Source organism: Protopterus annectens, chromosome 5.part0 (assembly GCF_019279795.1).
Source record: "Protopterus annectens isolate FY-2018-M chromosome 5.part0, PAN1.0, whole genome shotgun sequence".
Lineage (NCBI taxonomy): Eukaryota > Metazoa > Chordata > Ceratodontiformes > Protopteridae > Protopterus > Protopterus annectens.
The window spans coordinates 1,464,512,322-1,464,584,410 of NC_056735.1; positions in this window are offsets into that span (position 1 = coordinate 1,464,512,322).

Below are 72,089 nucleotides of genomic sequence, written 5' to 3' on the forward strand. Positions count from 1 at the left end.
GTAGCTGTTTTTTTAGTTCTGCCTTTATTAAACATATGTTAGCATTTCTTTACCATGCACTATGACAAAGTATTTAAATGTCTTTGTTTTCTTTCACCATTATCATCAAAGCTATTAAGAAAGCCATTTCTCAGAGCTTCAGTTACCTCTTGAACTTTCACTGTTTGGAAGCCCTACAATTGAAGAGAATGACATACCACCAGTACTAGAGAAAATAAAAGTATAAATCTATACAAGGATTAATAAATGCAAGCCATCCTGGGAGAATCACAGTGTTTCGAAGGATTACGCTGACATATATTTATATTCCACCTAAAACTACTATTGATATGTTTAAGAAATTATGGGAGAGGTCATTATCTTTCAGCAGGGACTATCAGTCATGGTTAACCAAGTTACTCTAACACAAACACTGATCTGAAGACTTTGAAAGATGTGCATGTTGTCAACCATATCCATAAAATGCTGGAAAATATTCTGCATTGACTTGAGAGCAGCTTGCATTGAGCAAAAGACTTCTAGTTCCACTGGCATAAAATGTTTAAAGTAAAATAATGCAGAAGATACTGACACTGAATGTAAGGCAATGATGAGAATTTCTACAGCATCAAAAGTTTTATATCAGTGAAGTGTTAAAACACTCACATCCATGAATACAATAATAAGTCAAATAAATAAACCACATCCTCCTAGCCTAGGAAAAATGTGTCTCTAACTCATGTACAATACCATATAACTCTGTTGTCAACACCCCCCCTTTCCAAGCCACAAAGGACACGCGGTCATTACTTGCATGTGCTGCAAATCTCTGTTTGTATCCTTATTCTGTTCTTACTGCAAACAACTATTTTCTTCAGTTTAAACACACCTTCATTAAGTCCAAGATAACTCAGGAATTAAGATAGTTTATTTCAATTAACACGGTGTAAGAACACCTACACTGCAAACAAACCTGAACAGAGAAAGAGTTGAGAAAAAAAACAGTTTCAGGTAGGCATTATCAGGTTAAGCCATTTACTAACCAGCGGTGGCTAAATGGTTCTTGCAATAAAATATGCTGTTCTGGAAAGAAAAAATACCGAACAAGAAAAATTCCACCTTTCTAATCTCAAGGCTCACCAAATATTACGGCAACCTTCTACAGCCTTCAATATCCACTCAGTCCCCTGCGTTAACTTTGCGTTAATGCATTAAAACTGGGCATGTTAAGAATTTTTTTATCTGATTCAGGACTAAAGAAAGGACAGCTGACAACTGTTCAGAGTATATAATGGCTTATGTGCCACAGCAATTCTACATGGTGAGGTTTTGCTAAGAAATAACAAGTAGCCCACTGGAATGAGGGAGGGCCACACACAGGCAGCAAGCTCATGTAAGTCCATGTTTTTCTTAATGATGCAGCCCTGATACCACTGAGATGGCTACTGTAAATCTAGCAGCTGACAAATATCTTTGTGATAAAATTCATTACTTATTAACCCACCACCACCACAAACACACTTCATCTGCTTTCTCCCCAAATCAGAATTTTGTCAACAAATGCAATTTCATTCTCTAGCTATAGTCTGAACTCATATCTTTACCTAAGCTTTCACAAGATTTCATATTCCTTAATGCATATAAAGATAACATGCATATTTAACACCCTACTTTGTGGTAGATTATGACAATACTGTTTCTAAAAGGTATGGATATCTGAGAGGTGAGAGCTAGGAGATGCTTCTTGGCAACAATACTGCCAGTCTCCTAAGTAAAAATAGAATTCTATTTGAACTAAGAGGTACATTTCAACCACATCATCAAGAATGCATTTAAACTCTTATGAAAGGGATGCCTTTTAACATGCAAAATCTTCAATAATGTTCATTAAAAAATATATCAAATCCTTAGCCTTAAAATTTGTACACAAATAATTCCGCTTTTAATCCAGAAATTAACATTTTGCAACTCCTCTTTGCAGACTGAGGTTAGCCAAAGTCAAAACTAAAAAAATAGTCACAAAGGCAATAATAGAAACCATTAAAAAAGTGTAAATACATATTTCCAATTTTCCTTAAAAGGACAATATTACACCTCCATCCTTCAAACGGAGCAGCATATGAATAAGTTATTCCACTTACCTTTTCCTCCATTATGAAAAACGAGTCTTAAAACAACCCCAGTTTTAAACATGGCGCTCTGTGCTGGGCCCAACCTTATGACACACAATGCTACAAGATGATAAAACAGTCTCTGCGCGGATATGCAGTAGTCATGTAACGTTTTGTGATAGTCTCTTTACCGCTACTTTTAGTCAGTGGACAGTTATTCATTCATTCCCATACCTGCAATTAATTTGGTTACCACAAAAAATACTGCAATAACTTGTGATGAATGTACTCCACAGTCCATAAAGCCAATACTACAGACAGCGAAAAAAGCGAACATTAGTTTAACATCATTAGACTGTGGATATAGGGATGCTTTCAGGAAATACGTGGGAATAACACATAACTTACTTTTTAAAAGTGGGATTCAGTGAGAAGTTTTATGTATTTAAATAATCTTCCATTTAAGTTACAAGGAAACAAGGAACTATATTTTAGGTTAAGCACTATCCCATTCCTGTGTGAGAAGTCTGCATTTTATCAAAACTTTTAACAAACTATTAAAACAAAAAATATCAGGCACTTACAGATAAATGCCTCATTCAGAAATAAAAATTGTCCATATACAAAGCACAGAACAAGGCAAAACGAATGAGAGAATTTCAGATCAAATTATTTTATTGAGCAATAACACACATAAGCACTTTCACAGTAATTCTACTGCTTCCTCAGATGTTCAACTACCCTCTGACACTCATTTAAATAGGGACCTCTATTAAACTCCAATTGACATCAATTAATAACAACAATAAATAAAATAAAGTAACATAATACATTTATAAACATTTGTGTACTCATAAAAACTTGATTACGCATGAAAATATAAATAAAAAGTCCCAAGCACATAAAACCTATATATATGTTTGTATATGTATATTGTGTTAGTACTAGTTACTTTGTTCATCTCCTTAATGGGCTTGTTCTAAGCACAGGTTTTAAAGGGACCTTATCATTTAGCCCCTTACCAGAATCTGCTCTTTATCTAATGATCCATTTTGTCTCATTTACCTCAGTTCTATTTTTGATGTCACCCATCTTGTCATCTATCTTGGTTCTATCTATAAACATAAATTTAAAACTATACAAGCCTTCACTATTCACGATGTGTTTGGCAAGTGCATTAGTTTTTAGTTGATGTTGGATGTCATATAAATGTTCTCTTATTTTGTTTTTAAGTTTTCTATCTGCCTTGCCTACATAGAACATACTGCATATCTGACAATATGCCAGATAAGCAATATGTTCTGTATCACAGGTACTCTCAACATTGAACCAAAAAGTCTTTTGATAATCTGGGTGACTAAACTTCCCAGTTGTATCAATAAATTTGCAATAGTTGCATCTATAGCATGGTTCAGTGGTTAGTTAGAATGCCAGTAATGTACACGAGTGATGTTAGACCGGTTTTGGATGTTTATAAGAAGTTCTGGCCAATTCTGACAGTGGGCCCAGATTGCCTCACAGCAAGAGGTTCTCCTGTTCGATTCTCAGCTGGAGTGCCTTCTGTGTGGAGTCTGCATGTCCTCCCTGTGGTCGAGTGGCCTCCGAAAGACATGCATGAATGGGCATGCCTTCGCTGAAGATTGGGCGTCGGGCTGGCAACTTGGCACCATAAAAATTGACTGCCAATCATTAGCGGACTGGAGTTCCGCAGTGGCGACCCCTAACCAGGAAAAGCTGAAAAGACAAACAACAACAGTAGGGACTAAACTGGTATTTTTGTATAAGAACATGAGAAATATGAAAATAATGTTATGCTATCCAAAGGAAGGCACTTCACACAATCTAGGGAATACCTTGAAAACCAGTAAACCATGCCTGATTCACAGTACTGGTCAGAATCATAGCTGTATATTGCATAAACCAGTCATAGGCTAATATTGATCTTACTGTACTCCTGAGATGTGTTTCATGTTAGGGACATATAAGTATTTGCATATTTGAGTGATCAGTTATATAACTAATTTTTCCTACAGGTTCCACACTTACCTTGTTAAGTTTCTAGCTACTAGATGCATCCTTGGGGGTTGTCTCTGTCTGATGCTAACAACATGCAATCATTACATGGTTAAGAAAAGGTTGTGGACTTTTTGCAAGATCAGTTTAATTTAATCTTTGTATGCGTTTATGATCTTCATGTAGGTAGTAAGTGTGTGTGCCACTCTTTGCCTCTTAGCTAGAACCATGGCATATTGTGCACACCTATGTCTGCATCTGTATCAGCTGCAGCTGCTGGTCCTGCCTATGGTCCTGCTCCTTGCTGTCCTTGTTGAAACCATTTCCTGTTATTGCATCATAAATTGTGAGTATTTGTGCAGAGGTGGCTGGGTTGTAGTGCAGGGCACCTCCTGATGTGTTTAGACAATAGAACCTTGATTGAGTAGGCCAGTTACATTTGCTATGATATTCCTAGTTTGAGTGTGGGCATCATTGCATCCTTGCTCACTGGGATTTTGTGGGTTTCTCATGGGTGTCATCAGCCAAGGTTCCAGTGTATAAGCTCCACCCATCACTACATGCCTTTGTGGAAAGCCACAACTTGTAAAACCTGTGTACTGGTCACAGGCTTGCCACATATGTGAGCTGTAAAAACTACCTGGGTTACCTGCACACACATTGTGGATAATCCCTTGGGCATTGCAGACAACCTAACAGTTTATAGAATGGTATTCTTTCTTGTTAATGTACCTTCTTCCCTGTTCACCTGGTGGGGCTTTTATTTTTATGTGTATGCAATATATGGCTTCCAAAACTTCAGGGAAGTGTCCTATTTCATAAAAATCTTGCATGGTTCTTGCAGTGTCCTCTGGATTTTATGGGAAACGGATATGATTCCTTGCTTGTTGTAACATTGCATTTAGAAACTGATGATTCTAGAAGATGAGGCCTGTGATATCCTTAATATATCCCCAGTGGGTCTCTGGAAAGTACCTGTAGCTACTATACACAATGCTATTCTTACCTTTGTTTCCACTGGAATGGTTTCTCCATTATTTCCCCAGGGTATCATGTGAAGACAGCAGAGTTTTATATTTCCTCTGTTGTTTCCTTGTCTACCCTGTATTGCTATACAGTTTTGTGCATCATGCTGTCCATGATAAGTCAAAAGGGGTCTAAACACACTTGTTTTTGGCTGAGGTCTGGCAACAGCAGCTGCAGCACCTTGAATTAAAGCCTGTTACATATACAGGTTAATGATGGCAGCAGAAACCCCTAACATTTTTTCCTAGGTCTAATCCTGCCGGTATTCCAAAGAGTACTTATATCTTCATTAGCATATTCTGCTACTTATCCTTGTTTTGAGGCTCTGCACTAAGTGCAGTGCTGTTACTGAGTAGCAGGTAGCTTGATATTGTTTATACAATGTGCAGACAATAGCAGCACTAAGTGTAGGAGTTAAGGAATCCAACCCAATATCATGTTTCAAGACACATTCGAAGCACAAGAATGAAATGGTATCCAAGTGAGAACTGCATGCACACTGGTAACCCATTTCCATCACTGTCTGACAGAACTGGGTCAAAGACTGCTGACATGTCAGTTCAGTGCCAGAAAGTTCAGCATTCATTTTCAAATTGTTGCAATTAAAGAAGTTAATTATCCTAATATTTTGGGCTGTTTGGATTATGAAAAACTAAAAAATGGTAAAATGAGTTGACAATGTGAAATGTAAGACTGCTCGTAATCAGTCAGACAGACACAGAGACATCTCAGACGCTGTGCAGAGCCAGAGTAACGGTATCCTAAATGACTATGTTGATTTGGTCATAGACAAGGTAAACAATATATGCAAATAAAACCTGAAGGTGTTGCAAAGAGGATTACCAGCTTCAAACAGATGCCCTACGCAAACCATCTCAACAAACTCCAGCTTTACTCCGTCGCATATCGTCTACTCAGAGGCAATCTCTGCCTAACATACAAAGCTATGTCAAACCCAGAGCTGTTGGACATGCTCCACTTATAGAAATCCCAATCCCTCCGAGCTACACGCTCTAGGGACCTAAACCTTGTCACCACAATAAACAGAACATGCTGGAGGGATAGATTCCTGTCCCAGAGACTTCCCATACTCTGGAACAAACTACCTATCTATATCAAACAAAGCTCCTCATTAGCACTCTTGAAGAAAAATCTTGATGATTGGATGGGAGGTAGGAAATTCACCCCGGGGATCACTTCTGTGTCTCTGCTTGACAGGGGCACAGGAAAATAATTTTCTTGGGTGGCAAAAGCCAGGGTACTGTTTGGCTAGACTTATGTAGGCCCTAGGTCCAATAGCCTAGTACCTACCTATGAACCTATGTGCTCCAAGGAAGGCACCACTACCTCTCTGATGTAAAGTATATCAGCAGCTAAAGTAAATAGAAAGCTTAAGTGTTATTAAGAAGCAGTAACAGCTAGCAGAACGAGTAATTAGTATGGTCACTGTTATAAAGAAAAACAAGATTTGCATTTGAATGGATCCACAAAATATGAATAAAGCCATATAGGTACAGAAGTGATTTTGAGGATGTCATATGCAAAGTTTTTTTTTTTTTTTTGTGTACACGTTCTACTCTTTTAGGAAGTTAACAATATTTGCATTTCTGTTTGGCATTACGTCAACACTAAAGGTGCTCCAAAGGGCTATTGCACAAACAATCAAACATTTAGAAAGTGCTGTAATAATACCAGATGATCTATTAACCTTGGGCTAGATATAAGAACAGCAGAATAAGAGTCTGATATAACTACTATAATAATTGAGATGTCAGACTATCAAGTTAAATAAGAATGCATTAAGAACAAAAATAAAATAAGAGTGACTAGTCCACAATACATGTATCACATTTTATGCCAGAGGGTTTGAAACTTCATCCAGAAAAAAAGTGAGGGTAATGTTGCAAATGTCAATGCCACAGCCAACTTACAGACATTTCTAAAAATAAGACAGTATAATGTAAAATCTGTGTCTAATATCTCTGCGATAACAATGTCTCTAAGGAAGCTTTTAAGGTGAGATGTAGGCTATGAATGCAGTTATGAACATGACATACATTTTGAAATGCAAAATAAACAATGTAGATAAGCCCGTTTTGTTGTAAGTAGATTGAGACTGTAGGCACAATGGCCTAGAGTTGAGATCCTACAAGAGAACAGACCAATTCCCTGTGGGCAAGAGCATGCAATGTTACAACGAAATAATTGCCTGAGGAAACATTATTAGTAAGGAAAGAAATTAAGTTCAATTTTCTTTCAAGGAAGAAATATGTTGCATTCATAGTTTAATGCTTAAAACTGGCAAAATAATAGTTTCCAATCAAAAGAAAAGGCACATGCTTAAGAAGATACAAGAATCACATCTGAGAACAGTAAAATACCAAGAAAGAACAAGAAATATAATGTGCAGCCAGGAATGTCAACTCAGATATGAATAAGTAAAACAGAACCGTGCCATAAGTACTAGCATATGCAGTTGCAGATTTTTGGAGTCAACTGGGCACAGACTGGTTCCAATTCAAATAAAGTGTGTATCTTGTCTTTGTAGTTTTATGAAGTTTCTCTGCCCTCCCCTACCTCTTATGAGATAGTCACTGAACACTCCCCGGGGATGTGACTGGAATTGAACTGAACAGCACCTCCAAGCCACCTCAGCTAGCTAGGCTGGACTTGAGTCTAATAGAGCAAACTGGTACCTAGCAGAAGTAGGGAAATTGATGTCCACTGCTTGAATGTGGCTACAGACAGCTGGCAAGTCATTGTAAGTACTTTTACTTAGATGTAAAGATTGCAGAAGAAGACATTAAGGACATAATTTTATATGATACCATCAAAATAATGATATCTCATTTTATACCTAATACAGTGCCTCTCTTATTGCTAATTTAAAACTCAGTGGAAAGTATGATGTGTCCTAAAGCGCTGATACTTAACTACGAATTAGCTGTAATTAAAAGGCATATCATAAATGTGGTTAGGCTTCACTTGGTTGTTGCACAGCTTGTAATTAACTATGTTGTTTTATTTCTGTACTTCAGGTGTTAATTGTCTTTTGCTTTCTCTTCTACATACACACAACATCATGTGTCTTCATATGTGATGTGTTTTAATTAGCATATCCCTTATTCTTATGACATAAAACTCACTAGAAATTCATATTTATGACTCCTGCAATAGCTCTTTTAATTAATGCTGTGTTTACGAGAGACTCACTGCATAAGTCCCAGGTTCAGTATTGCTGTTTCGGACTTTTCAGTTAACACTGAGCTCAAAATGTAAGTTTGACAGGTAGCAAAGAGGATTAAGGCTATCAGCTGTTAAAGATGTACTTCCTGTGGTACAGGGTTTGATTCCCTCAGCTTTCATTTGCCTACTGTGTGACCTTGAGCACATTGTCACTTAACCAGACAGTTCTTTGGGGTAACTGGGATTTTGGACTAGATTCATTAATGCTTTCCTGGACTGAATGTCCAGTAGATATCTATGAACCTATATTTTGTCAAGTTTACAACAGGTGTCTAAAAAGTAATAATATTGTTTTTTGAAGAAATGTACACCTACTGGGTATTTCTAGAAAAAAGAATTGCAGCTCCCAAAATTACTATGGGAGAGTGTTTTGATTTAAAATTTCATTCATTGCTCCAGAGTGATGGAAAAAAGTAAAAACAATTTTTTTTAAGTATGTCACAACTCATTAGCTGCAAGCTATAGTTTTCGCATTGATAGTGACCAAATTAACTCATTCCCTCCAGTTTAGCTCCAGAAATTTGCACTGTAACTTCCAATGAGCTTTTTGATAGAATCAAATTATGTCCTCACATTTCAAACAAATGTTCATATCTCTGGAACCATAGGAGTTAGTAAATGTAAATTGCAAACTCTTTAGCACAAACTATTTTTATAGTGGTAGCATTCTTCAGGTTCTAGGTCTTAAACTGGATAGTATAAGTCATAGAAAACACGGTAACTAAGTCTGTAATATTTTGTAAACAACTTATATCTCAGCAACCATTCAAGTTACAAACATACTGTTGGCAACATTTTGTTCATCCAGCTGAGAGCTTTTATATGTTGCTAAGTAATTCTGTCTGTGCTACTTGGTTGTCGAAATCTTCAGAAAAAATATAATTTATGACAATATAAATAAATATTATATGAACGGCAACTATCTTCACTGGACAGAGGTCATCTAGCAATACAGTCATATTTGCCATTCTATAATCTTTAAGATGAAATCTTCTAATACTCTACATGTAGCATGGTTTTGGAATTGTTGATGCAAATATGAACAAACAATATTTGATACCTATGCAACTGCAGAGGCACCTGGAGGCATCATTTGGCTGTAATGAGTTAAGTACAAGTTTTCATTAATTTATACTGGTGAAAATCAATGTGTTCTGAAGTTTCTGTAATTTTCTGTTTTACTGCTCTGACAATATATTTGTACTATAACATTTATACTGAGTTCCTATCAGTATGAGAGGGGCAATATATAAGGTATAGCATAAGATATCATCCTTTTGTATAAGCTAATGACAGGGCACCGCGCAGCTCATTAAAAGTGGGTCGACTTTCAGTTAGGAGAATTCATTTCTCCATTGTACAAAATGAAGACCACTACATGTTCTTTTGTAACAAAAATAATAATAGTAATAATAAAATAAAACAGTGCATTTACCAAGGATCTCCCCATTTATATTGCCGTTTCCTAGTCTACATGTAATTTCCACATATATATATTTGAACTGGGTGCAACATAGTCAAAACATGTTTAAAACTTAGGTATTTTTGGCAGAAGTCAGAATTCACTGTCACAAGAATAACATAGCAAGATGGACTCTTAATTACAGTAGGCTAACTATTAAATCACAGCAGCAAACAGCCCAATTTAGATACTGATGCTGCCATTGAATGTGTTGACATTAATATAGCCAGCGCTGTTTAATTAAAACTGACAATGTATACAGTGCTGCTTTACTGACAGCCTAAAGCTAATTAAAATCAATGATAATTATCTGAAACAAATTTATACTGGCTGCATGGCGCTGTATTTTGGCAGCAAATGTTATAGTAAACACATAAACAAAAAAACAAAGAAAGAAAGAAAACCAAGCAGTACTCATCTGGATTTCCCATACACATCTGATAAATGACATTATGCTCAGGGACCATACACTCTGGATGAACAGTTTGTCTTAGAATATAATATTATTTATGAACAAGATCATTGCTCTTAGGCATCAAACATGGTTCCACTTACTTTATTTAGAAGACCATTAATAAATGTTTTCTTTCACTAGCATACATATAAAATAAATGCCAGACATGCATATTATGTGCAGGAGCTGCAATGATATCTGAATTTATTTGTGGTGCATAATGTTTTATTTTATGCTACATATATGTTACCATTATATGGTATATGCATTAGTATTGTATGAAATTTTTGGTAGTGTGCCTTTAAGAGGATGATATAATGTCACTGAAAGGAAGTTTTAAAAAGAGAGTAGTTCTGTTTTTTACTTTTGGTTCTGAAGAAGTCCTTAGCACAATACAAGGTCAAACGTGCTTAACCATTGTTGAATAAAAGTTTATCTTCTGGCTACAGGACGTGAGCAGCAGGTTGGTTTTTATTTAGCTGCAGTTTTGTCTGCCATTTCACTAACTTTGGATTTTAATATACAGGACTGTTTAATAAACAGTATCAAGCAAGCCCTCACTGATCCTATCCTTAAGATGTTTAATGTAAGCCTAGCTACTGGCTATTTCCTTGAATCCAAGTATACTGCAGTGGTGATACCCCACCACTAACCCTGGAAACTGCAGACCTATTAGCCATACAAACTTGTCTTTAAAGCTATGGATCACATCAATGACCTCATTATCTGTGAAAAAAGTTGATCAGGCTTGACCAACAGCAATTTGGATTTATTAAGGGCAGGTGATGTCTGCTCATGCTTGTGAGTTTCTTTGAAAAGTTCATGCAGGCAGTGGAAAGTGCTCACTAGGCTGCCTTGTCTTGATAGATTCATTTCTACTTTTTTGATGTTCATTTGAAATTAAATTCTAAAATAAACAAGTATATGTCTACAGTCATACCTTGAATGGTTAAAAGAAAAGGAGAGGAGTGAAAAAATGGTTTCTTTTTTCAGGTTATTCATCAATAACGTCACATTTTGAATCCCTTGGGGTGTATCATTAGGTTGATGAGGGTGTAAAATGATTTCCTCTGTGACAGATCTAATTTCTGTAGGGAAAAGTGATAGAAGTCTCTGAAAATATGCCTAATGAGCTAGAGATGAGAGTTATGGTTTTGGAAGGGATGTGGGATATATCTATAGCCCTATTTTGGCAAATCTGTTATTGAAAGCTTTGCATCAGTGACTGTGACCCCTCATAAACTGTCAGGAATGTTTTACCTTCTGCAGACATAATCAGTCGAAAAATGGAAACTAGGTTTATGTTTTCTGGAGCTGACTTGTACTCTTATTTTTTTCAGTAATGAACTATAAAGGTAATGCTGACAATTCAGGATGATAGTTTTGCTTGTGACCAATTTTAGTATTGCTTAGGGCTCACGTTTCATAACTGGTTTCAATGAAGAATTATAAAATGAAAAACTGAAATGCATTATTATGATGATTGCTTTTTATTTAATCAGAAAGCAACATGACAGGTGTGCACAGCCAATAAAGTGATTAAAATTGTAGAGTAAAATGGCAGTTTGTGAATAAAAGTGACTGACCTCTGCTGTCATTTGATAACAGTTAAAGTCATTGATCTTGCTTGGCAGGACTAATATGCATTTGTGCAAAACAAACTGAAATATATTACTCTGGACTTTATTTATTTATTGTGATCATAAGTGGACATTGGATATGTTCACAGACAACAGAGTGACAATATGTGGTAAAACAGAGACAATTTTTGGCTGAAAATTACAGCTACTGCTGCTGTTTGATCATATTTAAACAGTCATCGATCTAACTTGGCATGGCAGTGTAATGTTTTGTTTGTGTTTCTCTGTGTGTTTGTGTGTGTGTTTGTGTGTGTGTGTGTGTGTGTGTGTGCACACATACGTGCGTGTGTGTCTGAGTATGTGTCCATGTGTGTAGGGTAGACGTGTGTAAACATTTTATAAAACCTCTTCAAAGTCAAAGTAGGTGCACCCTGTCAGAATGGTCACATTTAACTATGCCAGACAGTGGCAGTAAAGGGTGAAACTAGTGCCTTTGATATTTTACAAACATATTGAGGACACAGCAATGTTTTGACTTTTATGAGATTACTTTATTATTATAATTTTACGGCATCCATAATTGTAAATGTCATTAGATTAATTTTGTAACAAGTTTGTACATTGTTCCACATAAAATGGTAAAAATATTGGTTGTCTGAAATTCTGTGTTATGATTGGTTTCCTATGGTTCTCATTATATGATTTGTCATTATCAAGGACATGGATTTATGGTTCTCAAATAATTAAATTCCATTTTCATAAGGTGAAATCTGGGAATTATATCCTTGAGTTTTAAATGTAATTTCTGGCCTTTACAGTTATTACACAATGTATTTGTAGTGCATGTAGGAAAAATCAAAGCAGATTCTGTGTACTGAACACTCAGTACTGTAAGCGGATAGTATTATAAGTAGTTAATATGTAAAGAAATATATGTTGTGGTGAATGAATGCTCTAGGTTAAAATATCAAATTCAATGTCTTCCTAAAACTCCTTAAGTCAAAATTGTATTTTACTGGCATATTCCTGGAAAATGGAAACTCAGAGTCGAGGGTTACTACTTTGCAAGTGAAACTACAGTCAGGAATATATATATATACTAATTTGTTATTGCATCCGACCAAATATATTTCTGAAAAGAAGGAATTTTTAGGGGGTCACTGGATATAACCTTGATTACCCCAAGTGTAGTAGCAAAAGTGTGTGTGTGTGTGTGTGTGTGTGTGTGTGTGTGTGTGTGTGTGTGTGTGTGTGCGTGTGTGCGTGTGTGCGTGTGCGTGTGTGTGTGTGTGTGTGTGTGTGTGTGTATATACCTGTGTGTGTGCATGTGTATGTACCTGTGTGTATCTTTATATCTGAAATCATCAACTAAATGCATGCTGTAGGTAAGCATAATGGCATTCTTCTCTGAGAGATTTACTAGAAAAAATAAATTGTTTTGAGATATATGGACCTACATTCCTGTGTAATTCCATTAAGTTTATCTGGCCTTTTAGATGTCCTATTTTTTGCTATTTGGTTGACAACTTTGTCATTTTATCAGGCCGACAAGCTCAGTATATGTGTGAATCATATTATGCATTCACAACTACAATTACTATCAAGAAAAGCTTACATTTTTGTTATTTTAAATATTATAACGTAAGCCTTCCTTCACATCATATATGCCTTTTTTCCCCTTGCCCTTCCTGCCATGGGTACTTTACATCATTTTGTGGAGGTGTCCTCTTTACAGAGGGAAATGATTAAACACTATCTTTTATCTAGCCATTGTAGACAGGAGTCATGCTTCTAAGGTATGACAATGATAGCTAATGCTGACTCATATTTTCTATTATGCAGGGTCATGAGTGAAAAGATGTACCTAGTGAGGCATGAGAGCTTACAATAGTGTTTTAAGGTACCTACCGATTTTTGTACTATATAGTCTAAGGTATTGCCTAGATTAGGGCTTGCTAGTATATGATAAAAGGATATTAACTGCATTAACTGTTGCTTAGCTGCAATTATGAAGGTATGTTGTACTAAGTAAAATAGAGGGCATATGCCACTGTTGAACTGGAATAAAGGCACATGCAGTAACACTGATAAACTGAAGGAATATAATATGAGGAAATGACTAGGATATGGGCATATCAAAAACTATGCAGGTCCAGAGAAAGGAGAAACTGCACCTAGGACTTGGTTTATGTGGAACCTGGTAGCACCATTGATTTGTTATTACATCTGCATAGTTACAGTACTGGCTGAGAATTGTTTAGCTCACTCATGGAAAAGTCATTAATGGAAACCCCCTGAAAATAATACATTGAATAATCCAAAATATGGTCATAAAACTGAACAGTTTTTTGGGAACCTAGTGGCTCTAGACCTCTGCCTTACTTCAGGTATTTCCTCCAGAATTATTAGTATAGTTTCAGGCACACTGATTGTGATGTCATTGTGATGCCATATGTTTAACCGGTTACACTTCAAAATCTCGAGCTACTGAAATATCGAACTTCAGTAGCTCGAGACTGAAGTATCAAAACTGTACTTGCGTGAAAGTGCAGAATACTGATTGTGGAAATGACGAATGCGGAAATGTCAAATCCAGGGTTTGGATGTAGCTGAAGATTCAGGTAAGTGATGTTTTACTAGGGGTTTTGGGTAGGGATTTTAGTGTGTGAGTGTGTTTGTAGTTTTGAGGTGTGGGTTGGGGTAGGTAGGTAAGATTGTGAGTGTGTAAGTGTTGCTAGTGGTGGTATTTGTACGTATGTGATGTGTGTTTGTGCAAGGGGAGTGTAGAGTGTGTAGTGGTGGTTTTTGTGTGTTTGTGTTTTTAGTACGACCTCGGAGTTAGTACATATAAGTAGGGGTGGTGTGTGTGTGTGTGTGTGTGTGTGTGTGGGGGGGGGGTTGCAGGGGAGCTTGCCCCCTCACTTATATATGTAAGGTTAGCGGTTGTGTTTGTTTTGTTGTGTTTGTGTGTGTTTTGTTGGTTTATAGTTGTTTGTGTGTGGAATGTATATGTGGGTAGTCGTGAATTTGAATTTCGCGCTTTTGGGGTTTCGGGTTTTTCAGTTTTACAGTCTCGGGATACTGAATTTTGATATTTCAGTATTTAGGGATTGTAAAGTGAAACCGTTTAACCACACCCCTACATTCCACTGGTTACTGCTGCTTGTTGATTCAAACTAGTACTGCATTGCAGCAAATGACAAAATGAAGACACAAAATAGGCAATCATGAAACACATCTATAAAAAAAGTAATTGAGTGGTGTTTGTCATAGATTGCATAGTTTTTTTTTTTTTTTATCAAGCATGGAGTCAAGTATTGTAGCTTTGTTCACAGTCCTGGTTCATTTGTAAGAAATGGCTCAATGAATATATTATTTCTTCTTCAAAGACAAAAAGAATAAAAACAATTAAGTTTAAATCAAAATAGATTACATGGAAGACTGACTATAAGGCATACAGAAGCCCCCCAGCCCACCCTTGCTCATGTGTACTAACCTTAACCTATCCCCCCCAACTCCAACCCTATACATTAGGGTACTAAAGGTTCTTTCTCTAACAGTACCACTAAGTAGACAGGTTATGTCTGCAAATTAGTGCTTTTTTAACAGATCAGGAAAGGAAATTGTTTCCCTGTTTCGCTCAATTTAGTGAGTAGAGGAAACTGCATTTTGACAAAAGGTGAGTATGTACCCACTGACATGACTTACCTAGTTTTAACCCATTTCAATGTCAGCTCCTCAAAGTCTCATTGAAAGGAGCAAAACAAGTTACAAATTAATCATGTCAATGGGTACCTATGATCTATGTTTTCTGGCTATGCCAATAATGGCTCCCATATCGACTGCCTAGTACTGATCTATGAACTTATGGCTATTTATTAGCTTAAATATGTCTCTCTCCAACTTGCATGTATGCTTAATAGTAATATAATCATCCTCATAGCTAATGGGTCTATATGACTACATCGACATGTCATATCATCGACATCTACTTGTGCGACTCGAAATCACTGACAACTCATAATAGCGAAGTTTTAAATCACCGACATTCACTTGCCCGACAACACGACATCAAAAACAAAACAACACACCAGTATATTGTACCCTTTCTGAATATCGTCGATCTGTCATATAATGCAAAGACTAAAGTGATCATATGCAAAACGCAGAATTACCACTTCAAAGTGCTATAGACCCATATATATATATATATATATATATATATACATATATATATATATATATATATATATATATATATATCTATCTATCTATATATATATCTATCTATATCTATCTATATATATACATATATATATATATAGGCTTATTATCAAAAGTCCAAGCATTAGTCCACCAAAAAATGCAGGATCTCAAGTCAAAAGCATCAAAATCTACCCATACTAAAATCCGCAATATCATATCCTTTACTTCCCCCATGCAGGACTCATGTTAGCACTTGTTTCTGTGTTCACACGAGTAGGGTGTTTCGTGATTCTGTACAATTTACCTTAACAGCGTTGTTATTTACTGCTTAGGCATTCTGTTTTATTGTCGGACAAGTAAACGAAGTCCAAGCATTAGTCCACCAAAAAATGCAGGATCTCAAATCAAAAGCATCAAAATCTACCCATACTAAAATCCGCAATATCATATCCTTTACTTCCCCCTTGCAGGACTCATGTTAGCACTTGTTTCTGTGTTCACACGAGTAGGGTGTTTCGTGATTCTGTACAATTTACCTTAACAGTGTTGTCATTTACTGCTTAGGCATTCTATTTTATTGTCGGACAAGTAAACGTCGCATATCTGAAATTTCGATAATATGCGTGGTCGATGATTTCATGTCGAACTAGTGAGTGTCGTTCTTATGACATGTCGATGTAGTCATATAGACCCATATATATATATATATATATATATATATATATATATATATATATATATATGTCTATAGGTCTATCTCTATGTATATCTATAGCTATGTATGTTTTCTTCTTGCTATATACTTTAGAAATGTTTAATAAAATCATAGTACACCCAATACTCATCTCTTCTTCAACTTTCAACCAGTACCAATATCACTTAACAGGTCACTAATCAAGAAACTGAAACCCACCACCCTGTCGGCAGACCTCCTCCCCGCAGAGTATCTTCAAAAAGCCACAGATGAAATAGCATATCCCATTTCAATACTAATCAATAAAACTATTGCTGAAGCTTATATCCCCTCCATCTGGAGGATCTCCCACATTATTCCTCTCCATAAAGGGGGGTAGTTCCACTGAACTTTCAAATTACAGGCCTATAGCCATCCTGTCACCCTTGGCTAAAATTATGGAAAAATGTATTCATAAACAACTCCTACCCTATCTCAAGCTGAACAATCTCCTAGCCCCCTCCCAGCACGGATTTAGACCATACCATAGTACAACCTCAGCCCTTCTTTCCTTCTCTCATACAATAAATCAAAACCGTAATAATAACAAGCTTTCCTCTGCCCTTTTTCTAGCCCTATCCAAGGCATTTGACATGGTAAACCACCAGTTACTCTTATGGACACTAAAAACACTCTCCGTAGATAACCAGGCAATTCGCTGGTTTCAATCCTATCTAAGTGGCAGACAAGCTGTACTATGGAAGGAGAACTTATCTTCCCTATTACCAGTCACCCTTAGAGTCCCTCAGGGGTCTAGATTATGCCCTCTCCTATTCTCCATCTTCATTAACAATCTCTATACAGTCATCCTAAATGCAACTTGTATTCAGTATGTGGATGACTCTACCCTAATCTGTTCTTCTACCTCCCTGACAGACTTACAGACTTTATCCCAAAACACCTTTAACAAAGTTGAAAACTGGCTCACTGATTGGCATCTCCTATTAAATCCAAATAAAACAAAGCTGTTACTCTTCACCCCCACTCGTAAGGTCCCTTTGCCATCATTTACCATAAAATCTAACAATAGCAGCATAATTTCCCCAGAACCGAGTACTAAACTATTAGGTGTAATAATCAACAATAATCTTAAGTTTGATGCTCATATCGACCAAACTATTAAAACAGTCAATAAGAAATTGGGCTCTTTATATAAGATTAAACCATTCCTAACCCCATCTGCTTTTGCTTGTATACATTTACTATCAACCCTTCTTTATGCCTCTCCTATTTTCACAAATCTAAGTAAATCTGACCTCAATAAACTCACTAGGTGCTATAATAATATTGCCAGATTTGCCGCAGGTTCAGCATATAGAACACATCACTGTCTTTACCTTGAATCGCTAGGCTGGCTAGAACTATCCTGCGAACCTCAGTATAACCAATTAAAGGTTACTCACAAAGTTCTCTAACAACCAGAAAGCAAGCCCATACTCAAAAATACTATCATCCTCTACAGTATTCCACTCTTCCAACAGAATGCTAGTACAACCTGTTAAATCCAACAACTTAGCTGGTGAATCATTATTTATCAACTCTTTTGGCAAAACCTGGAACTTCTTGCTGAACTTACTGCAGTCCCCTCCTTAACTTAACTTAAAATATCTCTTAAAAAACACCTAAAAATGCATTGGATATGCCCCTGTACAAACCCTGACTAACCCCTTCTCAATTACTATCACTGAAAACCTTGGCTACATGTAGACACTTTCATTATCATAACTCTGATACATCACATGTCTTAGAAGATTGATCAAATGTCTCTTATCTATTGGATTGTACTACTGCGGTGGTGGTGCTGCGGTAGCATTGTCGCCTCAGAGTAAGACGTTGTCCTGTTCAATTCTCAGCTAGAGCGTCTTTTGTGTGGAGACATGCGTGAATGGGCGTACCTTCATTGAAGGTTGTGCATCAGAGCCAGCAACTCGGTACGTAAAAATCTACTGCCAATCATTAGCGGACTGGAGTTCCGCTCTGGCGACCCCCTAACCGGGAAAAGCCGAAAGACACAACAACAACTGAAAGATATGATAACTTGCACAACCACGTAATACTAAAAATGAATGTGTTCTTGCATAAAAGTAATAATTGTAAAGCTTTTCTGTATGTATTCTGGCAAATCTGGAATATGTATGTATGTGTTCTTGTATTAGTCTATAATTGTAAAGTTTCTCTGTATGTATGTATGTCTGGAGCTTTCCTCCCTGGGTCTCCACTGAAAATGGACCTATATCCAGTCGGACTTTCCCGGTTAACAAATGTAAAATAAATAAATAAAATAAATAGTATGGAAAATTATATACAATGAAGTGGATAACTAGAGCACAAATCTCTGTCAGAATTGTGGGTTAAAGAATATCATGCTTGTGGTCCATTCCAGTATTGTTTTTGCACTTGTCACAGTACTGAGATGGCCTTCACACAGGTCATGTATACCTCTTAATGGTGACAGTTAAAGTGTTATTATGTTTGCTCCTCCTTGTTCTCTTCTGCAGGTGACTGGTCACAACATTCCTATAGATCACCTCCAAACCTACTTTGGAGCTACAGGAATTGCTCTGAAATGATTTACTCCTACCTTTCAGAAAGTGTATTGTGTTTGGGATGAATTGTTCAACTGTTTAGCAAGTCACTCAAGTTCCACAGGATTCAGTTCTGGGCCTGTTGCACTTCTTCCTGTACTTACTTCTGTAATGTGAGCCCATCAGTAGGAGAGGTCTTCAATATCATTGCTTTTTATGTCCCCCATGCAGGTCCTGCTAGATGGCTTCTCTACCCCCACTCAGTCAGCCTGTTTGTTTTGTGTAAATAGGGGTCTTGGCACTTGTAGGCTGGGCAAGAGGTCTACACTTCATCCTGACTGACACATCTGTCCCAAGGTAGATGGTAGGCCAGCTTGCTGGGCTGGGAGCTGGTGAAATCGTTAAGATATTTACCTCACAGCCACAAAATACAGGGTTGACTTTCACCATTGAGGAAAATTGGCTAAGCTTAAAAATGGAGTGCAAGGGCAGCTAGTCTAGTAGCTAGCTATGAACCTATGAACCTGTGTGGCAATCTATCTAACCATGATTCTTCACTTCTCCTCCACTCAGTGAACCTATGCCAAATGTAAGAGGTGGCAGCAGAAGGTGAGTCACATGGTCAGAAAACAGCAAGGAATTTCCCCCACCCGTATTGTAGCAGGGGAGAATCACATCATAATGAATGGCAAACATTGCTCACAAAGGTAGCATGTCATGTATGTGCAATGGGAATGCATTTGAAGGTTGAAGTAGTCGTGTCACTCAACCATACCTCAATATGTGCAATGTTTTTCTATCGCTTTGTATAACAGTTAAATATGGCAAATATAATATGCACTGATATGTAGAAAAAAAGACACAGAGGGAACAGAAATATTTCAGTTGATTGTAGAATAACAATGATATAAAGTAGGATGCAAGGAATATTATCTGAAATTGTCATCTGTTCATAATTGATATACATGATATTGACAGATATAAGAATTTTTAAACAATAGTTGCAGCAGAAAATTAATGTAAGAGTTATTGTTAGGATGAAGCCTTGACTGTGTTTAGGAAAATGTTTTGACCAGTTGTATGTTATGCATATGTTCATAGGTGTGTACTAGGCTATTGGCCCTAGGGCCTTTACAAGCCTAGCCCATAGGATTACCCTGGCATCATGCCACCTGACCATAGTTCCAAGTGCCTCTGTCGAGTAAAGCCACTGGAGTGATCCCTGGGGTGAATTTTCTATTTCCCATCCACTCATGAAGATTTCTCTTGAAGAGGGCCAGTGAGGTGCTCTGCTTGACATGTATGGGAAGTCTATTCCATAGCCTGGGCAGTCTATGGGTTATGAAGATGTCCCTCCAGCATGTTCTGTTGATTGTGGTAATGAGGTTGAGGTCTCTGGAGTGTGTGGTGCAGAGGGATTGGGATTTCTTTAGATGTAGCATTTCTAATAGACCTGGGTCAGACATAGCTTTGTAAGTCAAGCAGAGATCACCTCTAAGTAAGCGATATGAGACAGAGAATAGTTGGAGTTTTTTTAGTCTGTCCATATAGGACAAATGTTTAAGGCCTAGGATCCTCTTTGTGAGGTACTTTTGTTGCCTCTCCAGTTGTTGCAGGTGTTTAGTGAGGTACATGCCAAATGGGGCATTGTACTCGATGATTGGCCTAATAAGGGAAGAGTAGAGGGAGACAATGACCTCTTTCTTCCTGGATGGAAAACCCTAAGTAATGAGATGTGCCACATAGAAGTACTTTCTGACCACAGTGGTAACATGGTGGTCAAAAGAGAGGTTTCTGTCAACCTCTGTTCCCAGATCTCTTATAACAGCTTTTGTGTTCAGTGGACTACCATCGATGTGGTAATTCATGGAACTCAGGTTTTTCCCAAAGGGAATGACACATTTTTGGCATTGAGCTTACGGCCATGGTTCTGACACCAGTCGTTGGTCTCAGTGAGGCCTTTCTGTAGGATGTCAACATCACTCGGGGAGTTAATAATAGCTCCCAACTTGCAATCGTCTGTGAACTTTGTCAGCCAGAGTCCCTTTATGTTGGCCTGGACTTCAGAGAAGTAGATACCAAACAGGAGAGGACCCAGGACCAAACCCTGTGGGACTCCACTCATGACTGGTTGGTACTCTGACTTGGAGTCAGCTACTTTCACACTGTGGATTCTACACTGCCACATCATATTTTATTTACTTTTAATACTTGTACGTACACATGAAAAGCATGTGTATTAGCTCATGCCAAACTCCTCAGGTGCTAAAATAACACTCACTACTTGGACATTTGCATGTTAAGCATTGCTATGTACATGTTCATACGTTAGTACTTGGCCAACTGCTCTAGCAGGGCATTGCAAGCCTAACCAATTATTCCATTTTGTGCTTAAAATGTATCTATCCTGTTGCACTTTAGATTCCCCTAACGCGTTCCAAGAAATATATTTGTATATTACTTACTTACTAGACCAACATATGGATGTTTGAAGGGAACCATGTATTGGGATAAAACACTTAGAAGCTGCCCCTGCCTTTTTTTTTAATTTCTCTAAATCTTGTGGGTTTCTAATACCATGACTGGAATGGACCCCATTCATAAGTCAAAGTACAATTAAAGCTCATGAAATTAGTATTGTTTCAATCTTTGATGTTAGCTAAAAGTGCTCTTCGCAGCACCCACAATCTGCCCAGTAATGACTCCTTCTGCAATTCGTATGGAGTTACAAGTATTGGTAACATATCTAAATACAATTGTAGATTATTTTTTATAAGATCAATTACTCCTACTACTACTTCTGAGACTGTCTGGGTATCTATCCTCCACATTGCTCTTGTTTCTGCTTGCAAATCCTGATATTTTATGACTTTGTGTGTCTCTGTATGCAAGACACTGTAGTCACTGGGTGTGGTGATTTCAATAATCAATGCTACTTTTGTCTTCTTTTCATGGACCACTATATCTGGTTTTCTAGCATCTATCTTTTGAACTGTTGGTAATGGATGATGCGATGTGATATCGACTTCATCCTTGTCTACGATGCTTTGTGGCACATTTCCAGTGTGTTCAGCCAATTCAGTACCGTAATGTTTGCACAATCCCCAGTGCAACAATCTTGCCACATTATTATGCCTTTCAGTATACAGTCCTTCTGCCATTAGTATGTCACAACCAGCAAAGAGGTGTGTGACTGTTTCCAGTTCAGTTTTCCAAAACCTACATTTGTCTGTTTCTCCCACATGTTCAAAGGACTTTGTAAACCAACATGTACGCAGCCCAGTATCTTGGACCACCAATATTAACTTTTCATCTCTTGGTTTGAATTTGTCTCTCCTTAACCATTCCTGCATTCATTCCTAATCAACATGAGGTTCTTCCAGAAGTTTTCTATACTTGTAACTATATTTATGCATTTTCCACATTTCTTGCCTTCTCATCTGTCCTTCATCTTATATTCTTTTTTTAGCACATTCAGTTGCTGCCTTTTTATCTACTTGTAGTTTGAGTTTCATTCATGTGAATGCCAATATGCTTCTGCTAGATTAAGCAGAGAAGTCATCTTAGATTTATTCTCCTCATGTTTCAAAACTTTGACTATGTTTGGGTCTTGTGAAGTCAGCAGATATGTGTGGAGTCCCACAATTGCAGACCTCTACATGTCATCAGTTTCAAGGATCCACATCCCTCCTTCAGAACGTGGAATATATAATCTTGGTATGCACTGAGTTTTGTAAATCATTTGGTGAGCATGAAGTATCCTTCTTGTTTTCCTATCTAATCTATCCAACATGTTTTGGGGCTAGTCAGTCACTCCAAAACTGTAAGTTAAGACAGGATGAGCAAATTCGTTTATAGCTTGGATTTTGTTCCTAGATGTCAGTGCTGTATTCAGGATTAATTTAAGTCTTCTAAAGTATTCCTTACTAAGTTTTATTCACATTTGTTCATGTTTTATTGTTGATACTTCATCAATTCCCAAATATGTATACACTCCCTCTTGCTCAAGTTGTTTTAGATCACATTCTTGTCCCAAACTGATGCTTTCCTGGTGCTGCAGTTTTCCTGCTTTAAAGGTTGCTTTTGTACATTTATCAAGACCAAATGACATTCTTATATCATCTGAAAAAGTTTCGACAACTTGCAGTTGTGCTTTCAGTTCCTCATCTGATGAGCTACACAGTTTTAAATCATCAACAGAGAAGATGAGACGTTTTTACACTTTGTTGTTGTTTTAATCTATCTTGTTGGATGCCTAACCAGTTATCCCATTTTGTGCTTACAATTAACCTATCTTGTTACACTTTAGATACACTTAACCCTTTCCAAGGCCTATATTTATATATTGCATACTGGACCAAAATATGGATGTTTGAAGGAAACAATGTATTGGGATAAAACACTTAGAAGCTGCCCCTGTCCTTTAGGAGTACAAGGATAAATCCTAGGGTAAATTTCCTCTTTCCCATTCATTAATCCAAGTTATGCTTTTTATGTAGATGAGAAATCTGTTCCAAAGCAGTAGTATCTTCTGCAAAATATACCTGTCACTCCAAACCATTCTGTTATTGTTGTGGAAGAGGTTTGGGTACCTGGATTTAGTATTTCTGATAAAATTTGACTTGTGGATGTGATGTAAGTTCATCAGTAATCAGCTGGAGGATGCCTTGTATGGCTAGGCACAGGTCATCTCTTAGCAGTTGGTAAGAGACTGAATATAGCAAAGAGGCTTTGAGGTGGTCCATGTAGGCCATATGGTTTATGCTTTGTATCCTTTTTGTAGAGTATCTCCATGGGTGTTCCATTGGTTGCATGTACCTGGACAGATACATGCCAAAATAATCAATGACTGGCTTAATGAGAAATCACATCTATAGGCTATTTATGGTACAACAGCCTTAAAAAATGGATTTTTGCTGTTTATATATTGTATGTATTTACTCACTTTGATCGAGTAGTGTATACCTCAACCTATGAAACGTTGACCACAAAAGATCGACAAACTGAACGTCGACACATTACTACTCATGCACCAGAAAAGAACCTTAGGACAATGACACCTCTGGAGTGAGAAGAAATCCCCTTGTGTTTTCTTCTCCTTCTGTTTTCATAGTTGCCTCAGTTCTTAGTTACCTATATGTAGCAAATACTATGTATCAGTAGTGTGTATATACATGTATGTACATACATATTTTATATATATGTATATGTGTATATATAGATATATGTTTGTACTATAACAATACCATTTTGTTAGTCCTATCAGTGTTTACATCATACAAAGTCCAATACATTTAACAAGCTTTTGTTTTTCCTGGTGGAATTTAATTTACCCTTTTTATTCACGTGCTTAATTTATCACATTGACTCCATATCTGTCTTCTTCTGCTTCACTGAAGCTAACATTTGAATTTCCAGTTGCACAAATTTCAGTCACCTTATTACTTATTAGTTAGGGAATGATGTCTTTGATGATGTGTCAGGCAAGCCCTCTATTTTTAAAACACTGACTAAAAAGGTATGATCAATCATGATGTCCACTTTTTACAGCAGTTTAAGGAGAGCGTGTTCTATAGTGGATTGGGCTTACATCCTGTGTTTGTTCAGCTCCCTGAACCTCTGTGAAATTTAAATGTCACATAATAAGATTGTTTTTGTTTTCTCATTGCTGTTTTCTCCTACTTTAATGTGGCTCCTCTTCTACCTTTTTATGTGCTTTAGCTTATGTTTATACTAGCAGAAAATCAAATGACAAAATTACAATAACATCTTTTAAACAGAAGCTATGATGACAAAGTTGAAAATACATCCAGATCTATCAGTGTCACCAAAGCCTGATCAGGAATAATACCAACTCAAATTTATATTCATTTAAATACAAATGGATAGCAACAACATTAAATTCTAACATTTGATAGGATAATCATTTAATTCAAGCCTTAGAACAAAGTCAAAATATTTTAATAACAAAAAAATGACCCTATAGATATGTATACACACATGCACATACACACACACACACACACACACACACACACACACACACACACACACACACACACACACATCTATATCTATATCTATATATATCAATAGATAAACACACATCCATATACACACACACACCCACACATATCTATATATATATATATATATATATATATATATATATCAATAGATACACACCCATATACATACATACACACACACACACACACACACACACATATATATATATATATATATATATATATATACATGGGTGCTCTGCTTTTGGTCTAAATGCTGTTTTGCTGACATCTGTTTAATCTACCGCATTTGGTCAATAACAGGTGTTTGACAGTACCTGGGTAGGAGATTGTGATATCTTGGAGTTAATATATATAATTAGCAGGGGGTGTGGGGGACATAGTCCCCTATATGGGAGGTGCAGGGAGGCTTGCCCCCTGCAAAAAATTATGTTATTTTTTGCATGTGCAGAGGTCCTTTCTTGGCACATGAGTGGTAATGTGTCTATGTTCTGTTTGTGTACCTTTTGTGTTCAACATTTTGGAGGTTGACGGATATACTACTCCATCAAAGTGAGTAAATGTATATATATATATATATATATATATATATATATATATATACATATATATACATACATATATATATATATATATATATATAGGGTCTATATTATAACATCAAAGTTGCAAAACTTCGAATGTTATAATATCAAAACCACTACATCGAAGGCTGAAAATAGTGAAGCCACGGAATATCGAATTCTTACCTAGGGCAAGATTTTGGTGGGCAGTTCTGAGGCTTCACTATTTCCTCCACTGTGGTGCGATAGTTCTGGACCTTAGGGTGAGGGTGCGGGTTAAGGTAAGTGGATAGGTAGAAATGTATGTATGGTTTAGTGTAGGGTTAGAAGTAGGGTTTTGTTAAGTGTATGTGTGTGTATTAATTAGTTTGTTTGTGTATAGTTTCTTAGGGTAAGTGTGTGATAGTTACGGACCTTAGGGTTAGGGTGTGGGTTAAGGTTAGTGGATAGATAGGACTGTATGTACGGTTTTGTGTAGGGTTAGAAATAGGGTTTTGTGAAGTGTATGTGTGTGGATTATTTATTTCCCTGGAAAAAAAAATTGCTATTCTGAGTGTTCAATATTATCACATTTTGAATTCCAAGTTCGAGCTTATGGTGTTCGATATTTTGGAATTTTGATTATATGATATAAACCCATATATAGTATAACATCAAATGTGTTTTTTAAGGCTGTTATACCATACATAGCCTGTAGATGTCAGTATACCATCCACTGTATGTAGCTGTAGTGGACTAATTGAACAGCTCACTTTTAAAAAGTCATTAACTGAATGAATCCATTAGCCTCCTCTGCCCTAGTATTGGTGACATGGTCTGACTCTGCAATAAATCAGTGAATTTGTTTTCAAAGTTGCTAAACTAAATAACAATATAATCTCTTTTCTTCTACATAATTTCTGTATCTCTGTAAATAAAAGCTGAGAACTTCGTCTATAAGTTGTCTGCTGTTTATTTCTAATATTGGTTAAATATTTAGTGATATGTATTTTGAAAAAAAAATAGTGTCTTTCCCTGTATACAAGTAAAAACACATGTAAACAGCTAAATATGAGCCAATGTCACCATTTACAAACGTTAAAGGAAGTGTCTAAAAGCAGGTTTCTAATCAAGAAGTCAAAGACAAGCAATACGAGAAAGCATGCAAATTGAAATCATCTATTGCTGTTTTCTTGTAAAATACATCTGGCGCTCAGGCATACACACACACACACACACACACACACACACACACACACACACACACACAGTCTCATTGTCTTTCCTTCCTATACTTGTTTCTCCTCTCAGATCTGTATTTTTTCAGTATGAAATAACTAAACAAAAGGATGACCTTGGGGAAGGTGGCAGGTCTGCCTCTGCCTCCCTTCCTTTTTACTAGCAGCAGCAAGTTGGTTTCAATGACATAATGTATGTGATGAGTGGTACAGGGGGCAGGGAGGATAGGTGGGGATGGTGTCACCTTTGTAAAAATGATTTAGGGATTGCATTAGCTTGTGTTATAGTGAACATGAGCAGATATTTTGTGAAAATGCGGGGTACTTTAATTGTTTACAATTTTTTTTTTTAATAACTTTTTATTGACTTGTGCATCAAGCATTCATATTTGGCATAGAATTACATGACATTAGACATATTACTGAATACACAAGGTTTTCAAATATTATATAAACCAAATCCTCTCCAGTACAGCCTATTTAACAACTCTGTACATTATTTACAATAATGCTGCTAAGTTGATCGTGAGACAGTGAGGGATAGTCAAATAAACCATTCACAATATACAATTCTGGGAACTAAGTATGAAAAGAATAAAAATAAATACTCTTCATTTGTTAATTCCATGACTATGTCACGGAAAAAGTCCATATGCAGTAGTCAGTTTCCAGTAGTCAAATTTGTCTGAAGTAGAATTAAACTGTTATCAAATAAGTAGGATCTTTTCAAAAAGTAACTTCCACAGCTTCTGGTAGTAGATATGTTTCTTAGGATTAATTATAATTTTTGAGATGATATGTAGGCTGTGGCCATAGCCTGGAAACCCCTCCAGGATAGCTTGGTGCGATCTAGCCAGTTTGTGGTTATGTATAATTTAATAAGTGAGCATATAGTGACTAAAGTATGCATTTGTAGCTTGGTGAGTTTTAGATCTGTGATATGAAGAATTTCTAGTTCTCAACATACAGTTGATTTGTGGTAACCCATATTTTCTAGTCGTACCTTGAGCGAATCTCATAGGTTCTGTGAGTACTTACAAGACCATAGAACATGTAGGAGATCTGCCTGTGGATAAGGACAACATTTCCACGCTGGAGAAGATTTAGGGTTAAATTTATTTACAATCATAGGTGTGTGATACCCGTTATTACTAATTGTCAATTGTGTACCTATTAGTTTTTTAAAAGGGGAATAATTGGTGGTGGAATTGATAGCTCTAATTTTCTGTTCTTTTGAAAATATATTTCCCTTATCATCCCAGTAGTTGGAGAATAGTAATGTGTCTTTGTAAATGAAAGATCTAGTAAGTTTGTATGCGTTTGAGATTGTTTTCTTTTTGCTTGCAAGGGATTCAAAAATTTCCGAGAGCCTCATCAGGTCTTTCTCATTAACAGATGACTCCCCAACTATTGCTGGAAACATCTCCTAATCTGTTTTAAAATAATGATGTATTTTTTGCTAACTTTTGAAGCCTCTCGTAGGTCTTGTTATGTTTTATCTTGATGTTTATATATGTCCCAAACTGTGCAGTCCTTGATTAATGGGTATTCCAGTAGATTTAACATCTTATTATTTCTTTTGATATTTGGATTCAAATGGAGGGGTTGAAGAAGGGGTAAGGCCGTGTCAAGTTTTAAGGTTTTTAACCATTCCTAAAAGTTCTTTACACTGGCTATTAAATTACCATTTAGATTAAGGTTCCTAATATTAGTTGGAGTAATGAAAGGTATGGCTTTAGGGTTGACTTTGCAGCAAGGTATATGTTGGTGCAGGATTTTTACCCACATTGGTGACCAATCTTCGCTGTGTTTTGAAAAATTAGAAATTAATGCAAGTCTGAGCGCATTAGTAATTTTATAGTAAAGCAGTAGATCTGGTAGGTCTAGACCCCCTTTTTCATTAGGGCACATTAATTTTGAGTATTTAATTCAAACTGATTTAGGATACCATATGAATCTGGCAAGTTCCTTACTCATTTTATGAAAAAAGTGGTTTAGTATCCCCAACATTGTAGCATTAAAGTGATGTAACAATTTTGGTAAGACATTCATTTTAATGATTGCCGCTTTTGATATTATAGATAGTTTTAGTAGTTTCCATCTGTCAAGATCTTGTGTGATTTTATTCCATGTTTTAAGTACATTATTTTGTAGCATAGATAAATGATTATGTTCATAGTTTATCCCAAGATATTTAATGGAATAGATTGTATTAAAAGGGGAGCCTGCAAAATAGCCTTCTTTATGGTTTAAGGGGTTGATGGGAAATATATGTGATTTTTCTGACTGATTTGATAATTAGAGACTTGTGCATATTTGTTTATTGATGTCATAATTTTCTTAAGATCTGTAGCAAGGTGTTCGAAGTAAATATTTAAGTAATCCACAAATGCGGATAGAGTTATTTTGGAGTTAAATATTTTTGGGATTGAGTGGAAGGCTCTCTGCGAGATGTGAGAAAGGTTCAATGTAGAGGTTAAATAAAAGTGGCAAGAGTGGGCATCCCTGTCTTGTTCCATTGGTTATTTTAATTGGACTTGACAAAGTTCTATTGACATACAAATATGTATGCGAATGGTTATATAAAGTTTCTATAAGGCTGATGAAGTATTTTGGAATATCAAAACAGGATAGGGTTGTAAATAAAAATTTCCAACTTACCCTGTCAAATGCTTTGCACGCGTCTAGGACTAAAGTATATCTAGGACTTTTCTCTGTCTTAGTCAGCTGGATCATAGAGTCTAAGATTAGTGTATTATCCCATGTGTGTCTGTTAGGAATGAATCCAGATTGTTCTTGAGAGATGATAGATGGCATGACCTTCTTTAATCTTTCTGCAAGTAGGGAGGCTAGTATTTTGATGTCTATATTCATCAGAGCAATAGGTCTATAGTTATGGGGATTGGCTCTATCAGTTTTACTTTTTGGAATCAGTATTGTTTTGGAACTATTTAAATGGGGATCATTTATCCCATTTGTTCTAATGTAGTTAAATACCTTTAAAAGTATAGAGGAGAACTTCAGATTAAATGTCTTATAAAATTCTGATATAAATCCATCAGGACCTGGTGCTTTGTCTGACTTTAAGTTATTAATTATCTCAATTATTTCTTGTTATTAAATGGGTCTGATAAAAGATTTGCTTGGGTAGTTGTAATTTTGGGAAATTCAAGATTTTTTAAAAAGTTATTTGCTTCAGACTTAGAGGTTTGCTGAGTGTTCATATTATAGATTTCTGTATAAATTTCCTTAAATATTTCTATAATTTGTTCATCTGTTTTGAATATTCTATCCTGATAGTGTAGAAGAGTTATTCTAGAAGCTGTTTGCTTATTATCTATTATTCCTGTAAGCATTCTGGATGGGACTTGTGCCCCTTCATAGTATTTGGCTATATATTTTAATTCTTATATTGAGTAATTTTGTTGGTGCAAGTCAAACAATTCTTTTTGTAATTTTCTTATTTGTTTTTCAAGTCAGGATCTTGGGTTATTTGTAATTTCCTTTCCAGGTCTTTAAGTTCCTAGATTAGGTGGGTCTCCTTTTGTTTACACATTTTCTGGAAGTAAGATGCTTTTTGAATCAGGAAACCTCTGATTGTTGATTTACACTGTATATCAAGGGGGATATCAGTATTGTTAAGCTTAGTATCTAACTCTACTAGAATATCAGAGATGCTTTTAACAACCTCAGATTTAAGAAGAATGTTATTATTTAGGGACCAACTGCATCTTCGGTGTCTGGATATCGGGAATGTGTCTGTCCAGTTAATATCTATCATAATTTTAGAATGATCCGATAGATATTTAGGTTCACTAGAATATCTTAGTTTCCATCTTACAAATTCTTCGGAGATTAAGAAGAAGTCTAGTCTAGCCCAGGAGTTGTGGCATTTAGAGTAGTAGGTATAATAAATGTCATTCTGTGAGTCTTCTCCAAAGGAGACAGGGTCAAGTAGGAAGACGTCTGAGATTAGGTCCGTTAAAGCTAGAGATGATTGGTGATTGTGCTTGTTTGATTTATTCAAGTGATCAATGTGAGGATTTATCACTGTGTTCCAGGCCCCCCCATTATGAAATAACGATCCATGAATTTGCTTAGTAGGTTGTGAATTTCAGAAATAAAGTTTTGTTGCTTCGAGCATGGACCATATATGTTAAGAAATAAAACTGGCTTCAATAGTTTGGGATTTAATGTTGTGAAGTAACACCATCTGCCATTTATATTGGACTTAGAGTCAATTATAGAGTCTGGGAATGATTTACTGACTATGATAGCAACACCTTTAGAATTTGAACCATCTCCAGAGGCAATGATGGTTTTGACCCACTTTCTATTTGTGTCCCCCTTCCAGTCATCCTCTAGTATATGAGTTTCTTGTAAGAAAAAGATATTAGCTTTTGATTGAAATATTAAATGCATCAATAGTTTCCTCTTTTTCTTATCTTGCAGCCCCCTCACATTCCATGAATTAATTGTCTACATGTGACTTACTTTGATGTGGTCTGGGCACCAAGCTTTTTGTCTCTGAGCCTATAGTTGGGACCTCCATTCTATTATTGTTATTATACTTATAGTATGTGTGCATACCAACCTTTCTTATTAGGATAATCTATGTTGTTGATCTGTTGCCATAGATATAACCAGCATCTTGTTACAATCTTGACTACCACTTCATTTTTTATCATGAAGGGGTTTTGATAATTAAGTTCCCAGATTTTCCCGCTTCTATTGTTTTCCAAATTATAGTCTAATTTACCAGCATGCAACCCTTCTTGAACTAAACCTGTGCCTACCCACTTAGCTCCCGTTTCCAGAAGTGTTTGGAAGTAAAAGGCCATATGATAAAATAATAGTGGGATTCTGTTAATTAGTATTGAAGTACAGCCTATGAAGTTTAACTATACCCGAACAAACTCCCTAACCTGTCTAAAACTATAATACCTCTGTGTAGCTACTCTAAGATACATCATCCTGTACCCTACTTAAGATCCACACATCTCCTAGTTGAACATGCTGCCAAGATGAAACAGAGTATGTTTTCTTCACATTAAATCATGAGAATAATAGTTGCAATAATTAGAATTTAACTACTGATGACATCCAATTTTAGGTATCTGCAGTTACTAGAAGGGAAAGGAAGTGTCAGGATATGTGATAGTTTGGATTTAATAGTCTATCTAGGATTATAGTCTAATAGCTTTAATTTTTGAGTTTGAGTACCTTACTTCTCTCCCTTAGGTAAAGATTTGACAGTAAGTGCATGTAAAGAGGTATATTGCAATCATAATTTAAATCATAGTGACAGCTGCCTCATTTCTATTACAGGCAACTTAGAAACATCTTAAAGGTGTCTACTGTGACATATAACAAGCATATCAGGAACAGCTAAGTGTATTAAAGTTACATATGGCATTCCCGAGATTTAAGTTCTTCTCATTACATACACTTCACCATTTCATAAAATAGTTAAGGTTTAATTAAAAGAAAAGCAAAGCTTTGGTAGACAGATAGTTAGGATTGGTAAAGGATTAAACTTCAATATTTGAGCAACTGCCCTAGATCACGTGAGATACTTGCAATATTCATTAGTTTAGTAACACTTGTTTACTTGTTCTTTTAGAGCATTCCCCTCACCCCCATCATATTTACACAACCCTGACAAGAGCAAAAAGAAATATCAAGAGCCTTGTATTAAAAAACATAAAAACTGGATGGTAAAAAAGCAGAAATTGTCTGATCTTTCTCTCACCCGTTTTGCTCAATCAAATACATTCATGTACTAAGAAATTTTGACCAGAGTAACAGTCTATCTTCACTTCTTATCATGTGACTCAGAGCTTTAAAACCTAGCTTCTGCATGAACTATATTGCAGTAGTAACATATTTTGAAAGTTCAAATGCTGTAAACTGTGATAAAAAAAAAAGAAGAAAATGCTTGACAATGCCTCAGTTATATTACCCTTCTTATATCTGTTCGGGTTATCCATTTTCAAAAAAAAAAAAAAAAACAAAAAGCAAGGGTGCCAACACAGAGTTAATAATGATTTTAGCCAAGGTAAAGATAACGTTAGCTGCAAGAGTTCTGTATACAAGCTCGTGCTGGGCAAGCTGGATAAAACATGTATATCATTTCTTACATTCGCGTAGGGTGCTTATTTCCAGTTTGTCAAGAAGATTCTTCGTTATTTTTCTTTTTTTTATTCCCCTTTTTATCCTTTTCTTTCTTTTGTTTCTCCCCTAGCAATGTTCGATGGTTCGACCTTACAGCTGCATAGGTATGTAGAAAGGATACGCAGATTCACTTGCAGTCTGAGCTCAGAGCAAAAACAACTTTATTATCAAAGTAAGACTCGATGTATTTAATCAAAAGAATACAGCGAGGGTTAGCACCTTACTAAATAATAACTTCCTTAGCTTTTGTCTTGTGAGAACTGAAGATAAGGATACTATTGCCTGGAGGTTCTTACATTCATGTCTTGTTGCTTCACTGGGATGGTGGTGCGTGAGCAGGAGACTTTGAGGATGATCCAGCAAGTTGTCACCTTTCCTTGCTCCTACTGTGCACAGTGACTGAAGCTACTGTTCCTGAGTGGCTAGATTATACTACTGGGTGCATTTCCGGTTTATCAGGGAATAAAGATCTGAGATGTTGATCGTTTCACTTACCAAGTGTGCGAGGTAATAGTAATAGAGTCTATCTAATTTAAAGGATTTTAGTATGATATTATAGGAGCTTTAAGCTTCTGGAGCTTTACCAAATAATTTAATGAATGCTGCCTTCGTGTCATTTGGTGAGTTTACAGATATTCTGGTCTCATTATTATAGAACATGAGAGTGTTTGGGTAAAGCATATGGAATTTTATTCTCTGTTTAATAATCTCAGCACAATAGGGTGAGAGATTTTGCCATTTCTGTTTGATTTCTAAGGGAAGGTCTTGTGCTACAGCGATTTTGTATTCATTCTATATCAGTTGCTTTTGTTTAGATGCTAAGAGTATTTTCTGTGTGTCTTGATAGTTTAGAAGTTTAACATATATCTGCCTTGGGGCATCGGATTCCTGTTTTTTGCGCAAGGCTCTGTGTGCTCTCAATTACTATTTTGTTAGTATTTTCATCTAAATGAAGCAACTTGGCAAATATTTGTTTAGTAACTGACATGAGTTGGGTATTATATTTTTCAGGAACTCCTCTGAGTAAGACATTGTTTCATCGACTTCTAGCCTCTAAGTCTAAAAGTTTTTGATGGATCTCTGTAATTGTGGTGTTTTTGGTGCAAAGCTCCTCTTTGAACTTCCCGATCTGAAATTCATTTTCAAGTGTATTTGCTTCAACTTTGTCCATCCGCTCTGCTATTTGGTTGATAGTACTACCAAAACTTGTTAGCTGTTCGGAGAATTTTTGTACTGCTGTCTGGAGTGGCAGGATAGCTTGCTTAAGGTCCTCCATTTGGATGTTGGTTTCGGGCTTTGGCTTTGGATTTGGTTTAAGTGATTCCTGTTGTTGTTTGGATGTTCTCCATAAACATATAAGCCACGACCAATTCAGGAAAAAGAATACCTGGAAGTGGTGTTCCTGTGGTATTCCTGTTCCTGAATTGGTCGTGGCTTATATGTTTATGGAGAACTTTTCTTGAAGGTGTTTTTTGAGTGTTGTTTGGATGTTCTCTGCCTCTTGGACAGTGTTTCCTTTTCAGGGGAAGTTATTGCTGATAATTTTGTCTTCGTGGTCTGCATGTCCATAGTATCAGTTTCTGGTTTCTTAGACATTCTCTTTTGGTGTTGTGTAGTAGCTTTGTGGCCTGTTTTACACATGGTCAGGAGTCTCAGAGCTGTCCAGCATTTAGGTTAAGCTATTTACCTCAGTTGGTGTTGAGAAAAGAAAACATTTTTATACAAATACAGTTGTAGACTTAATTATCTTGAGATTAGTTGCCTCTTCTAGTTGAAATATTAGCTATTGATGGAGTTAAATATTTTTTTTATTTTTTTAGGAGCTTCGTGGAGAGGGTGTTTACTGGATGCCTGCCATCTTGGAATCGTTTACAAGTTTTTGTTGCTGAGTTAATTAGTGATAATAATACTAGATATGCTGAGGGAATTTAGGGGATCCTTGAAAATTTCAACAAATGCTGAAATTTTGTATTATTGGTTTGCTGGTCTCATTTTTAATGTTTGTTGTCAGGGCATTTTGTTTGCTTCTGCTTCCTTATGACATCTGAGTTTCGCTGTAATCATTTATTTCAAGGTGCTCTGTAACGATTGTCCCAGCCTAGCCAATTATCCCATGTAAGAATCAAACCTGAAAATATGGGCAGAAATAATGAATTTCAGATGCTCCTAATCCTTCACACCCATTCATCTCTGCGCCAGAATTAGGAGACACATGTGAGGCATTAAGACAGCAAATGCAACAGATTTTTGTTAGGTACCATTTCTTAAATATTGATAGAAGCTTTGCTGAATGTCTCTGCAAAAAGATGAATCAGTGTACGCAGGTGACAGAAATCTCTGCTAACAGTGGTACAGTTTTGCTGTTTGTTCAACCAGCTTTACTATGTCTTGGCAGAGGGTTTATGAACCACCTTTCTTTTTTTCTTTCTTTCTTTTGACGTGAAGTTTAAATGCCATATATTAAGATTGTTTTTGTTTTTTGTTTGATGTTTTATCCTACTTTAATGTGGTTCTTCCCCTACCTTTTTATGTGCTGCAGTTCAATGTTTAGACAAGGTTGTGCTCATTAAAATGGAACTCAGCATAGGTTCATAGGTGATTACTAGGCTGATGGCACAAGAGATTTTACAAGCCTAGTCAATAATTCCCAGGATATGACAATAGTATATCTTGATTCCCCAGATAATGGGATGGGGTAGTCCCAAGGTTGTGGGTCTTTGGGTGTTGGAGCCCTGAATCATTTTACAGACTGCCTGTGTCCAGAAGGGACATGGGCAGTACCCCAGGAGTGAATTTACAGTTCCTCATCCATTTATCTAAATTTGCTTTGAAGAGAGTGAGGGACGTGCTTTGTTTTAAGAAGATGGGAAGTTTATTTCATAGATGAGGTAACCTTTGGGATACAAATCTGTCTCCAGCAAGTTCTGTTAGAGTCAGAAGTAAGATTCAGGTCTACGGAACAAGTAACCCTTGCATAATTTTTCTTGTGAATATGTAACAGTTTCATCAGGGCTGGATCAGGAAATGGACTGGGGTTTGGTATAATTCTTAAGGTACAGCAAACTGGAAACTACAAAACAACAATCTTTGAAAAACTCAAAACCTTACAGCACCAGCAGCAGAAAGGAATCCAAACTTGACCGATTTGTTTAATACAAATGAATTAATTTAATAATCCAAATAAAAGAATAACCAAGGAAGAATTAAGCGCTTTTGTTTCTTTAACATAGAAATTTCTTCAGAATTAATCTTCCCATTCACCCCAGTGCATTATATTCAGAAAACATCCAATAGTAGACAAGCATTATGTAAACAATTAAAATCATCATTTAAAGAAATCTATACATAATGACATTAACCAACCTTCTTAAGAAATGTTAAAATATTAAATTTCCAAATACTTTAATTTTAAAAGACAGTTAATAGATACTGCTTCATTAATCCCTGGCCCACTAGTGCATTCAAAATAAGTTGCCATTTTAATTAGCACATATTTATTCTCCAGTGACATACCCCCTCAAGTCATCTCTCACCTGTTACAAAACAACAAACCTGAATTTGTGTCCAGGGTAATCAACTAGATGCCTATATAGAGCATTAGTAGTCTTACATTTTTTAATGTCTAGTAAATGTTCATAGATTATTTCCTTAATTTTCCTAGATGTTTTCCCGACATAGAAGGCAGGGCATGTGGACCAGCAGGCAACATATACCACCTGACAGGAGTCGCAGGAAAAATAGCCTTTAATTTTATATTCTACCTCATTGATATTAATACTGGCCGTAATCAACACATATGGACATTGATTGCATCTCCCACATTTTTTCATGTCCTCATACATCTTAATTACTATATTCATCTGTTCTAACAGTTGCTTAAAATATCTTGCATTTCTATACACAATACAAGGTGCATTACCTAATAAAGTAAGATTCTTAACATCCAGGGAAAATAAAGCCCAATTTGTTTTAAGTACTTTAGCAATACCATAACTATCAACAGAAAAGTTAGACATAAACAATTTTTGTTTTTCAAACCAAAGATTCGACTTTCCTTCACCTACGGTTTGTGAATTACTTCCCATTATTTCACCCCTGGATAATTCCACAACGTGTTGACTAAGTAAGGGTGAAAAAAAACCTGCTCTCTTTTTCAAACCACCTCAGCTTTAATTTCTAACAAAAAAATCACTGGGATAACCTCTTTGTTCAAACATCTCCAAAACAACTTCACACTCATTATAAAACACTTCAGTGTCAGTAACCATTCTAGCCAACCTTATCAGTTGCCCTTTATCAACTGCCTTCTTCTGGTGCTTTGGGTGACAACTAGTATAATGCAAATATGAATTTGAAAAGGTTGGCTTTCTAAAAATAATAGCTTTAAAATGCTGCATACTTTTTTCCACCATAATATCTAATAAAGAAATTCTACTTTCATCAAACATGTAAATACATTTTAAAAAGGCAGTCATATTGTTAATATAGTGGATAAAATCAAACTTCTAGCTTTTGTGTTGGTCCAAATTAAGAATATGTCATCCAGGTAATGAGTGTAGAAGGCCCAAGAGTCTTTAAACTCACTATTAAATACATAATGTGCTCCCCATCCAGCCATAACCAAATTGGCAAAACTGGGGGCACAAGCTGCCCCAATTGCTACACCTGTTACCTGCTTGAAGACCTGAACTTTAAAAAACAAAAAAATGTTGTTTAATACCACCTTCATAAGACTGGAGGCTAGCTTAACCCTATCATTCAGTAGCATTCCAATATCAAACAAAATTTCCCTCAAACCACTCAACCTCCACGTTGTGGGGGATTACTGAATATAAATTCAACACATCCACTGTGACAAGGAAACAATTCTCGTTAAAATTAACATTATTAAGTCTGGACAAAAATTGCCACGAATCCTTACAAAGTTGTGATAATTGACCTAAAGATTCTTTTAACAGGCAATCCAAAAATTTGGCAATATACTGAGTTTTAGATCTATTAGAATCCACAATAGGACGTAAAAGGGGGGTTTCAACAATGTCCTTATGAATCTTAGGAATCCCAACAATGCCTGCTATAGCAGCCTGAGGATTATACATTAAGTCATATTCTTGTTGTGTAATAAACCCTTGCATTAATAAATCAGATAACACATTGTCAATCCTAGCATGTGCAATGTTAATCTCATTCTTAGATGCTTCAGAATAAGTGTCTGAAAATAACATAGAATTCATGTGATTCAAATAGTCTGCACTATTCATAACTACTAATCCCCCACCTTTATCAGGTTTCATGACTCTAATATTTTGATCCTTACACAACTCAACCATTAGTTCTTTTTCTGTCCATATCATGTCAGAATACTTAAATAAAGGTGGCTTATGTAGGATGTCTCAAATCGCTTTTTCACATATTTTTTCAAAAAGCTGGACATTTTGATTAAGGGAGGGATTAAATGTACTGGGCCTACAAAGATTTTTCTCACTACATTTCATATCAACAGTATTAGAAAACCATAATGAAAGGTTAAGTTCCTTGTATACAGTTTTAAATCCATTAAGGTGTTAGTTAACTCGACCCTTTTAGTTGGAATAAAACTTAGGCCTTTACAAAGAACATCCGCATGGTCAACAGTTATGACTTTGACAGAATAGTTGTAAACGTAAAGTCTGAAAAGGTATTTTTTACAAGTTACGGTCCTACACAGATGATATGAGCTTCTCGAAATGGAAAAACATGTTCACCAGGCATATTAGGACTACCAAAGGGAGCCCCGTGTATTAACACTGGTTCCTGTTTTACCCTTGTTGTTGTTGTTGTTTCTTCTTTGTGGCTCCCTGTTTGAAATAGCACTCGATATTTGACTGAAAACTTGCCCCTTGAGTTTGTTTCTTGAAGATCCTCTCTGAGTGTCGCACCGTCTCTTGTTCGGAGGGGGCTGGTTCATTTGGGGAAGTATTAAAATTCTCGGTAGGTTGCCATTCCTGGTCCATGATGATTGGCTGAAACCTAATTTCACTCACAGGATCCTTAAAGGTAACTGATGGATTGGGATAAGCACATCCATTAGTATATTCATCTAAGTCTCTTTTGATTTTTTTAATTTTTCAGGTGAGAACAGAGTGACACCAACCATCAACTTTAAGAAATAAATTATAATAGTTTGCTTCGTAGTGTTCAGACAGCATGTCATTCTTACTAGCGGCATTAAGATCATCCAGTTCCCTAGATAATGCCTCGATTTTGCCATCATCCTGTTTGATTATTGGTCTCACTATATCACAGCCAGCTTTATTAAAAATCTGTATCAGTTTGTTATAGAATTCGAAACCTTTAATAACCCCATTAGGGTACTTCCACATCTGAAGACCCTTAGGAATTTGATGAGCTGAAATGTTTTTACCTAAATAGTTATTTTCCAGCTGAAGCTTCTTAAATAAGAGCAATTTTTTCTCAAAAATAGAAAGCTGTTCAGCTAGACTTGCCCCTGATTCAGGTTTACATGCATTGGGGCATAAATCAAAGTTATTAGCCTTCCAGACATTAAAATCAATTATTTTACCCCTTTGCTGATTAGAGCCAAATCTGATAAGAGTCTGCTGTGCAAGTGGGAAACCAGGACTATTCCCAGACACTGGAATGGTGTCCAGTCCGGAATTCTGGCAATTGCACAAACCACTATTTATTTTTACTTTACATTTGTTAACCAAGGGTGTTTGGCTGAGCCGAAAAAGCCCTTTTTCAGCAGAGGCCTGGGGAGAAAAGCTCCACAAAGAAATAATTACAGACACATTTAGTTATTTAGACATGATCAGTATACACACAAATTACAAGAGACATGTTTTACAGTGGTATGCTGCACATAAACAGTTACAGTGCAGAGAACAAAAAAATATCAATTTTAAAAATAAAGGTAATTAATAGATTTGTGGTGTACAGCTGAAATTTGGAACATAGGTAGAATACATACATAGTGCACAGGTACAGTACAATACATTGTAGATTAGCCAGTGTTTGCGACTAAGATTGAAAACTATTATCAAGTTCTCTAGATTTAGTATGTATATGTTATCTGCTTTCACTAGCCTGGGGAGCAATCATGGCACTGCCAACTTTGCTTGAGATGTTGCCTGATGAGGTCTTTAAAGGAGGCTTTGGATGATGTGTTTTGAATGCTAGTAGGGACAGAGTTCCATTTTTTTAGCCACTGAACTACTATAGAGTACATCTCCAAGGCTATTGTAGCTGTTGGTGACTTCTAGAAGTAGTTTGCTTGATGATCTAAGAGGCCTTTTGGCTGAGTGATGTTGCACTAGGTTTTATTGGGCAGGAAACTTATTGGGGATGTAATAGATAGAATGACAGAGGCAGAGCTGGTTGCAAGTTAGGAGGTTGGGCAGTTCAAGCCAGTGGAGCTGTCTCAAAGCAGTACAGTGATGAGTTCTCTATGAGCAATTTGCAGCAAAGCGGGCAATTCTGTTATAGCAGGCTTCCATTTTTTCTTAGTTCAGCTTTGTTGAGATTAGTCAGAATGGGAGATGCATAGAGTAGGGTGGATAGAAGTTGAGAGTGAGCAATGGCTGATCTTGTGTTGTTGGTAAGAAATGGTTTGATATGGTAGAGTGACCCCAGCTTGGCATGTACTTTTTTAATAGTTAAGTTGAGATGACTATCAAATTTTAGGTGGGGGTCTATGGTTATTCGCAATAGCTTAGCCTGTGCCACTGGAGCAATTGGAGTAGCATTTATGGAGTAGATAGTGAACTGACTGTTAGTGTTTTTGTTATTACTGGTTATAATCATGAGCTGAGTTTTCTTTGGATTGAGGATAAGTTGGGCTTTGGTAAGGTAGTTTTCAACATCAGAGAATGCTAGTTGAGTTGTTTGCAGGAGGGTGGGAATGTTTTGTGCAGCACAGATTAAGGTAGTGTCATCTGCATACTGAATTATAGAGGCATGCTGTTTGGAGGTATGGAGGTCATTTGTGAAGACTGTGAATAGTAGTGGTCCTAAGATAGAATCCTGTGGGACTCCTATAGTTATGTGCAGCTGAGGAAAGAGAGAATTTTCCCATTTCACAGATTGGTACCTGTCAGTTAAGTAGCTTTGGAACCAGGTAAAAGTGGAATTTGTTAGATAATATTGGTTTAGCTTGTTTAGCAGGATTTGGTGTTAGACTGTGTCAAATGCTTTGGGCATATCCAAAAAAAGAGTTGACACTTGTAGGCCTTCATTTTTGAGATGGTTTACTGTGTCTGTGAAGCAGAGGAGGGCTGTAGTGGTACTATGGCCAGGTCTGAAACCATGCTGAGTAGGTGACAGGATGTTGCAGTCTAGGAGATAGTTTAGCATCTGGGTATGGATGCATTTTTCTAGGATTTTGGCCAGGGGGGAGAGTAAAGCAATGGGTATGTAGTTATTAAGTTCAGTGGATGTCCCGCCTTTATGTATGGGTGTAACATAGGATATTTTCCAGAGTTTGGGCACATAGTTTTCAACAATTGATCTGTTTATGAGAGTGGAGACTGGGATAGCAATAGCATCTGCTGTGAGATTCAAGAAATAGCTGGGGAGTAGGTCGGCTGCTGTTGATGAGGTTTTTAGTTTGGAGAGCATGCTTTTGATTGAAGTGGTGGAAACTGTTTTGAGGGTAAAGCTTGTATTAGTGTTATTTGTGTTGGGGGGGGGGTAGTGAGGAAGGAACTGTCCTGTGATACTAAGGATAGAATTGAGTTCACAAAGTGGGAGCTGAATTGTGTTTCAATGGGAACTTTAGTGTCAGGGGTGATTGGTTTGGGAGCATCCTTTTGGGTGGATTTTAGTAGCTGGTTTACATTTTTCCAAAATTTTTGTGGGTTGTGTTGGTATTTAGTTTGTAATGTTGTGCAGTAGGATTTTTTGTCCAGCCTAATGCATTTTTTTGCACGGTTGCGCAGTTCTTGGTACTTAGTTATCTTTAATTGTTGACTCACTTGTTTGAGGAGAAGAGTTAAGTTAGGTTTGTTGTTTTGGAACAGGTGAGCGATGACTTGAGGGGGTATGTCACTGGAGAACATCTAAATAATTGCTAATTAAAATGGCAACTTATTTTGAATGCCACTAGTTGGCCAGGGATTAATGAAGCAGCATCTATTAACTGTCTTTTAAAATTAAAGCATTTGGAAATTTAATATTTTAACCTTTCTTAAGAAGGTTGGTTAATGTCATTATGTACAGATTTCTTTAAATGATGTTTTTTAATTAAGTGTTTAATTAATTAATGCTTGCCTACTATTGGATGCTTTCTGAATATAATGCACTGGGGTGAATGGGAAGATTAATTCTGATGAAGTTTCTATGTTAAAGAAATGAAAGCACTTAATTCTTCCTTGGTTATTCTATTTGGATTATTAAGTGAATTTGTTTATATTAAATCTGTTGAGTTTGGATTCCTTTCTGTTGTTGCTGTAAGATTTTGAGTTTTTCAATAATGGTTAAGGTATTTGACTCATAAACACAAGGTTCAGTGTTTGATTCTCACCTTTGGGAAGGAAACTGGTTAGGCGTACAATGGTCTGTTAAGAAAGCTAGCCTAGTAATTAGCTATGAACTTCTAAAACCATGACTCTAAGGAAAATGAAAATGTATGGGTGGGAGGATGGCATAATGGTTAAGGTGTTTACCTTACAATCACAAGGTGCAAGCTTTGATTCTCATATGGGGTGATTGACTAGGCTTAAAATGGCCCACAAAGGCAGTTAGCTTAGTACTACTGTATGAACCCTGTAGGTCAGTCCCCTCTCAATAAACAGTATTAGAAGGAGTAAAGGGATAAGGCCTTTAGCCCGCCTGCATAAGACACGTGTCTTACATTTTGTATCTTTTTATTGAAAAACCTCTGGGACATATCCAATTGGTGCAAGTGCCTGGTTAGGTACATGTAGATGGCAGCATTGTCCTCAATTATGGGCCTGATGATGGCCGAGTGCAATGATACTGACTTCCTTTGATCTCGATGACATGCCTTTACTTATAAGTTGAGCCAAAAAAAGGATTTCCTCACTACTTTAGGTACCTGATGGACAAAGTTTAGGTTACTATCTATATATGCTCCTAGGTCACTCATCACTGAGTCTGCTTTTAGGGGTGTGCTATCAATATTATAATTTGCAGGGATGTTTGAATTACTGAAGGGTATGATTATGCATTTTTTAGCATTTAGTCTTAGACCATGGTTTTGGCACCAGTCGTTTGTCATTTTTAAGCCTGTTTGTTGGATGTCAACATCATTTGGGGATTCAATGATTGCTTCCATCTTGCAGTCATCAGTGAACTTGGTGAGCCAGAAGCCCCCAGCATTGGCCTTCACTTCAGAGAAGTATATACCAAATAGGAAGTGACCCAGCACTGACCCCTGTGGGACACTGCTAGTAACAGGTGTCTTATCGGAAGTGGATTCATAGGTTCATAGGTAAGTACTAGGCTATCTGCCCAAGGGCATTTATAAGCCTAGCCGGAGTGTGTTGGCTTTCACCACCCCATTAGATTAGTTCCCTGCGCCTCTGCCCAGCCGTGCCACTGCAGTGATTTTGTTTCCCATCCACCCATCAAGGTTTCTCTTGAAGAGTGCTAGTGAGGGGCTCTGCCTGATGTATATTGGAATCTTGTTCCAAAGAATGGGGAGTCTCTGGGTCAGGAATCTATCCCTCTAGCTCTTCTTATTTATCGTTGTGGTAAGGTTTATATCACTAGAGTGGGTGGCTCTCGGGGATTTGGTTTTTTTTTAGGTGGAGCATATCCATCAATTCTGGGTTGGACATGGCCTTGTATGTCAAGCGGAGATCACCTCTGAGTAAGCGGTATCCAACAGAGTACAGCTGGAATTTCTTTAGTCGGGCTGCATAGGTCATCTGTTTGAGGCCAGTAATCCTCTTAGTGAGGTACTTTTGTGATCTTTCCAGCTGTTGCAGGTGTCTTGTAAAGTACATCCCAAATGGGGCATTCTATTCTATAATGGGTCTAATAAGTGATGAGTAGAGAGACACAATAACCTCCTTTGTTCTGGATGAGAACCCTTTTGAGATTCGGTGGTCCATGTAGAAGGATTTTCTAACCACCTTGGCAATATGATTATCAAATGAGAGATTACTATCTACTTGGGTCCCTAGATTCCTTATTACTTTTTCTGTATTTAGGGGACTACCACCTATGTGGTAGTTCGCGGGTACTTTGTTTTTTCCAAAGGGGATGACTATGCACTTTTTGACATTCAGCTTGAGGCCATGATTTTGACACCAGGTATCCATCTCAGTGAGACCCTTCTGGAGGGTGTCTGTATCAGCCGGAGAATGAATTATGGCCCCTAGTTTGCAGTCGTCTGCAAAGATGGTCAGCCAAAGTCCTCCTGTGCTTGCCAGTACCTCTGAGAAGTATATACTGAACAGGAGGTGTCCTAGTCCTCGGCTCTGGGGGACGCCACTTGTAACCAGCTTAGAGTCGGACCTAGAGTCTGCAACTCTTATCATGTGGGTTCTGTCCATGAGCCAATTTCCAACCCATCTTGTGACGTAGGGGTTAATGTTCAGGCTGGTGAGTTTGGCTATAATACCAGAACGGGGAATGGTGTTGAAGGCCTTTGCGAGGTCTAGGTAGGCTGTGTGGACCTCCTTACTCTCATCTAATGCCTTGGTAACTGTCTCAAAGAAGTCCACCAGGTTTAGGAGGCATGATCTGCCCTTAACAAAGCCAAACTGGGTGGGGTCCAAAGTTTGGCGGTTCCCAATGTCTCTGTTAATGAGTTCCATGATGATGCGCTCCATAGCCTTGCAGACCAGGCTAGTCAGGCTTATAGGGCGATAGTTACCAGGGTCCGTTGTGGCGCCACCTTTGTGGAGTGGGATAACTGTTTCTGTGCTCCACTCTGTGGGTACGTAGCCTGTAGAGAGGCTGAGTTTGAACAGTGTGTTTAGGTGAGGGGTTAGTTCATTTCTGGAGCTCTTGTAAGACACAGCATGGGACACCGTCCGGTCCCATTGAGGCTGTGTTTGTGGCTTTGGATAGGGCTGTTTTAACCTGTGAGTCAGTGATTGCTGGGGCCTTACATTCTTCTGGTATGGTTATGGGACCTTTAGGGGGTGAGAGGGGTGTGAAGTTTGCACTGAACCTGTCTGCCAAAATGTTGGCAATATCAGTCAGTTCAGTGTATTTTGTGCCATTCTGCACCAACTCAGAGCAGATCTGAGAGTTTCCACTTAGGTTCTTGACATAGCTAAAGAATGCTTTGTGGTTATCTTTGGAGTCCTTGGCAATTTTTCTTTTGAAGCTAGCCTTGGATGATTTAATGAGGGATCATAGTTTCTTGCTGATACTGATCAGGGATGTCTTTCCTTCTACGGATTTTGCTCTTATCTGTATCTTATCCTTCTATTGTAGAGCCTGTTTATGGCAGGGGTCCACCAGACTGGTTTCCTTTTCTTGGAGGAGTGAGTCTTGGTTTTGTTTGGGATAGCACGATCCATGTATTCCTGCAGATGATCATAGAGTGCCTTTGTATAGGTTTGTCCATTGGCGTGGGGGCTGTGAACCTTTCCACCTCGGTCTTAAGCAACGTGAAGTTTGCTTTTGAAAAGTTTTTATCAATGGTTTCCTTGATTGGGGTTGGGGGTGGAATGTGAATATACAGAGTGATTAGTCTATGGTCTGATCTAGCAAGCGAGGGGTTGACGTCAGGTGTGGAACACTGGTCACCCATGCTGGTGATGACCAGGTCTAATATGTTATTCTCTCTGGTGGGGGTGTTGACCAGTTGATCTAGGGTGTTTGAGTTTATAAATTCTAGGAAGAGTTGGGCAAGGGAGTTAGTACTTGAGTAGTTTTCCCAGTTAATGTTTGGGTAGTTGAAATCACCCAGTATTAGGGTGTTTGGTAGGACCTTCATATTTCCCAGTGTCTCCAGAAATGCGGAATGGGGGTCCTGGGTCATGGTGGGTGATCTGTAGCAAGCTACACCTTAGACTGCAGTTTTGCTCATTGTTAGTTGCACTTGGATGATTTCTGATGCATCGTGCTGCGCCACTAACCTGTAGGTGTGAGTATCCTTGATGAATATGGATACACCCCCGCCTTTTGTGTTTCGGTCCGGGTTCTGAGACCGAAAGGTATGGTATGAGTCATAGCTGGTAGTGTTGGGGTGCTCTCTGGAGCCATAAACCATGTTTCTGTTACTGCACAGATATCAATGTTCTCGAGTGCCTGCATTTTAAGGTTTAGACTTCTGGCATTGAGTAGCATTACCCTAAGTTTTTGGTTACTTGTGCTATTTACAGTGGTGGGTTTGTCTTTTGAGCCTTGCCTAAAAAAGGCACTGTGGGGGCGGTAAGAGCCTTTGCCAGGATTCAAAAGCCTAAGGGTTCCAGGTGCAAGCCATCTCTTGTGAAGCAACATGGCTTTTCAAGCATGTCATCCCAGGCGGATGGGGATCCCTTTTGAATGACACCAGAAACTTAGCCAATTGTTGAAGTTGATCATTTTTTCTTTATACTGTGGCATCATTCTTGGTGAGGGTAGGATGCTACTCAGGGTCAGGGTCATATCTGCCTGGGCTACATGAGCAGAGAGCTCTTCCATGTCTCTTTTCTTGTAGTCCAGGGATGTACATCTCAGCTCATTCACACCAACATGTACAATGACAGAGTCGTATTTGTAATTGTTCTGGAGTGACCTGAGTGCTTGTGTTATGTGGCGGATCCTGGTGCCTGACAGGCAGCTAACTGCAACCTTCTCCTTGTCCAGCTTAGTTAGTGGGATATCAGTATGCCTGACTATAGAGTCGCCTATCACCAGTGTCTTGGGTATGTTATTTTTACTTAAGGGCTGTGATTGCATGGCACACTGATTATGTGAAGTATGTGTTCCATGTTTGGTGATGGGCTGTGGAGGTTGCTTGGATGTCTGCTTTGGATGTCGTTGTTGCTTTTGCAGATTTTTATTTAGAGCCTCCGAGTATGTTTTCGTGTATTTATGTGTATTATTTGCCTGTGCTGGTTTGTTAGGTCTATGTGAGAGTGGTGGTGTGTTGCAAGTATTACCCTTCTCCTCTTGACAGTCAGTTACAGTCTGGGGCTGAGAGAGCTTTGCCTCCAGTCTGGCTGTATAATTGCATCTCTCATATATATTAGTGTTTGGTGGTAGGAGGAGAGGGTTGTCTGTGTACATGAGGCAGTTGTAACATTGCGTCAAAATGCCCAGATTCACCAGTTGGACTGGAGAGTACACCAGAAACTGCCCTTTGGACATGCCTGAATAGGTAGAGTGAGCTGTTTTTCTGATTGACTGGTGGGGACGAATAGAGAGCCTTGTCCTTCTGGACAGTATAAGGGGGGCTAGTGCTAGGGGTATTTAGTGCTTGTTATGAGTTTTAATCAAGTGCTGGGCTGTAAAATGAATGGTTTGAGTGTTAAAGTTGAAGGTTTGTCTAGTTCCAAGGGAAAAACTGAAGAGTAGACTTTGTGGAGTCGGGAATAGTTTAACCCTAGCTAACTGGACAACATGTGTCCTGTCAGTGAGCTTGTTGGCTATCCATCTGATGATGTAGGGGCTTATACCTAAGTCAGTAAGTTTATCTATGATCCCCTAGTGAGGGATTGTGTCAAAAGCTTTGGCCAGGTTTAGATAATCAGTTTGTACCATTTTACACTCATCCATGACCCTGGTGACTTTCTCGAAGAAGTCTACCAGACTGAACAGGCAAGACCTCTCTTTGACAAAGTAAGACTGGGTCTGGTCCAGTTTTTGGGAAGTTCCTTTGTCATTATTGATCAGGTCCATGATAATTCTCTCTATCGCCTTGCAGATAAGACTTCTCAAGCTTATGGGTCTGTAGTTCCTTGGTTCATTTGCAGGGCCCCCCCTTCTACAGAGAGATGACTGTTGTAGTCCTCCGTTCCACTGGGACAAAGCCCATATAGAGACTGTTGTTAAAAAGGGTTTCTAGTGGCCCTGATAGATTCTGCTTTAAGCTATTTAAGAAGCATCTTAGAATGTTGTCGGAACCCACAGATGCTGTGTTTTTGGCTTTAGGGATTGCAGTAAGGATCTGTTCCCTCCTAATGAGCAGTAGGGGGATGGTTTGGGGTATTTCTTTGGGTGTTGTAGGAGGTAATGGGGGGAAGAATTTGAACTGAACTTGTCGGCCAGCAGATCTTATTTAGTTTCAGCCTGGGTATACGTGTTGCAGTTCATGATTAACTCGGCACATTGCTCAGTCTTCCCTGAGGTTACAAGCATAATTAAAAAAAGCTTTATGGTTTTATTTCACCTAGGAGACTGTGTTTCATAGTTTGCTTTGGGAGACTTGACCAGCTCTCTGATTTGTTTGTTTAGACTGGTGAGTGTCTTTTTGCATGGTTTTGTCTGTTCAAACTTGGCTGTGGAGAGGATTTTTTTTCCTTTTATTGAATAGCCTATTTATGCTAGGGGTCCACCAGGGTGTTTTTTTTTTTTTTGTCAGTAATTATAATTTTGACTCGGACAGGTATTGCCTCCTCTCTGCGGCTGTGAATGTGGTTGTACAGTGCTTTTGTGTACATCTCAGAATAGGCTTCAATATCAGCCAAGTTTGTAGGGGCTGGACGTTTAATACATTGTCACTTAGTTTGAGGTAATTGGCCTTAGCAAAGTTCTTAACAGGTTTGGAGTTTGATGGGGGTTCTAGGTTGGTTTTAATACTAAAGGATATCATTTTGTGGTCAGATTTTACCAGGGAGGAATTAATGTACAGGAGGGAGCAGCACCCCCCCCATATTCATGAGTACTAGGTTTAGTATATTTGTACTTCTAGTTGGGGGACAAACTACTTGCTCCATGGTGTTTGCATTGATGAAATCCAAAAACCTCTGAGCAAGGGAATTATGGATTGTATAAGTCTCTCAGTTTATGGGGCAATAGTCAGGGTCACCCATAAGTTTTGTGATAGGTTGAATGTTAAGAGATTCCAGTAGGTTTAGGTAAGAAGTGTGATTTTTCCAGACTCATGTTAGGGGTTCTGTAGCTAGCAAGATATGATAGGGGGGCACTCCTATGGTTAGTTGGGCATGGAGCAGCCCTAGCGAATCATGTTATTGGACCAGTCTAGCAGTGTAATTTTCCTTTCTGAACACTGAGATACCTTCTCCCTTTGTTTTATTCTAAGCTGAAGGGGATCAAAATGTATGAAAGACATTGTAGCCTTTGATAGCAGGGATGCTTTCTATGGTTCTGAACCATGTTTCCGTGACTGCATATATGTCTGCATTCTCCTGGGTGAAGAGTGCAGTTTTTTTAACTCCTAGTTCAGAGCAGCAGTACCTTTAGGTAGTCGAGTGATTTTTTGTTATGTTGGAGTGTTTAACAGCTTTGCATGACCTGAAAAAGGCACTATGGAGACAGATAAAGTTTGTGCCAGTATCTGGAAACCAAGTGGTGACAAGTACAAACCACCTCTGGCAAAGCATCATTGTTTATCAATCATGTCTTCCCAGGCTGACAGATACTGGATCCCCTTGTGACACCAGAAACTAAGTCAATTGCTAAAATCAATCATTTTTTGCTAGTACTGTGGCATTATCATTGGTGAAGGTAGGTTGATATTCAAGGCGAGATTCATACCTACCTGGGACACATATTCAGAGAGTGCCATCAGGTCTCTCTTCATATAGTCCATTGACGTACATCTTAGGTCGTTTATGTCCGCGTGGACAATGAACATGGCATACAGGTTCTTGTGGTTTAAAGATCTAAGTGAATGTGTGATCTGTTGGATCCTAGGGCTTCAGACAGACAACTCACTATGGTCTTCTCCTTGTTTAGACTGGTGAGGGGGGTATCAATATGTCTTAAAATGGAATCGCTAATAGCTAGAATGTTTAGCTGGACAGTGTGTTGCCTTATGGGCTTGGACACGTAGCTACTATGTTTTTCAGAGTTATGTGTTGTGTCAGGTGCTATATTTTTTGAATGTGCACAGGGCTACTGAGAGATGCTTTTAGGAGGTCTTGGAGGTTTGGGTAGATTACAAGTGAGTACCTCCACATATGTGGGTCTATGTGTATGCTCTTTAGTGTTGGTAGTGAGTGTTTTGGGTGCAATGCTACCAACCTGATTTACATTTTTTCATGTGTGCACATGAGAGCTTTTTCTCCAGTGACATTGTGTATCTACATCTCTCACACACTGTGTATGTCTGTTCTAAACTTAAATGGTTTTCCGTGAACATGAGGCAGTTACTATGCTGCCTCAGGATGCTCATATCCACCAGGCCAGAATCACAGATGTCAGGGAAGCACATATCGATTACAGCAGATCCTTAGCAGATGAGAAGGAGTAGGGGAGAGTCACTTGAAGGCCTAAGTGAGAGTGTTTAGCAGTGTACTATTAGATGACCTGCAGTGGTGATCTCTCTTTGAGCAGCTATGAACAGTGGGAGACTATGGAGAGCTTTTACTATAAAGGATTTTAAACTGGAGAGGCTTGCTTATATACAAGGCACTTATAACCGGATGAAAGGCTTTTATACCTGCAGGATGAAAGACTTTTACACAGTTAAGCCCTCAGGCCAATCAGATACACACACAATAGTTCTTCCACCAGCAGTTCCCAACTTGGATGGGTTGAATCAGCCCTGTGCTCTCACCAGAGTGGAAAAAAAACCTCTTAATGTAAAACAAACTTGTTTTGAGCTCAAGTGTAGTAATAAATGTTTTGCAACAAAAGACAGAAGTCCTACCTTATCAGAAATACTTGGAAATAAGTTCTCAAACCATGAAAAACATTCACAAATACAGAAAAAAAGTGCACAAACATAGGAGAACTTTTACAAATGCAAAAAAAAATTGCAAAACTTAGAAATATTTTGGTAAACAACTTTTGCAGTATCAGAGGAGGTTAGGAAATGTCAGAATACTGTTAAGACAACCTAAGAGCAGTACAGTAACAAACAAATTGTGTTTCTTTAACAGGTGAAGGCTGAAAAACAATGATAAATTCAACAAAATCAATAAATGCTGCACAGAAGTGTTAAGTAGCACTGAAAGGGTTAAAGAAAGTGCATCAAATACTTATATCAGCTCTGTAGGTCCAGATTTTTAGAACCAATCCAAGTCTTGTAGTCCCAGGTGTCCAAGCCAGGCACAGGGAAGCTCTGAATAAATGAGCAAAAAGATGAATAAGTGTATGCAGGGGACAGACATCTCTGTTCATAGTGGTACATTTTTGCTGTCTATTTAACCAGCTTTACTAGGTCTTGACAGAGGAATTATGAACTGCTTTTTTTTCTTTCTTTTGATGTGAAAATCAAATGATATCCCTCTCCAGTGCAAGAAGGAAACAAGCAAAATGTCTGCACCACAAACATTGAAAATGAGATCAACAATGCGATAATACAAAATTTTTCAGATGCAGTCAAAGATCTTTAGCAGCTGGTCATCCTTATCAAACACAACAGTTTTTCTTCTATACTAAACTAGAGATTTTTTTTCCTTTTTCTTCCTTTTCAGATGGTCAGCATACCTTGACCCACACAGTTCTGTGGGCTTGTATGGTAGGCAGTATATGTTTCCACCATCTGCATTTTAGCAATCATCTGCAGCAAGTGATACCAAAATGTTTCCTGCTAGTAACTAATTCATACATCTTAGTTACACATTTTGTTGGTTCTACAAACAATGTATATAGTCATATGCACAATTATAATGCGTTACTGCCTCTTCGCTATGGATTGTACAATATGTTATTCCTTGTTTCATTTTTCTCTCATTTGACTTGATGCTGTTTACTATTCCTTTTTCTGTTGTTTATAGAAAGCAGGGTTCATGGCTGAAAAAGGGTCAGGGAACTGTGATGACATTTCTGTACATACCAAGTTTATAGTTCCTCACAACTCTCTTCTTAGTTCTAGGAGATGGTAAAAATATTTTGTGGTAAAATAGATGTGGACTACAGATGCTACATATCCCTTTGCAAAAAACATCCAAAAGATGAATTATAACCTTTATAGCTTGCCCTGTCAGTGGCTGCTCATGTATGAGTTCTGCCTTGATATCTCCTTCTGCACCTATGTTCTAAACAGTTCAAAGGGAAACGTAATTATGACTTCTGGTCTGCTTTGTGAAACATGTGGAGATATGTGTGGCCTTGTATGTGTTATAACTCTACAATATATAGAGAATGTTAACAGTGTTGTTCCAGATGTGACCACGGCAAACAGACAACATATAAAAAAATTATTTGGTGAGCGGTTTTGTGTTAAACACATTTCTTCACATAAAAACATCAAGATACAACAGCTTTTAAATATATCAATCAACCTCTCACAGAATAACATTTTTATATTTAGTCTGCTTGCCATAGTGATTGGTCATCATTTGTTCCCTGGTCTTTGCTGCATGGAGATTTAGCTTTATTACAGTGTTTTCTGAAATATTTTGTTACAGATGTGCTTGTGGTGACATTAGATGATCTCAATGCCCTTTTCCCCACTGTAGTGCGATCCTGGAGTTAGTATATATAGTTAGGGGAGATGTGGATTGCACAGCCCCCCACATTGGGGGGTGTGTGGAGTGTAGCCCCCCCACCTTGTTTGTTTTATATTGTATTTTACCAAAAACTTCAAAACAATGCATTTTAAACACTAGACATGCATAGTTGCAACACCAATGACTAATACTCTCCAGAAGACAATATGTACTCAAACTAAGTGGGAGGCTACACCCCCACAACCTCCAATGTGTGGAGCAATGCCCCCCATACCCCCCTAACTATATATACTAACTCCAGGATCATACTACAGAGGGGGGAAAGGGCATATACCTTTTACTTGCCTTACAGTACTCTGCACAGTGCCATATATCTGCAGTTCAGTGAAATGAGTTTTCAGTAATTTGAGTTTTCAGCGAAGTGGTCGGGGTGAAATGAAATTCAGTGAAATGAGATTCAACGAAACAAAGTAGGCCCATATACATATATAGGTATACATGTATTCACTTTATAATCTTGAAATACTGAAATGTCAAATTTCAGTATATTGAGACTGTAAAGTCGAACCCACAAAACACCGAATGCTCAAAACCGCGAAACTTAAAACTGCGAAACTTAAAATCCCAAACATAAACATACCATACACCACACTACACATACACTACACTACCAAAAAAAAAACACACAAACATAACACACATCTACAAACTTACACTACAAATAAACAGGGGAGCAAGCACCCCTGCAACCCCCATATGGGAGGCTGCGCCGCCACACTCCCCCTACTTATATATTCTAACTCTGAGATCGCACCAAACAGTAAAAGACAGGAAACTCACAACCAGACATTCTACAGTCCCTGGCACGCACACACACACACACACACACACACACACACACACACACACACACACACACACACACACATGTCACATGCATACAAACACCACCACAGTCAACAATTAAATACTTATACTTTTACCTGCCTACTGTAACCCACACGTACAACTTCCAGACACACTCACATACACAAAAACACTTACCCAAAACCCTAACAAACTAGTCACTTACCTTAAATTCCACCTAAATCCACACACAAAACTGCACACCATCTACACATACACTCTATGTCACGTACCGTTAAAGCATAACGGCAAATTTGACATATCCAAATTCATGGTTATGCACTTTCGATATTCTGCAGATTTGACTTTATGGTCTCGATATACTGAAATTTGACATTTCAGTATTTCAAGATTATAAAGTGAATCCATGTATATATATATATATATATATATATATATATATATATACATACATATATAGTTATAACAATAATCTTGCACTAAATGTCAACAAGACCAAATAAATAATTGTGAAATAATTGTGGACTACAGGAAGAGCAACAGAGAGCACTCTCCACTTGAAATCATTGAAGAAACAGCTGAGAGACTAGAAAGCACAACATTTTTGGGGGTGCACATTGCAGAAGACTTGACATAGTCAGCCAGCACAAATGCCATCATTAAGAAGGCGAACCAATGGCTTCACTTCTTGTGAAGGCTAAGGAGAGCAAACCTATCATCAACGGCTCTCACAACCTTCTGCAGGGGCACCATTGAAAGTATACTGACAAACAGCTTTACAGTATGATATGGAAGCTGCTCTGCTTCCAAGCACCAGTCCCTCCAGAGGCTAGTGAAAGTGGCTGAGAGGACTATCAGGAGCTCCCTCCCAGCCATACAAGACCTGCACATGTCCAGATGTCTCAGCAGGGCAAGGAAAATAACCAGAAATAGCACTCATCCTGCTCGCAAGCTGTTCTTACATTTAATATCAGGAAGGCATTTCCGATGCATACCTTGCAAAACCATGAGATTCAGAAACAGCAAGGTACTGTTTACGTATTCCAGCAATATTCAATTTTATTGCAATATCATAAGAAGAAATTGGCCTGTCCTTCTGGCAGACAACAAGGTGAGACAAGTAGTGGGAGAATGCCCTTCTTTTATTTTTAGGAATAACATATCGATTAAAAGGCTTTTATGTTATGGGTCTAGAGCCTTGTTATCTGTACCATCAGGGAAGCATGGCACTCTCCCATGTCATAAATGTAAGGCATGTTCATCTATTTTCAGTGATCCATGTTTTGTACATCCGGTCACAGGATGATTTTTTTCACCTAGGTTTATAGCAACATGCAGGTGCAGCAATTTGGTGTATCTTGCTACCTGCTGCTCATGCGATGGTTTTTATGTGGGTAAGACCACACGTCAACTTAGAGAAAGAATACTTGAACATCTAGGGAACATATGTAATAAAGTGTTATCTAATGCTTTAGCTAATCATGCTGTGTCATTTCCAGGACATAGTTCTTTTAAGTTTAGGGTTTTACAGTTACTTCATCCTAGTATCAGAAGGGGTGATTTTAATAACACTGTTGAAATGTGTGAGCTGAGATGGATCATCTCCCTACAAGCATATGAACAACCAGGACTTAATAGTGGTGTTTCCCTTAAGCCAGCCTTATTGAGGAGGTGGTGACTGGGAATAGGTTATTTTGCCTGATTGGTTTATTATTGATGATTTTATGTGATTGGTTATTCTGTGTTTTAAATATGTGTGATTCAATGTGTGTTTTATACTTGGTCTGAAGAAGCGGTAACCCTGCGAAAGCACTAACCTCTTTTTAATAAACCAGTTGCTTTATACTTTTTGGTAGTTTGGTAGTTCTTTTGCCCGGACTGTGTTGGTTGACTCACTTATACTTTTTGTATAAGTTATCTTTTGTTTGTGAGTCTCCATCAGCAGTGTGGATAGCTTGCTCTTTTGTTTTTATTCATGCTACTGATTACAGTTTCTCAACAGTACACCCCTATATATAGCAATCACTCCCTTCCTACTAAACTTCCCATACTTAACTTAAAAAACATAAGAATCATGAAGCTTTCTGCAAGTGCCTACAATAGGTAGCAAAACACAAATGCATTTCCCTGTAAGCTCTCATTTTCTTTAAACTGCACTGTTATTCTACCCATGAGGTCTCCTTGTACCCCTCTGCTCATATCTTCTGCACATTCTTTTTACTCTAACTCAACTTTTCCTTACCTTTTCTTTCCTTTCCCCCCATACACCGAATTGTATTATTGTATCTAACTATTTACTAAATGTGCTGCATTTGGAGCCAGTTATGCAATGTGATTTGTCTTACAAAGCAAATGTTGACAGTTGTATTTTTAGTTGTATATTTTTTTAGCTATAGCACTGATAGCTTGCTTGTAAAGCATTCTTTGCAATCACCATGTATACATCCACTTGAAACTGACATCTCTTATTTTCAGACTATCGTATTCTTCCAGGCTGAACCTGAAAATGCTCCATTTGGATCAGTGTTCTACCCAGGTTAAGAAATGAGAACTGATTAATCAATCAATCAGTAAATTACACTGTGGTGGGGTGGCACTTGTAACACAAATGTGATAATAGGATGACAGGGTGCCACCAACTGTGATGGCAATATGGCTGGCACGCTTCAGGGTAGGTTGATAGTTTTTCAAATCATTTTATTCAGGGCTGAAGAAATAGCGATGAATGTACAGAAGTCTATTTTAATAATTATTTGACAAAATACAACCTAGCCCAAAGAGCTTAAGGGGAATATGCACTGCTGTCCTGGGTATGGCTTCCAATGTTCACACCTAGACTATATTGCAAACAGGGAAATTACAGAACTGAGTATTTGGGCAAGCACCACATGTTCACCAATATCTCTGTCAACCAATGTCTTCCAGTACCCCTTTAGCCAAGGCAATTGCCATTCACACAAATTAATATTTTCACACAAACACAATTCCTAATAAAGCAGATAGAATTCTCCAATTCACCATCTGGCATGGTAGTATTGGCATCTCTATGGATTAGGTCCAGTTACACCCAATTACTGGCTGCTCTTAATCATCAATCAATATCTTTCTCTAGCAATAAGCCTAAGCAGTCTAATTGGAGATATGTGCCACAAAATTTATTTTCTGACACTGAAATGGATGCCATCCACAAGAACTTACAGGTGAATAATTGAACTTTACTTAACAAAGAAAATAGTGCAGATATGGATTAAAATAAATATTGGATGACACACACAGGGAAAAAAATAAAGGGCAATAAAATATATCAGACGTGCAGAAAATATCGAAATTAAGTACAATCTGAAACATTTCAGACAGGATTATTGATGTGAATAATAAGTTTTATATATCCCTAAATAAATGAAGATCATGCATATACTCATGCATCAAGGCAGCTTTTAAATGTACATCAGGTTCTTCTTTTAACTCCACTTGAGATGGCCAGTTTTATGCCTGATTTATTAAAACAAAATGTTTTTTGTGCTTTTACCTTCCTACCTGACAACTATAAACCCTTCTTCAATTAGTTGTAGACTTCTATTTCCTTTTGGCAGCAACTTGGTCACAGACAATGGTGGCAGCTAACCAGAGGGAGTCATCATCCAGCCGGGCCTGAATACTGCTTGGTGCCAAGACCATCCATGAATCACTGGCCCTTTTATAGCACTGTTCCCTCAGTATAATGAACTAGAGTAGCAACCAAAGGGACTCACAGGGGAGGTCTGCTATCACCAATGATGCTATCCAGCCATCTGTCCCTGCTGCCATTTCTTCCAGCCTGCTTTGGCTCTTCCACAAAATCATCACCAACTCAGGTGGCTACAGCTGTTCTAATTAGCCCTAACCACACCTCCTGTGGCTGATGTGAACACTCCCATCATTACATGGGCTTCATATAATCATGTCTGCGCATGTGTGTTTCCTCCCATTTGCAGGAAGAACTACAAGCACAAGGGTCTTCTAGTGTCCCAAGTGCTACTCAAACATGTTGTCTAGGTCAATGTCAGGGCTTTATCTCTGTATGCCAAGGAGCTGGGGCATTTATGACTCTTTCTGATGGAGATGCATAAGTGAATTGGAATTGGAACCAGTCTTGTACGAGTTATATGCCAGCACATCTTTTCTCTCTCATTTGTCACTGCAGTATGTAGGAAGAAAAGTGTCCTGTCTGGATATAGCAGTTAAGAATGACAAGTAAAATAAAAAGTTGTAATTTAACATTCTAGAAGTAACCATCTGCCCATCTGCAATGTATGTATGCATGCGTGTGTGTGGTGTGTGTGTGTGTGTGTGTGTGTGTGTGTGTGTGTGTGTGTGTGTGTGTGTATGTATATATATATATATATATATATATATATATATATATGTGTGTGTGTGTGTGTGTGTGTGTGTGCGCGCGCGCTTTACATTCATTTAGCAGAAATGCATTTTAGTCAGTTTTCATTTGATCAAATGCACTTAAATGAATGTTCAAAATATCTTACCAGTTATCACTGAATTGAATTTAAAAGAATGAAGTGCGGCATTCATTTATGTGAAGTCGACATTATGAAGTATATGCTGCTGGAGCTTTTGAAAAGAGATCACTGTACAATGAGGATCAGGGAATTTACGCTTTTCCTCCCTCCAGTGCTATCTCATGGTTAGTATATATAATTTGCAGGGGGTGTGTATGGTGCAGTCCCCCACATGGGAAGTGCAGGGGGCTTGTCCCCCTGCAAAAGCATACAAATAGGTAGATGGTGTTTGTTTAGATCCTTCCACTCTTGGTGGTTTTGGGCTGTGTGTGAATGTTACAATAAAAAAAAAAAGTGTGATTGTCGACCCAGTTCCTTTACTTTGACATCTCTACACTCAGCTGTCCATAGTTTTACTATTTGCGGTGATGTTTTTCTGCAAAACTATTCAGTTAAATGAATATAAACTTTAGATCAATATGTGTGTATATACCTTTAAGAAGCTATTCAAGGGCTTGCACAAGTGTATAAATACTGAGCACATGTGAGCCTGACTGCCATTTTGTAGTTAGCTGTTGAGATGTAAGCATGCACGTATGTATGTATGTATGTATGTATGTAAGGTCTGTTTGTTAACTAGTTTGTTCATATTTACTGATGCTGCTATCCATCCTGATGTATTTGTATGTATTAAAGCATCTGTACAAATCCCAGCCCTCTTGTTATATGTGTTAGAGACGAAGGAGAGACATGGCGTCAGAAAAGGCATGTCTAAAGTACTTGGTGCCAGAAGCTGCATATCTAAAAGGACATGTAGTAAGAAGAAGCATACCGAAGGGGCATGAGGTCTGAAACGGTTTGGCTAAAACAACTTAAGGCATTTGTTTAGATGCTGTGGAATATGCAAGAAAAGATCATTCCCAAATGTGCATACTTTGCAAAACAGGTCAGAAATGAATTTCAGTTATTAAAACTTGCTCAGCACTATTTCCTTTTGCATAATATGAAATGGCATACAGAACATTCGAAATTTTTGCATAAACTGATATGTACAATATTGATAAAAATATTCAAATTACTAAGTGGAATGTTTGAAATAAAGTCCTAATTGCATAAAATGAACGAAATAAGGGGAAACAACTGCATTTTTGCAAAGCATGTGGATTTTTCATATTAAGCAAAGATATCCGAGTTATCAGAAGTGTATAAAGTGTCCACATGTTTGTACAGTGTTACAGTAAAGTTATTTCACAAAGTGCAGCCATTACAAGGCTTATTTCACAGACTACAGCCATTACAGAACAAGAGCTTATTTTGCAAAGTAAAGTATTTTGAAGAGTTTATTGTGCATTTGAATGTTGTTACAAGGTTACAGCACTGTTTGCTCGTACATAAGTACAAGGGCCATATTTTCAGTGTGTTTGTGTATGCATTGTGGACATGGCAGACAGATTTTGAAAACCCAGTGCACTTGTGTTTGACAGTAATATTGCTGAGAACTGAAGAGTGTTTGAGCAAGAGTTCGACATTTTCATACCGGCTGCATTTTCTGATAAAAATGACTCCACAAGGCATTTATTCTGCTTAATTTAGCTGGGTCAGAAACCATAGAAATGGAGCATTCATTTGTGTATGCACCAGCTATCTATACAGGAGAGTGGGAAAACAGTTATATTGTTGTGCAGGCTGAGTCAAGGGAGGACCCTGAGTGATTAAAATGTAAATTTAGAGAAATGTATAACTCCCTAGATAAATGTTACAATGCAAAGGCACTTATTTTACACACAAGATCAAAAGCCTGGTGAAACTTTTACAGCATATACAACTGACCTGAGGAAAAACTAAAACATGCAGATTTGGTGATTTAAGGGATGAGTTGCTAAAGGATAGACTTATGTGTGGTATTAAAGATGATGCTGTGAGAAAGATTTTGCTTCATGACAGTGATTTAACTTTGGATAAGGCCATTGAGATTTGTCAGATATACAAGCTCACAGAAAAGCACACAAATATGCTTATAAGGATCCCGTTCATTTAGTCGAATTACATTTGGTCGAAAATGATTTCAGGCAGCACACTTTAATGAAAGCTCATTTCACTGAAAGCTCATTTGGTCGAATTACATTTGGTCAAAAATTAAATATAGCCCCTGCCCCACTGCAGTGCGACCCTGGAGTGAGAATATTAAGTAAGGGGGGGGGGGTGTAGCCCTCACATTTTGCAAATAGTTTTTACTGAACATATATATATATATATATATATATATATATATATATATATATATATATATTAATATCTTTTTAATGGATACACCATCATATAACAGTGAATACACTACAATTATGTGGGGGGCTACACCCTCCACACGTGCCCCCCCCTACTTAATATTCTCACTCCAGGGTCGCACTGCAGTGGGGAAGGGGCTATATTTAATTTTTGACTAAATGAAATTTGACCAAATGAGCTTTCAGTGAAATGAGCTTTCAATGAATTGTGCTGCCTGAAATAATTTTCGACCAAATGAAGTAGACCTGCTTACAAATGAGAATAGCTCTAGAAGGCACAGTGATGAAGCTCATGTTGATAGTATGTAGCACGTAGTTAAATGAAACAGACCCACGCAGATGGCAGAAACTGTTGTCCCTGCAGCACTGACTGGTAAACCCCAGAACTTTCCAGCAAATTCCAGAGTTTGCACAGTCTCAGTGAAGCATAATAGTGAGTCAGCAAACTCAAAGAATGGTCCCCAACCCAGTTTCATTGCCAAAAGTCGTAATTGTGGTGGAACTCATGAATCTAAAAGGGGAAAATGTTTAGCTTTTGGTCAACAATGCCACAAATGGAATATGTAGAACCATTTCAAAAGATTTTGTAAATCAAAAGACCCACGTTCTTTCATTAAAAGGGAACATTTTAAGAAATGAATTGATCAATTTGATAGTGGCAAGCCAACTCTTTATGTTGATGGTGTGTCAGTGCTTCATGAAACAGTCAATGCAACAGATTTACGGGCAAAGAATAAAGTATTTTTTACTGTTTGAGCTCTATGGGTTTACCATTTATCCAAAGTTGACACAGGTTGGAAGTGCAATATTATGTCAGCAGAAACATTTGCTAGAGTGTATAAAGGTAAAAGGCTTGATTTAGCAAGGTGTACGAAGCTTGTTGCTTATGGAGATGAAGAAATTCAAACCGAAGGCTCAGTAGTGCTTTCATGTTACTCTGCTGGAAGAAGCTACAACTTACTATTTTATGTGGTTTTAAGGCACGTTCAGTCATTATTAGGGTTTAGAGACAGTTTGAAAATGGGACTGCTTTCATTTAATAAGGAAGTCCACCATGTTAGCTTAAAAGACCACTACTCTAATACTGCCCAGTACAGTTTTTCTACCTATGCTGATCTTTTTGAAGACAAACTAAGCAAGCTTCCAGTTGTATACTCTATGAAGTTAGACCCAGAGGTCAATCCAGTTATCAGGCCAGCATGAAAAGTTGCAATAGCCATGCAGGACAGGGTCAAAGCCGAGTTAGACAAAATGGTGCACCAAGGTGTAATTTGTCCAGCTGAAACTCCAACTGAATGGGTATCTTCCATGGTGGTAGCTCATAAGAAAAGCTCAGATGACATCAGAATATGCATTGACCCATGAGAGTTTAACAAAGTGCTAAGAAGACCTCATCATCGAATGCGCACAGTCAAAGAAGTCACAGCCTTGATACTAAATGCCACTATTTTTTCTGTCTTAGATGCAAAGAGATCATTTTGGGAAATTCAGCTTGACAAAAAATCATCATTGCTCACAGGGTTTTTGTAAACAGTTCTTCATAGGCAGTAGTGTTCTCAGGGTTTACGGGGGTTTGAAATTTTGCTAGGTTATCACTTATTATTAGGAAGTTAGCCTTAGAGTAATTTTTGAACATTCCAAGGTTAGCTGGGGTTCCAGTTTTTATTTTTACTTCAAAGAAGACCATTTTGTTGTCTGGACTTACCAGACACGACATTACACTAGGGGATATGCAGCACTCTCCCATATTAGTGAGGATCAAATCCAGCATGTTTGCACCCCTCATCAATGTATTGGCAATCTGGTCCAGGAAGTTAATGTTTACAAAATCCAGGAATCTCTGTGCCTGCATGTTTGGTGTTGTATATGATTCCCAGTTAGTAGTGGGGTAATCAAAGTCACTCATGAATGGTATTAGGTTGATGTCCAATATGTTCCTTTGACAAACAGAACTTTTTTCTTACATGTGTTGCACATTGGAGGCCTGGACCTAACCAACTACCACAACAGCTGTTATTTCTGGCATTCTGTATTGTAACTGATTGCAGCTATGGGACTACTTCAAATATACTTTTGTTCAGCAAGGGGAGGATGTACAGAGTATTTTTTTTTTCAAATGAAATCAGTGGATCACTCCTCATGCATTACATTTATTTCATATTAAATTAGTTTCATTTAATGAAAGTTTGCAGAAGTATGGACAGGATGATGTGTATTCGTAGGCATTTGTTTTACTGCACTTTTGAACTGTAACAAGTGCAATAAAACACTAAATCGATTTTAATTGATTTTTTCTGTATAATTTCTTTTGCTAAGGGGTGTTCTTTGATGTAAATGACAAAAGTGAGATTCCATTTTGGTATCATACAGTTCAAAACATCATTGCCTTAAGGATTGCTGATGTTACACTGGTAACTGGATCAGTTGTGACATTTATAAAACTACTACTCTGAAAATTTTAATTAGACAAACTATATGGTGGAAGGACTTTCAGAAAGGTTGTTTGCCACACTACAGGCTGGATTCAATACATTCTACGTAAGTTGGTCATGTCATGTTTGCGCTGCTGCGATTTGTGTTCAGTAAATGGCTCTACATGAATTGTAGAGCTACACAAACCAGGTACATATCATGGCATGTTAATTAGTACATAAAAAGCTGAATCATAGGCTAATCAACAATCAAAGATAGTGGAGCTATTCAGCAAACTATAAAGGAATCATGTATGTTCCACGTAGCCATCTGTCCTGTACTCCAAAACCCTTTATACAGCCACAGAAACTACAAAGGAAAGAAAGAATGTTAGGGGTTGCTGCTCTTGTTCATGCGTGTGTGCAACTGTTTCAACTCTATGCTGCTGCTGCTGATAGACCTCGGGTAAGGAGAAGAAGGTTATTTAGACCCTGTTTAACTTTTCATGGTCTGCATGGATATAGTATGGATATAGTAGAGCACTACAGGGTGGATAGAGACACACTCCAGGAACTCTGCAAGGTTGTCCTCACCCAAGACTAAGGGCAAACTGAGGGGAACCAATACCGGTGGAAACCAAGGTATGTGTAGTACTTAGAATGCCACAGGGGACATTCTGGGGCTGTCACAGGCATCAGCATCCAAGATTCTGCACAAATTCCTGAATGCTATGCCACAACATGCCAGTGGCTATATATAAATATGTGTATAGGTAGCAACATCCTTGACCTGGTCATTACTAACAGGGCGACTGTTGCTCTACACCAATAGTCAGCTCCTCCCTGGTTAGATCTGACCACAAACTAATCACCTTGGAAATCCACATCCCTCCCACCCCCCAGCAAAGGTAACCACCATGAAAAACTTCTCCAAAGCTAACTTTGGGATCCTAAAAACAGAGGTGGCTAACTTCATGGTACCCATACAAATGGAGAATAGTTGACTGCAGAATCATACACCAATGCACTGTACGAACACGTTTACAAATGCATGGATCTCACCATACTCAACAGAACCAAGACATTCTCCTCCAAAAAAAGGAAGCCAGTCTGGTGGTCCCCTGCCATAAACAAACTCTACAACAGAAGGAGGAAACGGATTCGGAATAAGGGAAGTCCCAAGACTGGAAAAACTCCCTTATCTGCCTCAACAAAAAGTTGAGACCCCTCATCAAATCCTCTAAAGCTAGGTATGAAAACAGAATTGCAGCAGATAGTAAAGACAACCACAAGGCCTTCTATAGTTATGTAAAGAATCTCCACGGAAATACCCAGATTTGTACTGAGCTACTGCACAATGGTACCTCCTATACCGAGCCAACAGATATTGCCAGTATACTGGCCAACAGATTCATTGCCAACTTTACCCCCCCCCTCCTCACAAAGGACCAATAACAATACCAGTAGATTGCCAGGCACCCAGTATTACTGCTGCATAGGTTAAAACAGCACTGTTCAAAGCCAAGAATACAGCTTCTATGCGACCTGACAATATCTCTGGTTGTGTTCTACATGAACTACAGAGTGAACTGGCACCTCACTTGTGTGCCCTGTTCAATCACAGCCTCACCTCAGGCTTTGTCCCTGCTGAATGGCGCACTGCTACAGTCATCACTCTCCACAAAGGAGGAGCGACTACAGACCCTGCAAACTATCGCCCCATTAGCCTGACGAGTCTGATATGCAAAGCTATGGAACACATCATCATGGACCTAATAAACAAGGATATAGGGAATCTCCAAACTCTGCAACCCACAGTTTGATTTTGTGAAGGGTAGATCATGCCTGCTCAACTTGGTCAACTTCTTTGAGTCAGTCACCAGAGCTGTGGATGAAGGCAAGGTGGTTCATAAAGCCTACCTTGATCTGGCCAAGGCTTTTGATATCATTCCCCACTCAGGAATCATAGAAAAACTCACTAAGCTTGGCATCGACTCCTATATCACTAGGTGGGTTGCACACTGGCTCACAGATAGACCCCACAGTGTGAAAGTAGCTGACTCCAAGTCAGACTGCCAATTAGTCATGAGTGGAGTCCCACAGGGTTTGGTCCTGGGTCCTCTCCTGTTTGGTATCTACTTCTCTGAAGTCCAGGCCAACACGAAGGGACTCTTGATAACAATGTTCACAGACAATTGCAAGTTGGGAGCTATTATTAACTCCCCAAGTGATGTTGACATCCTACAGAATGGCCTCACTGTGACGTGACCAACGACTGGTGTCAGAACCATGGCCTTAAGCTCAATGCCAAAAAATGTGTCATCATCCCCTTTGGGAAAAAAACGGTTACCTTGAATTACCACATTGATGGTAGTCCACTGAACACAGAAGACGTTATAAGAGATCTGGGAACACAGGTTGACAGCAGCCTCTCTTTTGATCACCACATTGCCACTGTAGTCAGAATTTCCTTCTATGTGGCACATCTCATTACTAAGGGTTTTGCATCCAGGAAGAAAGAGGTCATTGTCTCCCTCTGCTCTTCCCTCATTAGGCCACTCATCAAGTACAATGCCCCATTTGGCATGTACCTCACTAGACACCTGCAACAACTGGAGAGGCTGTAAAAGTACCTCACAAAGAGGATCCTAGGCCTTAAACACTTGTCCTATATGGACAGACTCAAAAAACTCCAACTATTCTCTCTCTCATATCGCCTACTTAGAGGCGATCTCTGCTTGACTTACAAAGCCATGTCTGACCCAGCTCTGTTAGAAATGCTACATCTAAAGAAATCCCAATCCTTCAGCACCACACAGTCTAGAGACCTCACCCTCATTACCACAATTAACAGAACATGCTGGAGGGACAGGTTCTTGACCCAGAGACTGCCCATGCTATGGAATAGACTTCGCATACATGTCAAGCAGAGCACCTTGCTGACCCTCTTCAAGAAAAATCTTGATGAGTGGATGGGAAATAGAACATTCACCCCAGGATAACTCCAGTGGCTCTACTTGACAGAGGCACTGAGAATTAAGATTGTGTGGCACTATGCCAGGGTAATCCTATGGCTAGGCTTGTAAAGCCCCCATGGCCATTAGCCTAGTACACACATTTGAATCTATGAATGTATATGTATATATTTCCCCAATACCCCTAAGGACAGAGTTAGAGCTATGTAGGTGTTATACTTCCATGAAGTCTTGGTTGTGATAGACAGCACCCACACTGAGATCAAGTCACCACCTGGGGAACAGAGAAGGGTCTGCATCAACAGAAAGGGGTTCCACTGCCTTAGCTACCAGATTGTGTGTAATGCTAGAGAATGATCCTGAATGTTTGTAATGGCAACCCCGACAGCTGCAACAACTCACATATCTCTCACATATCTCTCACACCTTACAGCTCTACCAGAGATTTTATAGGTGTGATGTCCCACAAGGCCATTTACTGGGGGATACATGGGTGCATTGGAACCATGGCTGATGACACCTATCAGAAATGCACACACATACCCATGAAGGAGCACTATAATGAGGCACAGCTTAAACAAGAAACATCATAGTGCATGTGTTTGGGCTGCTGAAACCACAGTTTCAGTGCCTAGACACATTGTGGGGGGGGGGGGTCTGCAGTATGAACCCAGTATTTGTGCTGAAATTATATTACAGTCTGTGCTATGCTACACAATATCATCCTGCAAAAACAGTTACAGCAGGAACACCAAAGTGTAGGAGCACATATTCCACCACCACTGGCAGGGTCACCACATCCACATGCAGGTGAAAAGTCAGAAGGAGAATCCATAGCTGCTGTGGGATAGGTAGACATAGGTGTCCACAGTATGCCCTCGCAGTGGCCAAGAGGCAATGAATAACACACATGGTGACCACGTAAGGAATACACCTTTCATTAATGCCAGGCAATACTCACAACCTTTACCTCCCTGTGTAACAGCTGTTACTGCTAGCATCAGACACAGTCAGCCCTGAATGACAACAGTTGTAACTGCAGGACTATCAACATAAGTGTGGGATCTGTAATAGAAAAATAAATATGTAAGAACATGAATGAATGGCAGATACCTGCATAACTGGTACTTGTGAATGCACCTAAGTAGAATATATGTGAGCTGTAAAGCAATTACATCAATTTCTGACATGACTGACAAGTGTAATATAAACATTTTCAGTTTACCAAATAACTTGCTACATGCAACTAAAATACCCACCATAGAAAATGCAGTCCAAAGTCTACTTATCCCTATATTCTCACAAGTGGAGCAATAAGCATGACTGAAAACAGTCTCCACACTTTCAAGTTCCATAGCTACATGGCTACCTTTTAATATAGATTCAGCCCCCTGACCACTCTAAAGACGCAAATGAGGTGTGAACTCATTAGAACTGCTGAATACCAAACTTTTGATTTTGTGTAGCATATGTAAACATAGTGTATCCTGTACACCACTGTTAGGTGTTAATAGCTTGTAACTGTGAACGATTACTCTGACTGAAGCAAAACACGGTAATTCACAGACACTCTACCCTGAAGTGGGTGTATCAGTGAGGATGCACTTAAAGTGTGGAACTAACTGCAATGAGCTTTTAAACAAAGTCAAGCACCCTGCATGTATATTTCTTTGGCATAACAGCACAGCTTCCTGCCTTTGCTGAAAAACTGTTGTTCACTGTCATGTATTTGTATCATACCTTGAAAGAAAAATGAGAGGATATGCACTAGAGATTGCATTCCTGATAGTAAAGCTGACATAAGGGACAGATTCCCAGAATACAAAGAGAAGGCAGTTTTGGAAACATATTCATAAATATTGTGTGATCACTCATTCACCTAAATATGTTAATCACACATAGACAATTAGCTGAGAATGTCCAACTGTATGCACAGTTTAATACTGGATATGAAATGGGAATTGCTTGTATGCACATTATTTGACTGCTATTGCAAAGCTGTATCTGTGGTAAAGAGAGATAACCCACTTCCACTGTGTTGCGTAAATGCAACAGTCTGATGGTTCATATTCGGAGCTATCTCATTTTTTTAACCTATGTTTCCCTTTTTTATTTTTATGTATTGCCTTTACCATGTGCTCAGCACATGGCATATTACAAACACATTCCACTGCTTTAGGAAAAAAATGAAAAATTTAATTTCAGTCACCTGCATTGTGCAGCAGTCAGCATGGATAGTAATGCAGAAATTCCACCTGTTAAGTGACTGCCTCTGCAGCAGAAGGTATAAATACTGTGAGGCAAAAAAGAGAGAATAGAGGTAAAGCAGGCTTTGAGTCCAACAGTAAATATTTTTAGTGAGAGTGGGTCAGAATGAGTACTTACAAAACTAATGTGTTTGTTATTGCCTTTTCCATATATGCATTGCATACCTGTGCGCAAACACGCTTCACCAATTAAGGGGAAAAAAATGAAAAAATGTATTTGGTTCCCTTTGCTACATGTAAACAGGCTCAGCAGCGATGTGCAGCTGTCATACCTCACAGTTGTCCAGATTTTCACAGAATGTCAAGATGTAAATTCTGTTATTCTGTCAACTTTAAGTTTGTAAGAGCAACATTTAAAAAATTTCCCTATTTTTGGGATGTTGTTCCACCATTACTTATGGCTTTGTCCAGATTTTTTGCTGTAAGAGGTTGAGATGTATGGTGGCCGTCAGCACTCTGTAGAGTACTAAGTGAAACACACCCAATGCCTAGCTTTCTGTGTGACACCAGGTGTAAGTGCAGTGAGTTCATGGTCACAACACCTGTGAACCAGGGTTCAAATCCAGCAGACTTGACGTTTCAGTAAGGGTGTCCTACTGTCATTGTCCCCAAACCTTTGATTCTAAAGGTAATACTACATACCAATAGCTAAGTATTACAAGTTGATTGACAGAAAGGTATGATTACTGCTTGCATACGCATGCATTTGTAGATATCATACAGTAGCTTATTTATGACTGACATATGAACCCCAGTAGATTATGTGTGTAAATGGTTTAGCACGACAGTGATGATTATCAAATAAAAACATGTAGTTGCATGTCTCTGATGGACACAATAGTTTATTGATCATAATCTAGACTCCTAGAATAACCCAATTATGTAACTGTAAAACAAAATGTATTGTGAGGTATGTATCATAACTCTAAACTCTGTTACTAAAGTCATGCAAGTCTATTTCCAATATATTGTCAGACATTAGTCCTGCATCATAACTGAGAATGCATGAGCCAAGACCTTTTAATGTCTCACACACACACACACACACACACACACACACACACACACACACACACACACACACACACACACACAGGCATAATTGAAGTATAGCATCTGGCTCTCTTTAAGTTGTATATCTTTAATGACCATGGTTGGTAAGCAGTTTTTCTGTGGTAATGAGCAATAGTCACCTGTGTGCAAATGTATGCAACCTTTTTTACATAGGTTTGAATCCCACCTTGTAGCATTTACTTGTAACACTGTTTAAGTACCAACAAAATATGTGCCAAGGCATCCAATTAATCCCTTAAAAGTCAAGGCATTCAGCATTTCATTGATGACCATTGCATAAAGTATGACCAGGTATATGATCACACATACCAAAGATCACTGCCATGTTTCACACCATCATTGCTGCTTCATAAACTCCTTTCCTCTGTTTGGTAATGTCTGTCTTTGCTTAACATCATGCAAATGTGCTTGGCATGGTTGTGCATGTTTGCACACTGGTCATAAAACGCAAGATTACAATTTGGTGGGAAACCATTGCTACTGTTATTGGAGGACCTCTGCAGACATGGCTGGCAATGGGAAATGTGGTGCCAAATTCAGGGCACAGAGGTGGGGTGTGGAGGAGTCCAAAATATTTGTTGCACTCCTTGTGAAAAGGCTGCTGCAGGGGGGACTATACTGGGTCTCAGCACAAGGCTGAGGCTTGGAACAGACTAGCCAAGGCTGTCTCTAGTGTGACTGACAAATCACACACTACAGTGACCTTAAGAGGCACAAGCAGGCACAACTCAACCAATGGAAGGATGAGTTTTGAATTGCTAAAACTCCCCCCAGTTTTGTAAGTATACAGATCAAGCAACTTGAAGAGATACAGAATGGTATACATAGCCAAGACTAGTATGTATAACGCATTCATGTCTCTTCTTCTCTCATTCTTTATTTTACAGCTGCAGAGGATATTTCAGTGGACAGGGAGGCACATGCCAAGAGATTGGCATTACTCAGAGATACAAGGGGTATGTCTGCAGCACAATTGACCAGGACTTTAGTAATTATTGTGATTCCATAGATCAGTATGAACTTTAGTATGCATACCTTAACTGTAACAGCAAGCATTCATGCATGCTTCCTCCTGTAACTGTTGGTGATTGTATTAGGCAAGTGTATAGTGTATTCAGATTATGTTAATTCAGTAGCCACAACTACCTTATAGATTCACATTCAACAAGTATCATTTTTAAAGCTGAAATGCAGCAATATTGGGTTTAATGCCATGTTGTTAACTTGCCTTGTTTAAAAGCACAAAAGCAAATTACCAGCAATAGTCCAACGATCATCCAAAAACAAAAAGTCAATGTAGCAAAAAAATCCAGATCACCACCATGGCTTAAAACCAGTTTATTTAGACAAGCACTTTCACTTAGAACAAGCCACACTTTCTCAAGTTTTCAGTAAAACAGTACATATCCAGGCATATTTTATATCAAAAGCACTATCAATTAATGAATTAAATACATAATTAAAAATAAATCCAACCCTTAAAATACATCAATTAAGTCTTCAGCTTGTATTACATCTTATTTAAGTGAGCAAGCTTCCAGCTCAGGTTTAATGCAGACATTGTTGTTCAGTCCAGGGTATACAGGGTAAAACTCTAAACTTAAAATTGTGAGAAGGGAACTCCATTATATGCTTAGCTAAAGCATTTCATTTGTTCTTATTTTTTACGTCATACATATGCTGATAGATTCTGTCTCTGAGTCTTTTCTGTGTCTTCTGCCATATATATTAAGCTAGTTGTTATAAAAGTAGCATAGAATCTAGGCTGAAATATGAAGGACAAAACAGGGTGTTTATATTCTTGTACAGAAGAAACATATTGAAACATTTTACACTTATTGCAAGGATATGTTCCAAGCTTCAGTGGGGACACAGTATTCTTTAGCCAATCATTACAAAGTTACTGTTTTAAATTGTTCTTGTTCTTATATGCAAAACTGAGCACTCTACTTATAACATTTTCTGTTTCTTTATCAGTTATCAGGAAGTGCCAGTTATTTTAAGTTTAGAGTTTTGCAAAATGTTAATAATGACAAGAGAGGGTGCAGTTTAAACAACTTAATTGAAAGAATTGAATTAAAGTAGATATTAAAGCTGCAAGCTCATGTATACCCTGGACTGAACAACTATGTCTGCAAACCGGAGCTGGAAGCTCACTCACTTAAATAAGATGTAACACTAGCTGAAGACTTAATTGATGTATTTTAAGGGTGGGATTTATTTTAATGATGTATTTAATTAATTAATTGATAGAGCTTTTGATATAAAATATGCATGGATTTTTACTGTTTTACTAAAGACTTGAGAAAGTGTGGCTTGTTCTACGTGAATACGCTTGTCTAAATAAACCTGTTTTAAGCCGTGGTGGTCATCTGGATTTTTTTGTTACTTTCTGGTATCTTTGAAATCATTGATGAAATATGTGCATAAAGCTCCATCGCTAGGATAATAATAAATGGCTATTTATTGCAATAATGAATGATGTGAGCTCTGAAACTCAAATGTATGTTATTATTCAGTGACTTCAGTCCTCAATGATTTGCCAGAAAACCAAAAATTTTATAAGAAACAGACTTAAAATATGAGGCAAAAAATCTGTACATTCTGGGAAAGTCTGTACAGTTGAGAGGTGTGAATGCTGAGTCATGGATGCTGACAATATTAAGAAGATCCAGTAGTTGTGCTACCTGCAGTGTGACGGAATTGTCTTGTGTTTACAATTGTATACTAATTAGAGACAATACAGAGTGCAATAAATTCCCTACCCAGAGCAGGAAAGCAAGACCTTTCAGACCGGCTCAGCGGGCATTATATCAGGGCATCAGTGGCACTGGACTGGTGTGATGGTGTAATCAAAACAGCAAATAAATTTACCTCTTCGGCAGGCAGAAATTTGTTGTCATCATCAC